General features: G+C 40.7%; 1 protein-coding gene and 1 long non-coding RNA gene across 8 annotated transcripts; one reads left to right on the plus strand and one right to left on the minus strand.

The window, feature by feature from the left end:
* Positions 1–20902: 20902 nt before the first annotated feature.
* On the plus strand, positions 20903–58774 carry LHX2 (LIM homeobox 2). Of its 6 annotated transcripts, XM_074973663.1 has the most exons (6): positions 20903–21474; positions 21585–21758; positions 36622–36827; positions 38054–38436; positions 47779–47984; positions 55600–58774. In XM_074973663.1, the coding sequence occupies exons 3-6, from the start codon at positions 36628–36630 to the stop codon at positions 55885–55887; spliced, it is 1077 nt and encodes a 358-aa protein (XP_074829764.1). In that variant the 5' UTR covers positions 20903–21474; positions 21585–21758; positions 36622–36627; the 3' UTR covers positions 55888–58774. The 6 variants fall into 6 exon arrangements, with proteins under 6 accessions (XP_074829764.1, XP_074829761.1, XP_074829763.1 ...); XM_074973660.1 differs by lacking the exon at positions 21585–21758; XM_074973662.1 differs by lacking the exon at positions 21585–21758 and having other exon boundaries at positions 36625–36827.
* LOC141999848 (uncharacterized) lies at positions 28543–33613 on the minus strand. 2 transcript variants are annotated; one of them, XR_012642094.1, is made up of 4 exons: positions 33426–33613; positions 32306–32468; positions 29988–30313; positions 28543–29468 (listed from the first exon to the last, which is right to left on the minus strand). It is a non-coding gene; the product is annotated as an uncharacterized LOC141999848 (long non-coding RNA). The 2 variants fall into 2 exon arrangements; XR_012642095.1 differs by lacking the exon at positions 29988–30313.
* Positions 58775–72089: the final 13315 nt, after the last annotated feature.

Below are 72089 nucleotides of genomic sequence, written 5' to 3' on the forward strand. Positions count from 1 at the left end.
TTCTGCTGCAGTATTTCTCAACTGAAGGCATTTTCTGTACAAATATTTCATCTGATGTTTCTAAAGTTTAGACCCTGCTTTTTCTAAGTGTTAAAGATTTATAGATTCATAGATTCATAGATATTAAGGTCAGAAGGGACCATTATGATCATCTAGTCTGACCTCCTGCACAATGCAGGCCACAGAATCTCACCCACCTACTCCTGCAATAAACCTCTCACCTATGTCTGAGCTATTGAAGTAGTCAAATTATGGTTTAAAGACTTCAAGAAGCAGAGAATCCTCCAGCAAGTGACCCGTGCCCCATGCTACAGAGGAAGGCAAAAAAAACCCAGGGCCTCTTCCAATCTGCCCTGGAGGAAAATTCCTTCCCGACCCCAAATATGGCGATCAGCTGAACCCTGAGCATGTGGGCAAGATTCACCAGCCAGATACCCAGGAAAGAATTCTCTGTAGTAACTCAGATCCCACCCCATCTAACATCCCATCACAGGCCATTGGGCCTATATACCATGAATAGTTAAAGATCAATTAATTGCCAAAATCATGTTATCCCATCATACCATCTCCTCCATAAACTTATCGAGTTTAATCCTGAAGCCAGATAGGTCTTTTGCCCCCACTGCTTCCCTTGGAAGGCTATTCCAGAACTTCACTCCTCTGATGGTTAGAAACCTTCATCTAATTTCAAGTCTAAACTTCCCGATGGCCAGTTTATATCCATTTGTTCTTGTGTCCACATTGGTACTAAACTTAAATAATTCCTCTCACTCTGTGGTATTTATCCCTCTGATATATTTATAGAGAGCAATCATATCTCCCCTCAACCTTCTTTTGGTTAGGCTAAACAAGCGAAGCTCCTTGAGTCTCCTTTCATAAGACAGGTTTTCCATTCCTCGGATCATCCTAGTAGCCCTTCTCTGTACCTGTTCCAGTTTGAATTCATCCTTCTTAAACATGAGAGACCAGAACTGCACACAGTATTCCAGATGAGGTCTCACCAGTGCCTTGTATAACGGTACTAACATCTCCTTATCTCTACTGGAAATACCTCGCCTGATGCATCCCAAGACCACATTAGCTTTTTTCACAGCCATATCACATTGGCGGCTCATAGTCATCCTGTGGTCAACCAATACTCCAAGGTCCTTCTCCTCCTCCACTACTTCTAATTGATGCTTCCCCAGCTTATAACTAAAATTCTTGTTATTAATCCCTAAATGCATGACCTTACATGTCTCACTATTAAATTTCATCCTATTACTATTACTCCAGTTTACAAGGTCATCCAGATCCTCCTGTATGATAGAGCCGCCCTCCCCACATTTCATATTAGTTTCCTCATAGGCAATGACTGTGCTAGACCAGAAAATCCTTTGCTGTGCTACATTTGAGAAGCTATGCATCCTTTTGTTTGAAGACACCCACATTTCTGCTGAAATAGTCCACATAGCTCCAAGCCTCAGTGTTCATCATTCTGTTTTAGGGCAATGGGAACATCCTAGAACTATTTTTCATCAAGTATAGACTAAATGTCAATATACTTGAATGCCATAAGTATAGAGATTGATGAACAGCTGACTAACTGCTCTTGAATAACTTCAGAGGGATAGCCGTATTAGTCTGGATCTGTAAAAGTGGCAAAGAGTCCTGTGGCACCTTATAGACTAACAGACATATTGGAGCATGAGCTTTCGTGGGTGAATACCCACTTCGTCGGATGCATGTAATGGAAATTTCCAGTGGCAGGTATAAATATGCAAGCAAGAATCAGGCTACGGATTAAGAGGTTAGTTCAATCAGGGAGGATGAGGCCCTCTTCTAGCAGTTGAGGTGTGAACACCAAGGGAGGAGAAACTGCTTTTGTAGTTGGCGAGCCATTCACAGTCTTTGTTTAATCCTGAGCTGATAGTGTCAAATTTGCAAATGAACTGAAGCTCAGCAGTTTCTCTTTGAAGTCTGGTCCTGAAGTTTTTTTGCTGCAGGATGGCTACCTTTAAATCTGCTATTGTGTGTCCAGCGAGGTTGAAGGTTTTTGTATATTGCCATTCCTATTATCTGATTTGTGTCCATTTATCCTTTTACGTAGGGACTGTCCAGTTTGGCCGATGTACATAGCAGAGGGGCATTGCTGGCACATGATGGCATATATTACATTTGTGGACATGCAGGTGAATGAACCGGTGATGGTGTGGGTGATCTGGTTAGGTCCTGTGATGGTGTCGCTGGTGTAGATATGTGGGCAGAGTTGGCATCAAGGTTTGTTGCATGGATTGGTCCTGAGTTAGAGTTACTATGGTGAGGTGTGTAGTTGCTGGTGAGAATATGCTTCAGGTTGGCAGGTTGTCTGTGGGAGAGGACTGGCCTGCCTCCCAAGGCCAATCTTGCTGGACACACAATAGCAGATTTAAAGGTAGCCATCCTGCAGCAAAAAAACTTCAGGACCAGACTTCAAAGAGAAACTGCTGAGCTTCAGTTCATTTGCAAATTTGACACTATCAGCTCAGGATTAAACAAAGACTGTGAATGGCTCGCCAACTACAAAAGCAGTTTCTCCTCCCTTGGTGTTCACACCTCAGCTGCTCGAAGAGGGCCTCATCCTCCCTGATTAAACTAACCTCGTTATCCCTAGCCTGATTCTTGCTTGCATATTTATACCTGCCTCTGGATATTTCCACTACATGCATCCGACGAAGTGAGTATTCACCCACGAAAGCTCATGCTCCAGTACGTCTGTTAGTCTATAAGGTGCCACAGGACTCTTTGCCGCTCTTGAATAACTGTTGGTTCAGTAAATCCTTAGAAACCATCTAGTGAACAACTTTGGTGGCACAGTAATGAATGGCATGTTCTACTCTGAGATATTTCAGACATGAGGTTGATAGTATGTGATCTTGCCTATGACAAATCCTGAGCATGTCAACCTTAAATTTGGCTAAAGAGTGAATTTATGTGGTCATTGGCTTATCAGGCAAGAAGTCCACCTCAAAACTGTGTGTATACAGTGTAGCACTGAGTAAAAGAAACAGTCCTGCACCTAACTAAGCAAGACCATTAGACTACAGAATATGCAAATGTGAAGTGTGGGATGCTGATGTGTGGGAATTGAAATGTCCTGGTCCAGTTACTGTTCATGGATTTTGTAATAAAGCTGAGAATATGAAATTGATTCCTCTTTGTTCCTCTGTGTGTGCATGCATGTCTCAAACAAGTTAAAATCAGACATTAAGGCCCATCCTGTTTCAATTTCTGTACCTACTTAACTGATTTATATTTTGCAGGGTACTATATTATTTTTATTCTATTGAATATTTCAGTCTACAGCATCGTGCTCAGAGTGACTTAACAGTGGTATGTGGGAGGTAAGGAGAACTCTAATAAATAAAACTGCACTTATTAAACATTACTTTAAATATATGATTCTAATTTTTTTAATACAAATAAATAAACCAACATTACTGACTCCAGAACAAGCTGGTGGAACTTGCACATGCACTCCTTCTGCAATTCCTTCCAGTTAGTCGTAACCCAGGGGCTTTGCTCTCAGTAGACAGGAGCACAAGCACATGCATGGCTTCTCAGATGGGTCGGAACCTATTCATGGCACGAATCATTGGGCCTGGGAGTAATCTGGAATCAACAGCACCACCATGTGGTGTAGGACTAACAAGCAATGTCCTATACACCACAATATAGGAAAAACTCCACCTAAGAAGGCTGCCCCTTGAAGAGAAAATCCCGCCTGAGGTGGTCCAATCACACTAAGATATCTATTTATTAATTAGATTTTTAAAATACACGTATCAAATATCTCTTAAGTGCATAAAGTTAAAACACATTAATTATATGTGAAATGACTAAGTGAGTCATGGTAAAACAGAAGAAGCAACACAAAACCCAATTTTAAAGGCTTCAATCAAATCTCCCAAACAATATTCTCCTCCCATTCACTTCCCCAGATAAACAGTTGGTGAGAATTTGCAGCATCTAAACTTCCAAGTGCTAAACCTATTACTAAATTTTACTAGTGCTGCTTTAAAAGTAAATTTTAATCTATTTCAGTATATTTTTATTAAGAACTTGTTAATTTGTTTAAAATGTCTGAATGAAGAACCTAATTCACCACTCTACTACTTGAGTCTTACACCAGTGCAACTCCACTGAAATTGTGGTAACAAAGTGATGTACCAGGCCCTAAGAATTCTGCACCAAAATCTAATTTATGGACTTCAGATACTCAGTGTTCTTAGTTTATCAGCACAAATTGACAGCATAGGATGTATATAATCCTGCCCTTAGGCTTCATGCTGCTCAGAGAGGAATGGTATCCATTTTCTTCAAACCATCAGTCTGACATATTAGAGTAAGAGAGACTGAGACTCCTTATCTCCTCTCTCCTTGAACAAACTCAGAAATCTCTCTGAGCACATTTGGTAGCTTCTTTGGGAATGTCAGATTGCTGGGACCAGACAAACACGATGAGCAGAGTCTTCATGCCTGTACTCTAGATCGCCTCAGGAGAGAGCTCATGACTGAGAAAGTGTTTTTCTCATTGTGAAGAAGGACGGAGGCATCTAGTAATATACTAGATGTATGTCAATAAAGTGTTAAGCTGTGTTGTATCCCTGCTTATTATTATTGCGTACCACCTAACCTGCACTGTGGTCAAAAGCCATGGTGGGGCTTGTCATGCCCATCAAATCCCACTCTAAGGAATGTTTTGTCTAAATCTTCAGAAATGCCAGACTCCTTTAGCTGCTCACTCTATCAACATCTCTTTCTTTCAATAGCTCAGGACTGTTCTTCCCTCTGGCACTGGAGCTCAACAACTTCTGAGCTCTCTAAAAGGAAAATCCTTGCAGCAGGTCAACTGCTATCAGGTTCCCTCTCTTTCCATATGATGCCTCTCTCATTTCAAACAACACCTCAGACACTTCCATTTTGCCCCCTAAACTAAAACACTGAAGTAGGTCCTACATCCCCTATCTTCATCTATTACGTGACCTCTGTAAGGAGTATATATTGCTTCTAATCAATATCCAAACTGAAGACTATATGTGGCCCTGCATCTTTTTCTTGTACAACGCAAGGTGAATTAAATCAGCTTGGCCCGCTCTGCCTGCAATACAGACTCAACCACAGTTGGCAGGACTTTAACATGAGACTTCATACCTGTATGCAAGCTGAAAATGTCCCCTCCATATTTTCATCTCCAGATTTTCTCCTGAGCAACCTTAAAATTAATAGTGGGTTAAGAATCTATACAGCATAGTATAAGATCAGCCTTCCTCTGCCACTGGCCTCTCTCTCATCAAACTCAATGTGGGTGTGCTTGCCACAGCTCCCCATAATGGGTCTGCCCTTATAGCCAAATTCTCTGTGTTGGCTGCTCCCTGCCCTGAAGCCATTCTGGATACAATTTCACCCACCAACACTAAAGTAATAGACCTGAGAAGCCAATGTCTACCCAGCTGGCACTGAAGGAGTTTAAGAGTGCTGGCTGTCTTGTACCATTAATGCTGTCCTACAAGTCAAACATCTGAAGCAAAATTGATGGTGCTGTGATTCCAACCGGACAACAAGAGGCTCAGTATGATGATGTGGGACCCCAGGAAATAGTTATTCACAGCTGTGATAGCCCTAATAGTATGAAGAAAGAAATGAGACCATTGTTGTAGGTTCCGCTACTCCAAGAGGCATAGAACAGGAGGAGGATCAAGACAGCTGCTGCAATCCCTGTAGGGTAATGGACTGACTGTACCATACTCTACATCTATCTCTAGCCCTTATTGCAGTACCCTATTCCAGCCTAATCTGATCCCAGTGATCACTCTCAGATACCTTGATTAGATTAGATTAGATTAGATTAGATTAGATAGTTGGAAATAGGATTTCATAAAGTACACAGTATATATAGTTTGGTAATGAGTATAAAATAAATATATGATTTTATATTTTGTTGCTATTTATTTAATGCCAGAAATAAAAAGAATACAATCTTGGCATTAATTAATTGTTGGTCCTGTAATTTTTTTATTTTTTTCTATCTCATTGAGTTGGTGGAATCCCAATTCTGCTGCAAGTTTTTCCATCTTGAATTTTCAATAATAATTACTCCAACAACTTGTTTACACAACAACAAAACATTTTTGGAGCAAGACTTTAAATGTAATAGCAACAATCGCTGTAACTCAAAAGACTATGAGCAATGAAAGTGTCTCTGTTCTTCTAAAGAGGCATTTATTTATCTTTTCTGCCATAGCACAAGGTGACATGATCATTATTGATAGTGCACTTCTTATTAAAATGTCATCAGACAAGATGTTGTCATACATTATTATTCTGAAATGGTTATTAGGAAGATGTCAGATATCGTTTTTGAGATGCAAACTGATTGTTATGGTAATGGGAAATATCAGATGCTCATAGCACAACTGGACTATATAATGCTTTAATTCAAGAGTTTATTTGATTAACTACTTTAGAAATTTTAAAGACTGGAAACATCAACTGAATAATGATATACAAATAGTTATGTGTCTGAAGCTGATCTCATTTATACTAATTTTACATCAATGTAACTCTACGTAACTTCTGTGGTGTCACTTCTTATTCCCACTGGTATGACATAAGAACCCTTTATCTCATACTATTAGTTGATACTCTTAACCTGAAGAAGAGCTCTGTGTAAACTCCAAAGCTTGTCTTGCTCAGCAACAGAAGTTGGTCTAAAAAAAGATATTATGTCACCCGCCTTGTCACTCTTGACATTGTGTTTCTCAAATGTGGCCATCATAGCCCCATGCGGCCACAAAGGGCTTTCCATGCAGCCACACCCTCCTGGAGGTGATGGGGGGGGGCAAAGCAGTGTTAATAAACATACAAATATCACTTTTCATAGAAACAGACTTACTAGCTAACAAGTCTAAAAAAAACCAACTAAAAAAGCAAAAGAAACAACAACAAAAAGATAAGAACGTGCAAAGCACATTAGTTGTTTCTATGCTGCTTAGGTCCAGTAAAGAATAGTGACAACTGTACATTATTTTTATTATTTAATCTGCGATAAAAATCTACCTAAATAAATTACAATGATTTTGACATGTATATGTGCATATTTATTTGTTTTTACTAAAGTTAATTAAGTATTAAGGAAAAATTGTCAGAGCAGCCACCAGCAAGAGTTGGTAGTTGCACTCTGAGGCCACTAAAAATTTTCTTGTGAGACCCCAATCTAGCACATATTACAGGCAACGACACCACTTTACCAGACTGATCTGGCAACTGTGCTGAGCATACACATATGAGTGGAAGTGATGGATCACAGAGTCCTCTTGCTGAGGCTTAGATGACATCAACAGAATTCCCCCCCAGATTTGCACTCGTGTAAATGAGTTCAGAATCTATCCACATCTATTTACTCTTTGCCTTCACCTGAATGAAGATTTGTACAAGAGGTACCTCATATCCAAATACCTGGGTAGGAATGGAATTTTATGGGGTCATTTAAACCATAGTGGTACTTGCTGGTCAATCTAGGGATTGTCTGCCTGCTGCCAGTTATTAGAGTTTGTTGTTTGTGTATGTTTGTAAAAAAAAATATTAACTGCACTTAAGAGGTTATATGATGGATGGCCGTCTTAAAATGAAGTGACAGACAGGAGTACTATGCCATAGGGGCAATATCTTCCCAAAATTTTTGTACTGTTTAAGAAAAATACGGGTTCTGCTTCATATCAAGATGTTGCCTTGATGATTCCTGTGAAGTTACTGGTTCTATTCTATATTGGCAAAAAAGAAATCAAAGTGCAGTCGTCATATCATCGTCACTCATTTTATACTTCATAAAAAGTACATTTATTTATTTATTTATTTATTTGCTGACTGACTGCAGCTGTACGACCTCAGGCTGTGATCAGGTAATATTTCATAAGCAAAGTTGGGGCTATTCAATATTTAATGGGAGACTTCCAGTGGAAAACTAGGGTCTTGCAGGAGGCAGTATTTGCAACTCAGCGAGTAATGCTTTTTCATCTCAGTCAATGCTATACAGATGTCCCAGCATAGTACTGGCTACACTGACTGCCAAAAGTGATGTCTTTCAGATAAGATTTGAACCTGGGGTCCTGACTAAGCGCATGTTAAAGTTATTACATAACATTTATACTGCAGTAATTGCCAGATGCACTCTTACCATGGTAATGGCCATAATACCAAGACAGAAATGAGTATGGAAAAAATCAGCATTAGGACTCTGCTGTGCTTGGCATATTGCATAGTAAGACACAGTCCCCGCCTGCAACTGTTTACAAGCTAAGAAAAGTGAGGAAGTAAAAGTTGAAAATATACTCTGTGGGTGTGGGTGTTTGCAAAATGCATATGCATGTGTGTGTGCTCGCATGTGCTAGACTACTTTTTGTTTCAGAAGGTGGAGCAAGTAACCAAAAGGGCCAGCCATTTTAGACTTAATTCTGACTAATAGGGAGGATTGGTTGTGAATCGCAGGCTGAAGACAATTCGGGTGAAAATTGTAATGAAATGATAGATTTCATGATTCTAAGGAAAGGAAGGAGTGACAGCATCAGAATATGGAAAATTGACATAAAAAAACCCAAACTTTAATAAACTCAGAGAAGACTAACCAGAGGCCAATAAGGCTCCATCAGGAGCTCCTTAATGACCTTAAAATCAAAAAGAAAGCCTACAAAAAGTAGTCACATGGACAAATTGATAAGGGTGAGTAAAAAGTATAGCACAAGCATGTAGGGATAAAATCAGAAAGGCTAAGGTTGAAAATGAGTTACACCTAGCAAGGGACATAAAAGGCACACTGGGAGCAAGAGAATGGGGAAGGAAAGTGTAGGTCCTCTAACTAAGTGGGGAAAGAGAGCTAATAACAGATGACATCAAGAAGGCTGAGGCGTTTAATGCCGATTTTGTTTCAGTCTTCACAAAAAAGGTTAATTGTAACCAGAGACATAACATAATTATTAATTACAAGAAGGGAAAAGGAACACAAGCCAAAACAGGGAACGAACAGGTTAAAGAATATGTAAATAAATTAGATGTATTCAAGTAAGAAGGGCTTGATGAAATTCAACCGAGGGTATTTAAGGAACTAGCTGAAGCAATTTCAGACCTGTTAGCAATTAAGTTTGAAACTCGTGGAGGATGGGTGGGGCCCCAAAGAACTAAAGAAGGGCAACCATAGTACCTATCTTTTAAAAGGGGAACAAAGAGGACTCAGAGAATTGTAAACCAGTCAGCTGACCTCAAATTCTGGAAAGATACTGGAACAAATTATTAAACTATCAATTTGTAAGCATTTATAGGATAATAGGGTTATAAGGAATAGCCAGCATGGATTTGTCAAGAACAAATTATGCCAAACCAACATAATTTCCTTCTATGACTGGGTTACTGGTCGCACAGATAGAGAAGAAGTTACAGACATGATATATCCTGAAGTTAGTAAGGCTTTTGACACAGTCCAATGTGACCGTCTCATAAGCAAACTAGGAAAATGTGGTGTAGATGAAATTATTATAAGGCGGGTGAATAACTGGTTGAAAAACCATACTCAAAGAGTAGTTATAAATGGTTTGCTGTCAAATTGTGACAGTATCTAGTAAGGTCCCACAGGGTCAATTCTGGGTCCGGTACTATTCAATATATTCATTAATGACTTAGTTAATGGAATGGAGAGTATGCTTATAAAATTTGCAGATGACATCAAGCTGAGAGGGGTTGCAAATACTTTGGAGGACAGTATTAGAATTTAAAATGAGTTTGACAGAGAATTGGTCTGAAATTAACAAGATTAAATTTAATAAAGACAAGTGCAAAGTACTGCAGTTAGGAAGGAAAAATCAAATTCACAATTACAAAATGAGGAATAACTGGCTAGGTGGTAGTACAATTGAAAAGGATCTGGGAGTAAAATGGATCACAAATTAAATAAGAGTCAACAAGGTGATGCAGTTGCAAAAAAGCTGATATCATTCTGGGGTGATTAATCATTCTGGCATGTTGTATGTAAAACACACGAGGTAATTGTCCTGCTCCATTCAACACTGGTGAGATCTCAGCTGGAGTACTGTGTCCAATTCTGGGCACCACTCTTTAGGAAAGAGGTGGACAAATTGAAGATTGTCCAGAGGAGAGCAACAAAAGTGGAAAAAAGATTTAGAAAACCTGACCAGTGAGAACAGGTTAAAAAAACAGAGCGTAATTTATCTTGAGAAAAGAAAACTGAAGGGGGACCTGATAACAGTCTTCAAATATATTAAGGGCTGTGATAAAGAGGACAGTGATCAGTTGTTCTCAATGTCTCGTGTAGGACAAGAAGTAAGGCTTAATGTGCAGCAAGGGATATTTAAGTTAGATATTAGGAAAAACTTTTTAACTATAAGGGTAGTTAAGCTCAGGAATATGCTTCCAAGGGAGGCTGTGGAATCCCCATCACTGGAGGTTTTTAAGAACAGGTTAGATAAACACCTGTCAGGGATGGTCTAGGTTTACTTGGTTCTGCCTCAGTGCTAGGGGATGGACTAGATGACTTCTTCAGGTGCTTTCCAGCCTTACATTTCTATGATTCTATATATATACATACACATTTGCATTTTATGAATAAAGAAAGAGTCAGTTATATCCCCAGCTGTCTCTCACCCATGCCATCATTAATTGGCTTATGTCTTATGAACTTGTGGTTAATGAAGATTATATGGCATTTCACACATGTATTGGGATGCTGGGTCTGGTGTTCTGACTATAATTCACTGTGGATAAGAGTATTCATTTCCCTACATTTCCCATTTAGTTTCACTGGGATATGGTGTTTTTCCATTTTTTGTCCTGAACTGTTTGTTGGTTAAATATGCATCAGGACATTTTTAAAAAGCAGTTTTTTAGCATCTTAATTGATTGTTTTTTGGAACAGTTCATTCTAGTGCCTACAGAGGAGAGGCTTTTCTTGACTTGGTCCTAAATAATGCACGAGAGTTAGTTTATGAAGTAACTAAAGTTAAGCCACTAAGTAATAGTGACCACAATATAATTAAGTTAAACATCCTCGGGGGAAGGATTGTACCAAAAATGAGGAAGCTAGTTAAAAAGACCCTAAAGTCAAAAGTGAGGAAATTAAAATCCTTGGTCTCAGCATGGAGGCTACTTAAGGAAACATAACAGAGTAACAGAAGGCACGTATAACCCTAAACAAAAAGGGAAGCAGAAATGCAAGAAATAAACAGTATGGTTCAATGGCAAGGTAAAGGGGCTAGAGGAACCAAACAGATATACTTCAGAATGTAGAAATCCAGCCCAAGTGAAGCCAATAAAAGGGACATAAACTACAGTAAGTAAAATGGAAATTAGGAGGATAAAGGGGGCTTAGAGGAGCAAATAACCAAAGACATAAAAATAAACAAGAAATCCTTTAAGTATTAAGAAGCCAGCAGAAAAATCGGTAGGTCCACTGGGCTACTTGGGAATAATGGGGGAAGTTAAAGAGAATAAAGAGGCACAGCAAAGAAAGTAAATGACTTCTTTGCATCAGTCTTTTGTACACATAATTTTGAGAAGATACCTATCCCACACCTCTTCTTCTCAGGTAATAAATATGAGGCTTTGTTAGAGACTGGGGCATCAACAGAGGAAGTGCTGGAACACATTTGCAAATTAAATAAAAACAGATCACCAGGACCAGAGGGTACATCCCTGAGTTCTGAAGGGATTTAAGAATGAAGTAGCTGGGCAACTAATAAAAATAAGTAATCTCATTAAAATGAGAAACTATACCAGAGGACTGGAGGGTTTTTATATTTTAAATAGCCAGTTGGGGTAATCCTAGTAATTTCAGAATAGTGAGCATTATTTCAGTATTAAGAAATAATTTAAGATAGAGTTACAAAACATGTAGATGAATATGACATGAGAGGAATTACTCAGCACAACCTCTGTGAAGGAATAACATCCCTCTCCAGTCTTCTAGACTATTTTGCAGCTGTCAACTAAATCACAGGTAAAGGAAAACTGATTTGACATAACTTATGTGGATTTTCAAAAACCCATTTACAAATCCTTTGAAAGAGGCTATTAAAGAACCTGAGTAATTATGGGTTGAGAGATAAAGTACTCTCCTGGAGTAGAAATAGATCTGATCAAAATTTTTCAAAATTGAACATTTCAACAAAATTTTTAATTTCAAAATTTCAAAATTAAAGAAATAACCAGGATATTTTGACACCATTTTCCTTATTTCCCCAATTTTTCACCAAATATAGAGCTCTTTAATTGTTTTTAAATTTAATTTAATTTCTAATTAAAAAATGGCTCACAGAAAATAAATAGTAGGGATAAATGGTAAATTTTCAACATGGCAATATTTTAATAACAGGGTACCTCAAGATGCACTACCAGCACTGATGTTGTTTAATAAATTTATTAATGATCAGGAAAAGAGGATAAACACTAACATGACAAAATCTATACTACAGATGATAAAATTATTCGGGATAATCAAGACTAGAAAAGATGTAAAGAACTTCAGAGAGAACCAACAGAGCTAGATGAATGAGCAGCAAATTGGCAGATTAAATTGAGTATTGACAAATGCTAAGTAATATACATAGAAGGGATCATTTGAACTGCTCATACACATTTGTGGGCTATTAAATTCTCTACAGAAACTCAGGAAAAACATCCATGGGTCACTCAATGAACATCTCTGCTCAGTGTGAAGTAGTGGTAAAAGAAGCATAACTAGTGGTAGTAGGTATAAACATGAGGTTGAAAATAATACTGAAAATATGATAATGATATTTTATAAGATGATGGTATGCCCTCCTCTTGAATATTGTATTCAGTTCTGGTTACCACATCCAAAAAAACATATTGCAGATATAGATATTCTATCAGATATTCCAGAGACAAGCATTTAAAATTGTTAGAGACATGGAAAGAATTCCAATATGAGAGTGACTGAAAAGATTATAATTAATTTAAACAGAAGACAAATAAAAGTGAACACCGTAGAGGTGTGTAAACTAATAATGATACAGCTAAAATTAATCAGTCACTCCTCATACTGCAAGAACATTGGACATCCAATATAAATGAAAGGCAACACATTTAAATTTGTTAAAAAGAAATACTATTTTACATAATTTATAAATAATCCAAGGAATTTACTGCCATAAAATAAATTGAATCCAAGCATTTAGCAAGATTCAAGAAAGACTGGACATTTATATGCATAGTAAGAACATCTCTAGTTATATTAATTTGGATTAAAGATATAAGGGATATAAATTCTTCAATGCATAAGCTAATCACTAACTGACAGGGGCTAGGAAGAAACTTCCTCTATGGGTAGGTTATTCCATAATTGTCCGTCCTGAGAATTGTTGTACTTTCCTCAGAAGCAGCTGTTGCTCATCCCCTTTTCAAGAAAAGAAACTGAACTAGCTTAAACACTGGTCTGATCTAGTTTGCCATTTCCTATGGTCCTGTAATATTGCTATGTGCTGGTTAGAGGAAGCCTGTGTCTTGTGTTTTGGACATTTCTGTTATTTGTTCTAGTAATACAAATACACCTTCTTTTCCTGATTTCGTGGTCTATAGTAGACCCCCTATCATGACATCACCTCTGCTTTTTCCCCTTCTGTCTTCACCCAGAGACTTTCAAATGGTCTGCCTGTCACCTCCTTCCTGAACTCAGAAGAAGTGTATATATTCTTGATGTATAATGCAACAACTCCTCCCTTTCCCCCTGCCTGTTCTTCCTGAACAGCTATACCTTTCTATTCCAATGTTCCAGGCTTGAGATTTATGCCACCAAGTCTCTGTGATGCCAATTAAGTAATCATTTAGCTTATGTACTAATACTTCCAGTTCTTCCTGTTTATTCCCCATACTCCTTGCATTTATGTACAGACATCTAAGATGCTGAGCAGATTCCCCCACTGTTTTCCCTCTTGATGCACCTATGACCTTATTGTAATTTTCCATTTCCCCCCAACATCTAGCCCTCTGTTAAGGTTAACTTTTTTATATACTTACTTGTGGACTTTTGTCACCTGCCCCCTTTGAAGCTAGTTTAAAACCCTCCTCACTAGTTTGTCAAGTCAGTGCATGAAGATGTTCTTCCCCTTCTTGGGCAAGTGGACACCATCTCTTCCCCACAGTCCTTCCCAGAAGAGTGTCCCATGGTTGAGGAAGCCAAAACTCTTTTATCGACTCCATCTACACAGTCTTGCATTCATCTCAGGATGCGTGTGTCCCTGCCTGGGCCCTTACCCTCAACCAGGAGAATGGACGAAAACATCACCTGCATCCGCGACTCCTTCACCCTCACTCCCAAAGCTCTGTAGTCACTGCTGATCTGCTTAAGGTCATATGTGGCAGTATCATTAATGCCTATCGGGATGACCAGAATGGCGTAGTGGTCAGATGAAACAGATGAGCTTTGGCAACTGTTAGATAATATCTCGTTTGCAGTCTCTAGGCAGGCAGCACACTTTCTGGGATATCATGTTAGGATGGCAGATGGATACCTCCATCCCCCTGAGAAGGAAATCCCTGACCACTCAGACCCTATGCCTTCTCCTCTTGGGTGTGGTGGCCATGATTCTCCAAGCCCTGTGGGCAGGTGGATCCTCCTCCTCAGTCATTGGTGTCTGCTCCTCTCCTCCTGTTGCCAGTACAGCATACCGTTCTTGATCTCTGTGGGCTGGGAACCTGTATGGGAGATGGAGTACTGTCTACTGCCCAACATGCCCATCAGCCAGTCTCCTCCCTGTGGAGCAGCCAGTTCTCCTTTCTCTTCTGGTGTCGCTGTAGTCATCTGTTGTTGGCTAGCATCCTCCATCCAAGACGTCTTGTTAATAAAGGTCTCATGTTTCCAAATCCTAGGCAGTCGAACCATCTCCTCTTGAAACTCTATTGCCTGCTTCCTGAGGGACTCCACCTGCAGACACCTCTCACACCAGGTGGTTCCCCCTGCCTGGCTTTCTTTGACAAGGACATGCAGACTGTATTTCCCAGCAATTCAAGATCAGGGTCTGGGTAGAAGGCTCCAAGGTCAGAATACCTGTCTGGTGGGGGCCCCAACAGGTGCAGGCAGAGGAAGAACTAGGAGTTGTGTTACTGACATGCCATTTTCCTCATCTTCTTTGTAGAGTGCCTGCAAGTTAAGAGGGGAAAAAACAAAACTACCTTCCTGTCTTTTTCCACTGGCAAACTCAACTGGATAACTCCCTTGCTCTCTCAGTTGCCTTTGTCTCACCACCCACATGTCATAAGCTACATGTCTCCACTTTCAAGGCCCTTCACCACCTATCCCCACCCTACCTATCGCCTGTTATTCACTATAAAGATATCAATTCCCACCTCCGATTGGCCAGTGATGCCAGCCTCCATTGCCTACTTGTTAAATTTTCAAAAAATCATCTTTGTGCTTTCTCCTGTCTGCCTCTCATGCTTGGGAGGAGCGCCCATAAACATCCACAAAGCTTATACTCCCCCATCTATCTGTCTGTATCCATCTGTTGCCTCTTGTTTTATACTTAGATTATAAGCTCTTTAGGATAAGGACCATCCTTTTGTTCTGTGTGGATCACAGCACAATGTGAACCATGGCTGGGACTCCTAAGTGCTACAACTGTAATAATAATAATAGTTTTTATTGTTTATTTATTTATTTATTTTCAGGCCTCCAGTAGGATAATTTTACTTTCTTGAACGCCTCTTTACTTATTTTTTCAGAATGTGTTTTTGTTTCAATAACCTTTACATTTTACTATTTTTTTAAACAGGAAACAAAATATTGGTTAAAATATAGAGCACATAAAAGCTGTTGTATTGACAAGCCTGAATACTGAAGTCTTCTATCTCCTGAAGAGGTAAAGCAAAGGTAGCAGCAGTGTAACCTTCCTCTACACTAACTGATGTGCTTCAGCCCTGACCTGAACGGACCATATCTACATAGGAAAGGGAGTTCAGTTTAGGCCCATTCAATCCTGAGCCTCTCTGCTAAGGCTCCCAGCAAGGGGTCCAATTATTGCCATGTGTGTTGGTGGCTTTTTTGTGCTGTTGACACTTATTCAAAAGAACTGAAATGAGATTCTCAAATTAAATTTACACCGGCCACTGTACAACTATCAGGCCCAGTCTACAGTCCTTATTCAGGCTAGAGTCCTACTAAAGACAACAGGAGTTTTTGACTAAGTAAGGATAGCATGAACAGGTCTCATACATAGGCGCTGACTCCGTGGGTGCTCCGGAGCTGGAGCACCCACGGGGAAAAATTGGTGGGTGCTCTGCACCCACCGGCAGTCAAGCTGTCTGCCCCGCCCCCACACCTCACCTCACCTCCACCTCCTCCCCTGAGTGCGCTGCATCCCCGCTTCTCCTCCCAGCACGTCCCACCACAAAACAGCTGTTTTGCGACGTAACAAGCTCTGGGAGGGAGTGGGGAGGAGCGGGAATGTGGCGTGCTCAGGGGAGGATGCAGGGAAGAGGCAGGGCCAGGCTGGGGATTGGAATAGGGGCAGGGAGGGGGCAGGGAGGGGCAGAGACTTTGGGGAAGGGGTTGGAATGGGGGCGGAGCAGGGGCTGGAGGGGGCAGGGCAGAGGTGGAGTCTGGGTGGTGCAGGGGACAGAGGGGGGTTGAGCACCCACTGGCGCCAGCAGAAGTTGGCTCCTATGCTCTCATATGGTTAAAAACTTCTGATCATCACGCAAATTCTGTTTCGAGCTTTGACATTGGCCTGGTGGGTGACCTGGGGCAAGTCACTTCCCCTCGTTGTGTCTCTGTTTCCCCATCTGTGAAATGGAGATAATGATGCAGACCTCCTTTGTTCTATAAAGTGCTTTGAGTTCTACAGATGAAAAGTATGATATAACAGCTAGGTGTTAGTAATTATTACCAACCTGGCTTGGATTTGAACTAGCAAACCTAAGGTGAATAGTGCTATACCAGTGCCTTAAACAATCTAGTAGACCCAGTTTCTGCTAGAATAACCCAACAGAAACTAAACACCTGTGCCATCAGGAAGAGATTTTCCCCAAGGGAGGTTTATAAGCAGAAATCAAATCAAGTTAACATAAGAAAAAAGAATAACAGGAAACTTGCCCACAATCCTGGCCAGCTCCCAGTCCTGTGACGCCTGGATGTGGAGACCCATGGACATTCTCACTTCTCACTTCTGTGTCACCCAGCCAATTTTCAGACCTTCCCCTAAGTACCTATAAAAGGAAAGGAGAAAGATGAGTTGAAGCTAATCAGTTGTCCACTTGTCAGCTTCTTCTACCTAGATAAACAGAAAATACACTGGAAAAGATGCTTAATTCTCTGATTTACCTAAGACAGAGCTTCGCTGCTGTTAAATGATTGCTGTGTCCTTTGGACCGAATGCTCTTTAAAATTCAGTAGGAAGCACTAGCATCTTAAAATATTGACTGGTTTTTGTATGACTTCAGGTCTAAGGCAGACATCCCTGGGCTAATTAGAACTTTAGACTGAATTATATAGCTCAGAAAATCATCAGAGGAAAATAATGACATTTGTGAGTGAATGAAATCGTTGGCATAAGGAAGAAAGGGATCATATAAAAATAAAAGCAGATTACCTGGAGTTTAGGAGTTGACAATTCTATTTATTTTAAAAGAATAATAATGCAGTGGGTCCTGTCTGGTTCTTGTCTCATCTCAGGTGAGGGGATAGCTCTAAAACCTTTATAGAAAAAAAGCCTCCTAGCCCACACAAATTCATATTCTGCTCATGCTTACCAGTGAAATATTCATTTTAGGAAAGATTGAAGTAAAAGAGGAAATTATTTAGAAGCTGAGGTGGAAAGTGACAAATACCTCAGTGCAGCTCAACATGCTGCTGAGTGGGAGAGGGCTCCACCTTGCAGGTGTGCTCAGAAATACTTAGAGTTCCCATCTCAACCCTCCTGGTGGTCCCTCCAGGTCAGAGTTGATGCATGTTAGTGAGTTTGTGGGAGGCTTACATTACTGCTGCCTGTGCTGGACCTGCTCTGTGGATAAGCAAAGGACTCCAAGTAGTATCTTTCCCTAGCATTATATACAATTTAATAATCAAATCCAAAACCCACTCTGCAATGAAATGTTTATTTTTCTAACATTTCCAAGGAATTAATAAGCAATGTCCATCATGTCTCTGTCCTCCTTTTACCCTTCTTCTTGGTCTCTCTTTCTTTTTCTAATCTTTATCTGGCCAGTTCCTGAATAAAACACTGTGACTCTCACGGCATCCTCTGGACAGGGAAACACAGGGCATACTCTGTACCTATGGTATTTGCATCTCCACTAAGCCAACTTGCAGTATATATCTGTATTTTAATTCTGGAAATGGTATATAATTTCCTTATCCTCCTGTCTCCCCACTCCCTCTCCTAATAGCAGAAAGGCACTGGAGGGTCGCATGGGGCTGTGTGTTACAGGCTGCCTGCAGGACCCTGGCGGACAAGGCTGTATTTAATGAGCACATCTTCACTGACAGATTCATTATTTGTGTTCGGTCGCTTCAAGTCAAAACTGATTAGTTACACTTACTGCAGCAAAGATTTAATGATTTTATTGTTTATCTTCAATTTATTTTGATTAACATCTCCGTTCTTTTCATTGCAAGTGCAATTAGGTGTAATATAACAGCGACTACTTTAATTTTGTTGAAATTAAGATGAATAAGTGACGGATTATGGCACTTTGTTTAACAAATAAATCATAGTTAAGAGGATTGTATTAGTAATAAATGAAAAAAGAGACAGTCTAATTAAAATGCATGGATCTGTTAGCTTCAAGTGTACCAAAAAACCCAGTGAATTTTCATTTTAAAAATCAACTAAATTTAGGGCTATAACCTGTTCAGTGACAATAAGAAAACAGAAAAGTGATGTATGTTTTTTAAATGATCTGCATTTCTTGTTGTGTGGTATGAGGTGGGAGGAAGTGGAGGCAGTGAAGTGAAGGCTTAAATTATAACCTTTAAGAGTTAGGATTATTGTGTCAGGAAACACCGCAATTAAAGCCTGGCTGAAATAAACAGGCTGAGAGACCAAAAGAAAAAAAATGTCTCATTAGCTCAATTCTCACACGTTCAAACTTCAGCATTTTCTGCAGATGAACACTCTCCAAGCTCCAGCCACAATTCTTCTTTAACTTCACAAGGTGCAATTTGCTGCCATGGCAGAAGTCTCAAGACACATAAAATGGGAGAGAGAGACAGAGCAAGGGGAATTGAACCAACAATGAGTAAAACAAGATTTCTGTGCACACGCATCCCCAAATCATAGGGTAGGTATCAGGGCAGCAGTCCTGGAGCCAGCTTAATGTAGGGGTCACATGGACTTTGGCTTCTGCTAGAGAAAAACCAAGTGGAAAACGAACTCTTTGGAATCAGAAACTTTATCCCTCTGATGTTAAAAAGACCTTGTATTTGACAGGACAGCTTTGAAGATAAGACAGAAGCGCTCTCCAGCTACAGGCTGTTCAGCACCCTGAACTGCTATCTGCAATGCACTTCAGTTCAGTTTCACAGAGTTTGCTAGTATTAAAAGGAAGAGAAGGATGGGGGGGGGGGTTGTCTTTTGCATACTGAATAGTTACTGTATTTTGAAAAATGCTGCTGAGTCTTGTCCTAGGAGAGTTCAGTCCCATTGGGCTCATCTTCATCATCCTTCCTTCTCTTTGCACTGTCAAACTGGCCAGTTGCTCTCTGCTAGCCAACATGTAAATGGACTAAAAAAAATTTACATTCCCTTGACTACACATATGCGAGATCTCTAAACTAGAGTGTCTTGGCACTAAATCAGGGAAGGGTTGAGGAGGGACTTTTCTCCTATTCTTAACCTGCCAGAGACAAGGAAAAAATTTTCAGATTCTAACAGAAGATTTGGGGTTAGGGAGAATGAGAAAAACTGAATGCAAGTTCTGTGTGCACCTTACTTTAACTCCCCATATGTGTTTAAGGGTCAGAAGGAAAGAAACAGAGTTAGAGAGTAACCCATAAGACTGCAAGACCTATAGGAGAGTCCTCGGCTCTTGTTTATGCCTCTTAAATTTTCTCTATGTGAGTATTTATCATTTTAACTGTTTTATAAAGTACTTTCAGATCCTCAGATGGAAGCCACTAATCAAAGATCAAATTATTAATTAATTATTAATAATAATCTTACACTAATTTAATTGTTTGTCATTGTAAAGAAATTCTATCTTGCTAAAAAATTGGGTTTGTCTGGCAAACCATAACCATCTGATCATACGCGACAGTTTGGGTCTCTGTGGTTTATTTTGTTTACACTGTACATTCCTTGGAGAAGGGATTTCATCTTCCTTTTTTCATTAAAATATCTAGAAACATAGGAACTTAGAGGAGCTAAGCCAGTTTACACCAGCTGAGGATGTGTTCCATAAATGGAAATAGGCTCAAAAATTCCTCTTAGCAAATACCTACAAAAAATGATTGAGAGGAGAATCAGGACCATTATCTCTTACTTATACTGATGCAAGTCAGGAATAACTGAAGGCAGTGGACTTGTATCAGTGTAAACTGGTGTAAGTGGGTAATAAACTTCTGAGGCCTCTGGTCTTTGCTTCTGATTACAATACGCTGATTCACTAATCTATCGAAAAAAGTGAGTTTTCTAAAGTCAATAAAAATCTAACAAATCTGGATGCTTTGCATTCTGCAGTACTTAAATGTATTTACAAGTATTTCTCTGTGTGTTACAGCCACTCTTCTGGTATCAGCTTCCAGTATTTTGGTAAAGAAAATAGACTAAAGGTTCAGTCAGAGAGAAAGGGAGACGAGTAGAAGATGATGCTAATGACCAAATCAACCTGTAAAAAGCAGCCTTGCTCTGACTGGAGCCCCAGTCATCAGCTGAGTGTCATGCAGGAAAGCTGGGAAGAGCTGTGGGAGGTTGTGGAGAGGTTGGCGAGCTGAAGACTGGCAGCATCATTGGTTTGAACAGGCCGTGATTGATTTGTCACCAGAGGCCCATTTGACTGGGTGAAAATCCCTTCTGATCTCAATCTCTCTCTGCCTCCCTACCTTCTCTGTCCCTCTTCTCTCTCCACACTTTGGAGCTGGCACTTGCAGGCTGGGCAAGGGGACTCGGTTGAGGCTGACACAGAACTGAAGGGTCGGAGGTCACTGCTGCTGAAGCCCTATAACGAGAGGAGGGAGATCCTGGCTCTTCGTATCTTTCACTTTCTCAGTGTCGCCTTTCAGAACCTTAGAGGTTTACAACCCCCCAAAACACACACACACACACACACAGATACACAAACACCCCACCACCACCACCACAGGCACAAAACTGCATCGCCCCTCTCTCTCTGTTTCTCACACATACACACATTCTCTCCACTCCCCCTCCACTTTCCCATTATCTCTGGCTGAGAGAAACCTCTAGATCTACAACTATTAATTGCAAAAGACAACGAAAGGTAAGAAGGCATCAATTATCCAAAGGTGTTGTGATGTTATTTCAAGTCAATTGCAAATGTGTGAGAGGGGAAGATTTCGCCCCAGTGATTCCTGTCTGCTTGGCTGATAGGGACCGGAGCTGATTCCCTCCCAGAACTGCTGCAGCTATGCCTCAAACCACACACTTTCCTGAAGGAGCCACCAGCATGGGCCTTTCCGAAATCTCTCTTTATTTCATTCATTAAGGGCATTAGGCAAGTTGGAATTTGTATGAGGAGGATCCTATGGGAATACAGTCTCCGGGGTAGGTATTTTCATGACTTTCCACATCCTGAGGCTCTCTCTGTATCTCTTTCTTTCTCTCTTCCCGGTTAGATAGGGTTTTGGAGGGGACTGCACTCAGCTTCCAGCTAAATGAAATGAATTATTTGGAGCTGCAAATGTTGAGTGAGAAAATTTATTTCAGAAAAGTGGCAATTACTCGCTAAGGAATTAACAGAACTTTCCGGCTACTTTTGTTAATGGGCATTATTATTATTACTATTATTATTATTCCTACCTGGTTTAAGGTTCTTTCCCACACAAGTGTTTTTAATGACAATTGCATTCATTATTCAGGAAAAAAGAGGTAGCAACTGGGCAAGAGCAAAATAATATTAACCAAACAAAAGCATACTTATTAAGTGGGCTGTTGTATTCGTATAAAAGCAGGACAATCACAATACTCCAGCTCATTTCACTTGGCAAAGGGACATGGCACCAATTTTTTAACTTTAAAATAGTTTAATGAACATGAATGGAGAAATAATTTTTCTGTGTGTTTAGCAGTCTATAAAGAAGAGAGAAAGCTTTAACTTTGATCGCCACAATTAGTTCCCTGGGTATCTAGAGGGGAACAGGGCAACCCTGGGAGCCTCAGTTCTTTAGATACAAAAGCATTTAGATCGCTTTAGAGCAGTTAATCCTGAGACTGGCTAGGGTCCCTTTTGTTTTCTAACTCCATTGTGGGTTTTGTTCAGTTTTTTCTGTTCGCATGATTGACTGCCCAATGGATGCTAATTATCCAAATGTCGCTTCTGTCCTTTGAGTGACTTTCTATGTATTATGGGCAACTGTCATGCATTCTGTCATTCTATATCATATTACATGTATTATCATATGAAAATGGTACTCTGCATAAAGAAAGGTGTCTGAACCAGCAGATGCTGCAGATATTTAGAGGACTTGCTTAATTTGTATGGATTTCTTTAGAAAAATCGGTCAGAAAGCATTTAGGGGAAATTCAGAAATGGAAAGTTTATCAGGTAATTATTTTTGTCCTTTTGCTGTTTACATGATCATGTGTAAAACATTTACTATCTCCGCTTTCTGAAATCTGCAACCACCTTCATGCTATTGAACCAGGCAACCCATCTGTATTTATTAGAGTATGACAGCTTAAGCTAATTAAACTGATATCTGTCTAAAATAATAAGCCCAGAAAGTTAGAATAAATATTATGATTATGAGTAAAAAAGGCAGCTATGTAGCACAAACGTTATTTTTTTAATGATAATCTGAAATTTCTGTATGAAAAACACTGGATGTTGAATTACAAACAGTAGATATTAGAATTGCACAGAAATGATAAATTTTCACAGAAAATATTTTTCTATAGAATTTTATCTCTACATGACAATTAAGCAGGATCACAGTCTTGAGCTTTCATATTCATTTATTTTATATGTATGTGAACATATATTTTTTAAAAGATAGCAAGGGAAAGGATTTTATGACAATGTTTCCACTAAAATAAACACACCTCTGTGTAACATGCATGCCAACACTTAACAGGAATGCAAGATTTATAACGATAGGGCTTTTTACACATACACTCTGGGGTCCATTGAATCCATAGACACATCCACACTTTCCTCTCCTAAAATGTTAAACCGTATTTTATGTTTGCTATTGATAAAAAATATTATAGATACATATATAGTATTGTAATTAATTACCTTGTGCATCATCAAATACATGAGCAATAAGTTTCCATCAATGATACGTTAAATTATGGTGCATATAGTCTTTAAGAAACAAAAAAGATACTACAGAATGGCTTGCTCTGCTGTACCAAGGTGCTTTGAATTTTTCCAATGATCAAATATACATGATCAAGCTGTGCTTGTTAGGGTATGAGGACCTCAAAACGGTCTATGGTTATTGATCAGACTGTTAAGTATTTGTGCACGATTCTTTATATCCCAAAAGATTCAGGGAAATGAACAGTAAGAAATTGCATTAGAGTCTACCTTTGTTTGACACAGATGTATGAAAATAGTGGATTCATTGCCAAACCGATTGGAAAATGTGTGCTGTATATTATTACACAAGAACACCAAATACTGAGGTTACAATTTCATCTTTTCTACTGTCATTGGTAAATTATAAACAGCAATTTCAAAATTTAGGACATAGTTTTTGTATAACATAAATGCTGAATAATTGATAAGAGCAGATTTACCCAGGAAAAACAGAGATGCAATCATAGCTTATCTGATGGCCCTCACACCTTTCCTTGCATTTTGAATTATGCCACAATATATTTCTTTAACTGCACTTGCAATAATATTGGTGTAATAGAATAGATGATAACAGAAGTTCTTTATTTCTGTCACTACTATAGAATATCAAACCATAGACAAATCCAGCTATTTTCATTTGTTCTGGTAAAATCCAAAAACCAAAAAAACCTGTTTAGGTTTTTTTTTTTATAAGTGGTTCTAATTAGATACTTTTTGTTAGTAGATCTGTATATTTGGCAAGTAAACCAGAATATTTAAAGCTGTCCTTTTGTGTTTCTTAATAATTTATATTATGTCCAATAGATAGCTAAAATGTCTTCAAAAATGTATAATTTTGTATTGTTTTTTTGGTTTTGGTTTTTAATTTACTGTAGCTAAAAAATTTGTTTTGCAAGCCAAATTATTCCACATGGTAAAAGAGAGAGCCTAATGTGTAATTCTTGTAAAATCATATAAGAGGTCTACTTTGAGTTTTATTATGCTGTAAATTGACAATCCCTATTCTGCATACAGAAATCTTGTAAGATAAAGCTATTATATATAAAGAAAACTAATGAACCTAAAAATAATGCTCACAAATATTCAGCTTTGAATAAGTCTCAATATTTCTGTGTCTGTATATATAAACACGCACCTATGTATACATAGAGATATGTTATGTATATGCACATATAAACACACAGATCTATAGCTACAGATTTATATATACAGAAACTGCAATTTATGGAAATATTAACAGTGTACACATTGAATATATCCCGCATATTTTCAATCATTTTCATATTTGGTATCTTAATATTTTTCCAAATTCAAATGACACAAAAAATAACCAGCCCCACTTGTACTTATATGAAAACTTCAGATAGCATAAATTTAGCAAAATGTCACTGATTGGTTGGAAATGGCCTTTCACCTTATTGTGTCTGAACTGCCACTTAATTAATCTGTGCTTGTTCGAGAGCTGACAATGTTCAAGATAAGCAGTATATTGAAGAAAGCACATAACATTTTAAAGGATGCACTATATTCATTTTTTTTAGTGACAGAACTTGAATGAATAATTTCTTTTTACTTAAATAAATATGTCTATAAGATGATCTCATTTTTTCAATTTTCTCCTTAGTTCTCCATTATAATTTATTGCTATTGCACATATTTACTTACATATGATATCTGTATCTGCCTTTCCATTTGTACTTTTGTCCGCTCTAATCGCCCGCGTTAGTTTTGTAAAGTTTGCATCTGGTTTCCCTACCTGCTTGCTGTATTTTGAAACTGTTTTTCTAAGACATATGGTGGGCATTTGGTTAGTCCAGATAAAGGTTTTTAGTGACAAAATATTGACTGGATTTGGTGTTCACTTATGAAGAATGACATTATTTCCACAGACATCTCAGCCATATACAGGGAATAGTTAATTAATTAAAGGACCTGCTAATTGCTACTTGAGTCACAGTGCAGAGCTGATGAAGAGCGCTTGGTACAAGGTTAGGTTCTCTGTTTTAAAGAACATTTTAAATTAAAAGATTTCTTTAAAGTACGTCCTAAAATTTTTTACATTTTTCTTCTGGTTCCTATATCTGGTTCACACTCAAGTGTTCAATTGATCTTCAATTAATGATAATATATAGTCAGGATTCTTCAGCTGGGATAGATTGATGGGAAGCTTTGTTTCATTTGGTGCAGGTGGCACTGTTTAATAAGCACAAGAAAGGGTGAATAATGTAGTGTTTGCAAAGAGAAATAAATGCAAAATAGAGAGTTGCAATTAGAGCAGTTCAGAGAAATAAAGAATAAATATTAAATGGCCAGATATCTTGCAAATTTCAAATGAAATAGTAATCAGTATCTGATTGCAAACTGCCATTTTAATTTATGAATGTTTAAACGTCCTGCTTTAAAGTAAATTTGGTGAGCAAGTGTGCTTGCATGAAGCCCACACATTTCATATCTGACATGCACCATAGTTCTCATTTTAAAGCACATTGTATGAATTTTTTCTTTGATACTGAAATATAAATTAAGTTCTAAAATCTCAAGTATAAAATCAACACATACTCTAACAATTAGCTTCTGCATTATATTGTAAAGCATCTCAAGCTTTGTTTTTATTTAGTCAGGTTAATTATTTATGAGAAAAATTATCCTACAGAAAATCAAAGTGTGAAAACTTGCACACCATTGTTCGTAATTTAATGGCAAGGGGCTTGCTAATGATTTTCACACATGCAAAAATAAAGTAAAATAAAGTTGCTGATATTTAGGGTTTTTTTAATTAATATAGTGACAAAAACCTGGCCAGGTAGAATCCTTGAAAATGAAAAGCTTGAAAGGACAGATATTGCACATCAAAAAATAAAAACAAGTAGATGTCATTGGAGATGACAAATGACAGAGAAAAGAGAAATGATGTTTGATTTTTAAAAAGAGACAAACTTGATTTCCAATGTGTGTCTGCCAGGTAAGAGGATACTGTTATGAACTGATTAACAAAAGAATGTGAATGTTTTAGGCATTTCAGCAACATTTCTGCATCTAAAAATTTCAACTGTAGACAGATTTTCCCACAGACAATTCCCCCCTACTGCTAACCTCTCAAATACACCTATAAAATACAAAATGTTCCCAATCACAACCAATGAAGGAGACTTCCTTACATTAAATGAGTCTAATATTGTGTTAGGAATCTGAAGTACTTTCTGATGTGGTTAAATTTGGTTGTAGAACTGAAAGGAATATACTCAGCTCATCTCTCTAAATATTTGTAGCTGGATACAAGGTTTAGTTAGCGACTAAGTAAAATATGGACTGAGTCATATTCTTAGTCTCTGATTATTCCGAAGAGGCAGTGCTAGTGGAGTCTTTCACTACAAACCCTATTTTTGTTATGCAGCAGTGTTTACCAAATCCATAATACACCCAATCAGGGCAGCCCCCAAAACATCTAGGATTGGTTGATATGGAACTTGTAAAATGTTTATGAGAGAGTGTTTGCCTCGCAATGCAGCTCTTGGTGCCCTGCTGTCAGAGTAGAATTACTGATACTATTACATAGTGAAAAAGGGCAGTGGGGGAGGGCAGGAACTTTCCCATCTAAACTCTTTATGTGCATTTAGACACAATAGTTTTCAGTGATACAAAATACCTTCACCGCTTTGTTAAAACAAAATCTATCTGTTTATGATAAGCAAGAAGTGTATGCCTATGAAGAATTTTACTGCAGTCATTTGAGCCTTAACTGTACAGTCTTATAAAGTAACCAGATTAGCAAAATGGCAATTAAAGAATTTAGAAGTATTCCGGACAAGATTTTAAATAGATTAACAGTCAGGAGCAGTTGCAGCAGAGACATCTTGTTGCAATATTTACTTTTATAACATACAGGGACTGTCATATCCTCTGCATGATATTTAACTTGTATGATCTAGGAACTATGTATTTTGTTAAAATCATACTACTTCAAGTGTTATTTAATGACAGATGCATGATGATTCAGGATAGAAGATTTAAAGACATCAACAAAAAGCTATATTCCCTAAAATAATAATCCATTATTTATCTAAAATACATAACCATTGACCTACCCATTTGTATTTCCTTTACTGATTCACTGTAATAAAAATGAAGATTTTGTCATCACTTTGGGAAACTGTGCCAAACACCTTAAAACACCTGTCACATGCCAACTTCACTTCATTCCTCTCCTCAGGGAGTAGATACATCTGGAATCATAATCACAGATAAAGCCTTGACAAAATTGCACATGAGCCCAGCCCCTCTCCCTAACATCTACCTTTTCATCACATTTAATACAATATTAATATCGGTTACTAAAAAGGCTTACAACCTTTACATTTCTGACATATCATGTTCAAACCTATATTTCACACTTCTTGTTTCTGTTTTAAGTTCAGTACACTTAACAGGACTCTGGAGAGAAGATCATGTGGTTGAAGATTCCCCTCCCTCTCTGTATTTTCCACTGAACGCATCCGATGAAGTGAGCTGTAGCTCACGAAAACTTAAGCTCAAATAAATTTGTTAGTCTCTAAGGTGCCACAAGTACTCCTTTTCTTTTTGTGAATACAGACTAACACAGCTGCTACTCTGAAACCCTCCCTCTCTGACACCTATAAAGGCGTTTTCAGAATTGTTCAAATACCTACGGTCCTATAAACTAAAAAATCTAAGACTAAGTATATCTTATTTAGGTCTGAGATATGTGTGTGTATATGTACACACACACACAGTTACATGGTTGTATTTATTTCTGAAGCCAATTGCCTGTATCAATGACAAAGCAATTTGTATATAACATCTGGGTAAATCATCCTCAAGATTTTCCTTAGAAACATTGTTTATTCTTCTTGCAAATCAGGCAAATATAATTAGCTAATTTTATAGAGTAATAGTTATCTGATCTTATTTATCAATGATTGACAGTTTTCCAAATCAGAATAAAACACATTCTTTGCTGATCATCTTCTGGAAAGTGGGCTGCTTGCATGGTCTTAAACTAGGTGTATTGCTGAGACACAGCAAGGGAGCTCATTCAGATTGGAGCAAATGGTGAGATTATAGATCCAAGAAATGCTACCCTGCCCCAAAGATGCTGGGTTTAGATCATATTTAGTTGCTGAGTTCCTGGAATGGTATTTTTTGCCACGTGCTAATATAAAACATTGATCCACTGGGGTTACAAACAAATGCAATTGGAGAGGTTTGTAGAATTTTCATTTATTACTATGCTTGTAATTAATACCATGCTGAAATATCTCAGGCAGCTCACTGTATTGCTTTGTTCATGTTAGACTGGTGACAGCAATACATTTCGATACATAATTAAGAGTTTAGAAAGGCAATAAAATTTTAAAAAATCCCCAGCAAATGTAATAGACATCTCTTAAGCAAAGGGTATTTAAACAGGTTGCCAGTTATTCTCTCAACATCTTTATGAGTGAAAAAAATATACACTCTGAAATATTCCTGAGACAAACCACTTTAATAAGCAAGAAATATAATTTCCTATGACTCATACACCAGGCTGCACTAGCTGGATAAGGATAGTGATGGTGTAGCAAAGAAACAGCAACATAAAATGTGCTTCACTCTGGAAAGTTAAAACACCTTTACAAATACATTCATTTACAGTTTAGGGTGATGTTAATATCTGTCCTATTTTTAAATAGTCTGATGTCTTTAATAGGATTATACCACTATTCTCTTTTCCTTTAAAATGACCCACAGTGTCTCACTTGTTACACAATAAGTATAAAACGTGATAGATGAATGGAGTAATCATTTCATTGAATCATTTCAAGTCCGTCTGGAAAGCAACTGAATCTGAAGCATGTTAGTCTTTCTCCAGTGACTGAGGGAGATGCAGAGCTGGGCTCCACTTGCTGTCAAGAAGAAAACTGTCTCACATTTTAGGAGAACAGCATCATTGCCTATAAAAATGAAGAAGAGACAAAATAAATAAAACCAGTTAATGTTGTAGTTAACTTGCAAATCAAGTAAATCTGTTGGTACAGTATTTTAGAAATAAACGATAACAGCATCACACCAAACACACATTTCTGAACATATAAGACTTTTCATTTTGATTTAATGGTATATCAGCGTCAACTATTGCCTTCTTTGCTGGTACACACTTCCTGATGCCTACTGTGAATGGTGCCCATATTTACAACTGAGTAAGATGATTAATTACACCTTGTCAATCACGGTGCATGAAGACATAACACCACAGCAGACAATGAAGAAGATGCCTGAAGCTGCAATTACGTTTTAATTCATAGTTTATTGTATGTCCCGTATATTGCAGTCTAATAACCGTATGGGGCATCAAAAACGTATGAGATATCAATCACTCTGCCCCCTGCTCTCTCATGTTTATATTATTCCACAGCCTTTAATTTGCCATAAATAGTTAGTTGTTTTCTGAGCTTTCTTCTATTTTTTCTTACCTTCAGTTTCCATTTATCTTTTATTCGCATTATCTTTATCCAACAGCTATTAAGTATGGATGCAAGTTTGCAGCTCACTTAAATTCTGTAACAGACAACCTGAAACCCAGCAATTAGCAAAGACAGCTTAGACTTGTGTCCCTTTGTTGAAGGAGGCGTTGAGTTCTTTTGTTCTGATTTAGTCACGGTAGCTGGGTGGAAGCTGGTACCTCATTATGTGGTTGGTCTGTTTAGCTGGTAGGTAGCAGATGGTACTGGAGATGACGTTACCAGAGAGAGGCAGGGTAGAGAAACTCAAGACCTGTGATTTGTTCACCTGTCACCTACTACAAAATACAGGTTAAGGGACTTTATTATTAGCTTCACTTTTTTAAAAATGAATAATTTCCCATTTCAAAAGAGACCCTATTTGATTTTAAAAGATGATTTGTATTACAGTGATTTTTCCTCTGTTCATTATTCGAGAATATCCTGCTTTTTATTCTGAACAATGTAAATGTCATTCATATGTCAGTATGTACACTAGCAGCTTTGTGTTTACAATCTATTACTTTCCTTGTTGTATTCTAGTAGCAAGGGTTGGATGCCTTCTTGTGTTTGTATATCACTTAAGAAGATAATCAGAGATAGTAGCCTATGAACTGGATGTCACTGCCATACCTTTTCAATCATATCACTTCTGTTATTGTTTCCAGCCGCTAATTCAATATAATTATATGAAATATAATCTTTTAGAGATAATTAGCAATGTCTGAAGCCTGGCATTAAGTAGAAGAGGCTATGACCTGTTTCAGTTATAAATATATTTAGAACATGTGCAATAACTTCTGTATTATAGAATTAAACTTGTAGGAAGAAATCTAAGGAAAATACAGTATATAGATACAGAACACATACAGCAAGCTAGCTATGTAAAAGTAATGCAATTGTGTTCCGTGACAAGACATAGTATTATGCAAACAGTACTGTGTGTAACTTTTTACCTGAGTTGTTTTCCCCCTGTACACTATTAAATGGAGGCAAACCACCCATCATAGAGAATACTAGTGAGGTCTTGCATGTTGATTAGTTGAGAAGGGATAAATAAAGTGTGGAAAAGAGAAAAATCCACATAGCCTGTTACTATCAACATATATGGTGATTCGTCTGTCCATATACATTATAATAAAAATAATAATACATATTATATATATATATAATGGAGTGAAAGAAACAACAGGAATATGAAAACACAAAATAAACTACAGATTGTCAAGAGAAATACTGTACAAATCTGATCATTCTGTTTCATTTTCTAATCAGAATTAAAATACCAGTTTCCGTTGTTTCCAAGCACTGATAACTCTGGCACATTCTCTGGATATATCCCACAGATGCCAGATTAGCCTGCGTTCTGCACGACTCCTCAAGGGCTCTTGAGGTTTTTCTATATAAATCTCTGTGAGGCATAATATGCTGACAACACCTTGTTCCTCACTCTGAGGTGAAAATGTATTTAACCAGTTGAAACTATTCAAAGGGAAAGGTAGCAGTGAGTAAAGTTTATTATAAAGATGTCAAGAAATACATAAAATCAAGAAAGAAATAAAAGGAATAATTCCAACTGTAGCTAAATGTAGCCTTCTTCACTTTATTACACCTGTAAGAGGCAGACCACTACTATTGCTAACAATAATAATGAAAGAATAAATAGTAGTAATAATTTTACTCCATCTGTAAGATGCCAACCACTACTGCTAATAATAAAAACATGTAATAAGTTTTACTCATAGGTCCCAAGTAAATTCTGGGATCTCATAAGTAAATTAAGATTTACTTTCCAACCTAATCCCTTTGCTAACATAATTAAAACACTGATATTTGACCTCAGAACATTAAACCTTCCATGCCATCCATCTTCTTGGAGAATATTTAGAAATCTTGAAAGGTTTCTTGTTGCATTTCATTCGGTTTTTTCTGGGGGATTCCTTGACGTCTTTGACTTAAATTGGGAAGAGGCTTCTCTGGCCTAGTTTTCTTAAAGTTAGCTTGGAAGTAAGAGAAGTGAGAAGGATCAGTTTGTGAGAGACTCCCTGAAGTTTAATGGCACTAATGACAATAGTCTAGCTATGACTATGTTTAAGAAACAGGGTGAATGATGTTGGTTGCATTCAATGAATTTTAAATATTTCAGATCAGATGATCTGAGTGTAAACCGTTCCTTGGCCTCCTGAGCCTCCTGCCTTGGAGCAGTTCACTCTGATATATCCTGCTTGCAGCAGCCAGTGTAACAGATAAATCATTTAGCGTTGCCAGTTAGTTAATGTGAATCTTCTTACCGATGCTGATCTGAGTTTGAGTGGCTGCTGTTTCTCTGCTCCAAGCACTCTCTCTTCTGGGTGCGCCGGGCAAGGCAGCACTGGATCTGCAGCAAAGAATAGGATCCCTGCCCGGTATCTGGGCCCGCACGTGCTCAGATGTTAGTGACCTAGAGGGACGGGTCTGAAGAGGATGGGAAGCATTATTTTTCTTTTTCTGCAAAAGTGGGAAAATAGCAGCAAAGCCTCAACAGCATGAAAACTCCAGCTCTCCCCCCCCCCCCACCCTGGCCATGCCTCTCCCGTCTCCACTCCGTGCCTCCATCCCGAGCACACGCGGCCTGGGCCAGGAGCTTTGCAGCCAATGAGGGCGGGCCAGGACATGATGTCAGAGGGGCTGTAGAAAAGGCGCGGAGCCTTGCGCTGGGCTGGGACTGCAGAAGCGCCTCTCGCACTTTAAGGGATTGCGCCGAGCGGCAGCAGCTCCCCCCCCCCCGCCCCCCAGCCCCAATTACTCACGCGGCGCCGCCACAAACTTATGTTCCTGGGAACAGCAGGGCGCCACAGCAGCTCCTGGGGTGCATGGTCCAGGGGGCTTTGGGGAGAGGGGGGCTGCAGAGCGCCCATCCCCACTGGTGGCCGTCCCACTCTTCACACCCCCCCCCCAGGGTTTCCCTTTCCCAATGAGATCCAGGGGGTTGGGGGAGGAGCGGGGAAAGGAGCAAACTTTGCCCCGGAGCTGCCCCTGCTGCTAGCCCTCTGGACTGTGAGTGCCCAGCCTTGGCATCTGCCCCAGCTCCCCGCGGCAGCAGCCTGCTCCTCTCCGGCTGCTGCTCCCGGGCCCCCGGCGCTCTCCTCATTGGCTCTGCACGGTGCAATGTAGGGGGTTGTCGTTATTTTCTCATTTATTTTGCACAGAAGATGGCTTAATTGTTTATATTAAACCCCCAACCTGCCCAGCTTTCTGCCAGCTGGGCCAGCGCTGAGTGCCTGGGACTGCTCCGGGGGCGATGAGCCCTGCTCTGAAGAAGCCTCCTAGAGGGATGTGACGGGGCCACGCAACGGACTAGATCTAAGCCCTGAAGCCTGCAACACCAACAACCCTCCTGCCCCCTCCCCCCAACCGTCCCTGCCTCCTCACCCCCCTGAAGTCCTCGGATCGGAGCCTGCGCTGAGCTCCGGAGAGCTTGGCTGGGTGGCAAGTCCGGAGCCCGACGAGAGACGGGGCGGCCGTGCTAGATGCATGGGGGAGGGCTCCGGTTAATGCAAGTGCTGGGCTCCTGCAGGGACCCCGACAATTGTCAGCTGCAGCCGCAACTCGGGGCCGCCTCCTCCGCGATGCTTTTCCACAGCCTGTCCGGCTCAGAGATGCACGGGGTCATCGATGAGATGGACCGGAGAGCCAAGAGCGAAGCGCCAGCCATCAGCTCGGCTATAGACAGGGGAGAGACCGAAACGGTAGGAGGCGAGAGAGCGGGCGAGATACCCCCTCGACTCCCTAAAAATAACGAACCCCATAACGCTTTCCCTGAACAATAATAAATAGGGGGAAACGTAGGCAAAAATAATAACTAAGACGCCCAAATAGGAACAAAAAATAAGCATAAACGCACCTAAAAACTGTGAAATAAAATCGAGGGGCTATGCATGTATCCGATCATAATGGTTAATAATAACAATGATAGTACCGGAGGGATGAACTGAAAGGCACTGCCCTTGCGAGAACAGGAATAAAGCAGCCGCAGCCTTTTGGAAGAGCCCAGGAATTCCTCCTCCCTCCTTGCCCACAGCCTGTCTGGCCTTCTCCGAAAGTTTTTGGGAAGAGGGCGACATGTAGTTAACGTTTTGGTGAAGCCAGATTTAGGGAGAAGGGAAAGCACTCTGTCTGCAAAATGAAAACCACAAACACCAAAGGATCTCTGTCTCTCTGTTTTTTCCAGATGGGATGAATTCATTGAGACAGTCACTACTGCGCGTCTAGTTGCAATGTTATAATCCGTTATTATTGCTACTACCGCCACTGCTAATCCTAATAATAACAAATATAATCTGGTCTCGCTACATTGCGACAAACATAGAAGACGAATTTTAATGATTACGAACGAAGACACAAATTTTTCCCTTCTAAAATATTTTTCAAGGACTCATTTTGTATCTGGTGATTTATAATATTTATGTATTCTTACGTTTATGTAGTAGAATAGTTACCGCTAAATAAAATAATGTATTCCTTCTAAATGACGTTAACTAACTTAAAATCAAACGAAGAGATTTTCAATTCCTTCAACATTTGGATGTCGTCTCCTTTTTTTTTATTAAATAGGAATGAGAACTCTTGCTCGGCAAAAAGATCCGTATTTAGGTCAAATATGCCTCTTCCTATAGAGCTGATATGGCCATGTGCACGAGAAAAGCCTTCCGAATTTGTTTTTAAGTTTCTCCATGTTGTATTATTTTTGTCAGCATTGTGTAGAAAATAACTGCCAATTAGTATGGTTAATGCTGAAATAACGGCTATAAAGAGAGCCTTCGTACCTGGTTTATGCCCTAAATATTTTTAGTTTTCTTTTGAAAAGTTTATTTCTTTTTTCCCTGAAGGTGAACAGTGTTTGAATTAGACAATTGATCTCTCTTGGCATAATTGTTATGACATTTATATATGTAAGCCACCGTGTGTGTGTGTGTGTGTGTGTATGTAAAAGTAAAATATTATAAACAGTGGCTTAGACTATTAACTTCTTAAGCACCATTCTTGGGTCCCCAAATATTCATGTCACTGGAAGGACAAAGCAGAAAAATACTGTTTTATTTAAACTGGCTTTACAGGAAGCTGCTTTTGCTTATAAAACGATCACTAATCAGGGTTCGGTTAACTCTTTAAAGACATAAACAGTGGAGCTGTGTGGACAGCAGACCATACATTGCTATGCTTTTATATAAATCTAAATTCAGAGACTGGAGTCATTGAAACATAGGCATTTGGGCTATTCACAAAGGATTTATGTGGCTTGTACAAGTGTAGTTGGGCTACTGGATAGTTCTAGTATATTTTGAGACATTCTCTTCATTATCTCTCTATTCTCTTGTTCCCCTTTTAGCTGTCTTCTTTCTTTTTGCATTGCGCACCAGTTTAAGGTGCTGAAGGGGGAAAATTATATCCGTCAGATCTGTTTTTTTCCACAATAAGTAAATGTCTAGGGAGGTTTAGGTGCCATGTGCATAGCAAAAGAAGAGGGAAATGTACAAAAGCCAGTTGCAAGGTCGGCCATAAATAGTGCTTCGCATTTTATCTTTCCACTTGAATATTATTTTAAGATCCAGGATAAAACAAATAAGGATGTTTTCCTATTGGTTTCAATGGTTTCCACCATTATTTTCTCACTGCTTAGTGGAAGTTGATTAGTTGCTTTTTTTTAAGGAAGTTTCGATTTGGGTTGTGATCTGATACTAAACTATTAAATTATATAGGGGGTTACATTTCGTTTATTGCTTCCAACTTTATCCTGGTATAACGTAAAATGCTAAAATAACCTAAAATGCTCTGCTCCGGGTTCTTTCCCCTGTTTTCTTGATTGCACATTTCAGAGATGTGGTGGTCTGGATAAAGCGTTCTACGCTTTGAATTTAGTAATGTTCCTCTCCTCCGCAGCTCTGTTGACTCATCTGTGTAGTGCTTTGGGCTGGAATGCATTTTGTTTGGAATCAATTTGCAGAGAGCTCTTTCCATAACTCTGTAAGTGCCAGGATCTGTAATTCATCATATATATATATATATATATATATACACACACACACAGATATATACACACTCAGCCTTTACTATACACTCTCCGTGTCGCCACTATGTAAATATTCAGGTATAGATATCTCAAATTAACTGTCTGCAATCTGCCCTGCTGTGTGATTATTGTGACTGTTAGTTTGCAGTGCAGCACCCTTTTCGTTTGCTCTGGGGCTGGCCGATCCAGTCCATATAGACCATTTATTAGATTTAACCCGGATGGCCTTCCCCCTCACCCTGTAATATGTCCTTCTCGCATCCTATCCCCTCTGCCAACAACCACGTCCCTTCGCTTGGGATAGGGGGCAGATATTTTAAGCCTTGGAAATCTTAAGGAAACTTCACTTTCCCAGGGCAGGAGAAGCAGGTCAGGATGGCAGGGGCTGGACTCCTCGGAGCCCCCTTTTCCCTGGTCTCTCTATTAAGCCCCCTGGAGTGGAAGAGGAGAAGCCCAGCCCTGATGGTAACTGGGCTTGGGGGAGGAAAGGGGGGGGGTTTAGTGGTGCAGGAGGGTTTCTCCCTCTGTCACTAACTGTCTGTAATTGTTTTCCCCCAGCAGACCATGCCTTCCATCAGCAGTGACCGGGCTGCCCTGTGCGCCGGCTGCGGGGGAAAGATCTCCGACCGTTATTACCTCCTGGCAGTGGATAAACAGTGGCACATGCGCTGCCTGAAGTGCTGTGAATGTAAACTCAACCTGGAGTCCGAGCTCACCTGCTTCAGTAAGGACGGCAGCATCTACTGCAAGGAGGATTATTACAGGTAAGGACTGCCCCTCCCCCAGGGCAGGGAGCGGGGGAGGGCTCTGATACCCCCCCCCCAACAAATCCAACCCCACTGCAAACTGCAGAAGAGGGGTACTGGGCAGACCCTCCCGGCGGGGCAGGATATGGGCTCCCCGAGCGTCTCCATCCGGGGGGGGGGGGTAATGAGGTAGGCAAGACAGGCTGCAGTCTTCGGGGGGAATGGGCCAATATCTGGGCACGAAACCCACTCAGCGAAGCTGCCAGCAAGGCGGGCTGGGGACACGTGCCCCCCCCTCGGTGCCCTGCACGCTTTGAGGCAAAACGAAACAACTGAGGAGAAATACAGCTTCGCTTTCTTCTCAACCCTTGGCAATTAATATTAAGATAACAGTAATCATGACAATGAATTAACGCACCTCCAGTATGACTTTAAATACACACAGGGCCCCCCCACCCCCGGTAAACGGGGTATGGCATTGAGCCCCAGATGCAGGGAGCCAGCCTTGGAGAAGGGTGTGAGGAGCGTCGCCGGCTGGGTGGACGGAGTGGCAGGCTCTGGGGATAACTTTGTTCCGTTTTCAAAGAAGGGCGGGAAATGTTAGTTGCGAGGATATTTCTCCATTCAGTCCGCGGGGTTTCCGTGAAGAAGCTGTGATGGTGCCGGGCGATTTGAGCTGGAAAATGCCGAATTTCTCCCCTGGCACCCAAGCTGAAGGTCAGACTCGGGGGTCTCCCGAGCAGCCCCCGCAGAAACGTTTCCCTGCTGCCCCACGGCCCGGGGGGCGAGGGGGGTGGGGGGGTTCGCTGCATTGTCTTTGCAGAAGTGAGGCGGGGGGGGCAGGTTGGTAAAGTACGCTTGTTGCTCGATGGGAAGCAGAAATGGATGCTCAGCGAACCAGAGTCCTCATGAGCCAGGGAGCCAGGCAGAGGTGCCCCCCTGGGGCTGGCCTGGCAGAGCCATAGCTGGTTTTACGGCTTTCCACGGCTTGAATGTCTTAAGAGTTTAGGGCACTGTAAGACAAAGGCCACGTTGCAAACTTTACTGCCTTGTTCACCGATCCTTGCTCATCCAGGGGTCGGGGTCTGGTGCCCAGCCTGCTCTCAATAAAGCCTTCTGGCCGGAGAAGAGAAACATCTTTAAGCTTTTACCGGCGAATTGCAGAGGGGGGTAGTGAGGAGATCCGTGATTAAAAAGGGGAAATGCGGTTCTCATTTGTTTCCTGTCGCGGTTCTGTTTTGCAGGAGGTTTTCGGTGCAGCGATGTGCGAGGTGTCACTTGGGGATCTCCGCTTCCGAAATGGTCATGAGGGCCAGGGATTTGGTATATCACTTAAACTGCTTTACTTGCACCACCTGCAACAAGATGCTGACCACCGGCGACCACTTTGGCATGAAGGACAATCTGGTGTACTGCCGCCTCCACTTCGAGACTCTCATCCAGGGGGAGTACCAGGTGCATTTCAATCACTCGGATGTAGCCGCTGGGAAGGGCCCAGCCCTGGGAGCGGGCTCTGCCAATACTTTGGGACTGCCTTATTACAACGGCGTGGGGACTGTCCAGAAGGGGCGACCCAGGAAAAGGAAGAGCCCAGGGCCTGGGGCAGATTTGGCAGCTTACAATGCAGGTAAGAGACCCCTCCCCGCCAAGAATAATGCTGATGGTTTGTTTCTGTTCCCCTTTAAGGGGGTTTCTCGTTATTTTAGCTTAAATTGGTAATAATAGTTTAGCTGCAGCATAATTTTTGAGATCAAGTGCTGTCAAACTGCAATTACGGAAGCTATGTTAGCATTTTTCACTTCAGTTGGAAATAAAATGTTTTGAAGCAAGGTCATCTGGTTAAGGAGGGGGGGAAAGGGAGACGAGTGTAGCTTGAAATAAAATCTGGAAACCAGATATTGTAAATTAGCACTTCAGAGAGCTGTGAATTTCCTTTAGTAGTTAGTTCTTAAAGGCTGCTGTTGGGTGAATTATTCTGCCACTGCTGAGCTCTTGCACCAAAGACTTTGGTAAAGAGGAGGGTAAAAAACAAAAGAAAACACACCAACATGGTGATTTCACTGGGAACTGAACAGGAAGGAAGATGGGGCTGTGCTGGAACTCTGGTGTGGGGGTACAGCGTTTTTATGTTTAGGCACATGCATAGCGCAATCTGGTGGTCTGAGGAATTGTCTTTAGAAAGCAGGTGTTTGCAGGCAAGCCCTGGACTGTTTGCCCGGTGACCAGTCTGACTGGAGTTTTGTTCATCAACTGTGAATTATAGAAGTCTCAAAGAACTAAAAAATCACTATTCTGACCATGTACTAGCCTCAAGTTACAACCCCCCTACTCCAAATTTGAGATCAGCAGCAAGGACAAGGGGTCGCAGGAACAGACCTGGGTCCCGGGACAAGCTTGTGTCTTTGCAAAAACCCCTGGCTCTCCAGTTCTTTAAATTTCAATAGCTAAGATCCCAGATTGTTTCCCTTCACCTCAGTGTTGTAATTTTACAGGCAGAGGCATTCTAATTGGCTGCCCATCCTATCAAAGAAAATTCTTTCTTTCCTTTACTCTTCCTATAATGTATATTTGTGGCCTGTGTATAACAGAAATGTTAGAATTATTTTATCTTCCTGTTTTTGTGGATCCAGGATGAGATAGAAAAGGGTTTGTGCAGAGGAAAAGATTTAGATCTCAGTTCTACTAGAAGTGTTTCCAGCAGATGTGTTGGGAACAAGGTTTTCTCTGGACACAAATCTCTGGAAACTCTGAGATCAAGTGTCCAGCAGATGTTTGTAAAACAGGGGAGACACTGAAGAAGAGTCAGCATTTGCCAGTTTTTTCAGTAGTGCTGCCCCTCTTTCGCAGCCCTTGAATCCTTCAGTCCTGCTTGGCAGACTGTAATTCTGTCTGGTCTGACGTTCATACATGACCTGGGAGAGGGGGTGTGGTGCAGTTTTGCCTTGAACTTTTTGGGGAGATGGGGCCCTCAGGCAAACGTACGGGTTGCTGCTGTTTGTTGCAAACTCCCTCTCTCGTAAATCTCTGGAATATGCTGCTCTGAGCAGCGCTTTACTTTCTACTACTCAATATTAGAAAAATAGAAGAAATAAATCCAGAAAAACTTGTGTATGGCAGCGCAGTGTATGGCTTTGTGAAAATCTCATCTGCTAGAGATCTCGCAGCCCTGTAGATTGTGCGCTCTTTGAAAATCGGGGGCAGGGGGAGCGGAGGATGCTGCTAAGGCTGCGCCTATTTTGCGCGCAACTTGGATGGGAACAATGGGGATGGATGTGCAAAAATTACTTGTTTGGCCTAAAAATAACGAGGAGGAAAGGCGCAACTTTAACTAACTGGAAAACAGGTTTCAGGAACTGTTTGCCACTTGGAATTTGTTTAACCGATTGCTGTATAATTTGGAAAATGTACAAAAGTCAATGGGAGTGCCATTGGAGAGATTTGGGAAGGAAAAGTCCTTCTATGCTTTGAAAAGTGTATATGGCGTTTTCCTCAGATTCACTCCGAGTTTTAAAATATATAGAAAACACGAGTTTCACGTTTAAAATGGTATTCTTTTAGGAGGTATTAGCCTAAATTGTCCTTCCGCTGGCTCCCCATGTAGGGCAGATATTCAGATTCAGAGGACCAGTAAACCGAACCATCAGCATCTGTCCTGGATAGGTGCGCAGCCTGAAAATTATAGCTCCTTGGCTTCTTAAACTCACCACTTTTATTTGCAATTATTTTTTATTCCTTTTCAAAATAATTACTCTCCGGTTTTTATTTTATTTTTTATTTCTGCGTTGATTGTGAAACTGCAGATTAAACAACCTTCCCTGGGAAGGCTTTATCTTCTTTTGCTAAACCATTTTATGATTAAAACAAAATCTCTTAACTGAAGTGACTATAAAGGAAGTAGATTCTGGAAATCTACCCATTTTGTCCTTTGCTTTAAAATAAAACAAGTAACGGATTGCAAAGTATACGACTTCGCAAGTTTTAAAAGAAAACGTGTTTTAACGTGTGTGTGTGTGACTGCTTTCCACTTTGAGAGATGTACTAGAAATGAACAATATTTGCCATCCCCTCTTTCTTTTTCTTGCCAATTGGGGTTTGTGTATACTACATCGCATTCTTTTAAAAATAAAACCACACACACGAATTTGGGAAGGAGAGGGGAGAGACACCTAAAACCTGATCGCAGTTTAGAAATAAACTATTTAGTAAACTGCAGTTATTTCATCTGTAGCATAAATTGGATTGACTCTTTTTTCCACTCAAACAAGACCCAGTTTGCAGGGGGGTGGAATGGTTGAAGGATTTTAGATGTGGATAGAGCCTGACAAGTGGAAAATAGCTTAGAAGGAAGCCGGAACTTCAAAAAGATTTTTTTTTCCTTTCTTTTTCTTCTTCTTCTTCTTCTCCTTTTTTTCCTGGTAAGTGGTAAGAGTTGCTCCTATGATCATAATTTTTTCTATCACTTGTTGGAATGGAGTTTGAGAGGGTTTTTAGGTCAGTAAATCAATGGCTGAAAGCTTGCTGAACACAGGAGCACCTGTAAAGAATTCTGAATAAAATACTCCCTTTGTGAATTGGACCCCGAACCTCCCACAGCCTGGAATATTTTATTCATTCATATCTAGTCTCCCTTTAACGTGAAGACACTAAAATATCCCTAGAAATGATAGATGTACTGTGCATACCAAGGGCCCCACAGACTGATAAAATGCACAATCTTTGCGAAGAGCAGAGTCCCACATTAAGAAATATTTTCTTCCTTTACTAGCTGGACTCTGGAGGATATAAAGTCTATCAATAGGAAGGTGGTTAAATATATAGCGCAGACATAAATCTCGGGTTGGGGAAACAATGGGAGAGGACAGCTATTCCTGAGAAAGGTGTGCACATGTGAAAAAGTTTTTTTTTCTTTTCTGTTTGTTTTGTTAGTAATGTAAAACGGAAAAGGCTTTTGAGCTAGGTTAAAGCGGTAACTGTTATCCCTAGATTCGCTTTGGTTGGACTTCCGCAGCGCTAGAGTTCGTTTATTTCCTTTCACTATCGAACAAGCATTAAAATAATAAATGTAGAGATTGCGAGGTGTTTTGATGAATCCAGGCAACAACGAAAGAGTCTTTTGCTCTTACCTCCCTGTCCCCCCACCTGAATCCCCAACAAGATTCGGGGGAGTTAGGAGTGTCTCTGGCGCTGGCTCTCTCTGGTATCAGCCAAAAGTTTCACTGGAAAGACAAATAAACCACCAAACAAATAAAATAAAAAGCATGTAAAGTTTTTGAATAATTTATTCGATCTTTTATTCTAATTTCTCCCATCGCTTTTCTTCCCTCTGCACAAAAATCAAATCACAAATGACAAATTAAAGAAAGATTTCTCCCAGCCACTGAAATGACAAAGCCAGACAAACTGGAGATTCTCAAGCGCGAATGTTTTCCAGGAGGTTAGTGAGAAAAAACACACTCTCCTCCCCGGCGGATGGGCTTCGTACGTTCAGGCTTGGCTTGGGGTTATTTTTAAAGTATTTTGTCTATTGTATTTAGTCCGAAAAAAGTCCGTCAAATACGTAACTGCAGGTACAACTTTGGGGAGCCTGCGTTGCTGGGGCTAGCACCTGGGACACGATCCCTGAAGCGGGCCCTTCCAACGGGAGATTACAGTTACGGACGAGGAATCTCCCCCAGGGACCCCAAAGGGGGCTGGGGACCTGCTGCGCGCCTCCTGGAGAGCCAGGGCGCGGCTTGCGCGCCCGGCTCCCGCTGAATTGCGCCTATTTCCCAAGGAGGCCTCTTAGGAGTGGAACGGGACCAAACCCAATGTGGCCCCAGCAAAGAGGGAACTAATGGGGATTTCCCTCCTGCGCTGCTACCCAGGGACCTGGGGAAGGCTGGGCGGCCCGGCCGGGGGCTGCTTGTGCGCACACCGGGGCCAGGGCTAGGTGGGAGGAGAGTGTGAGGGGATAGATGGGGACAGAGGGAGGTCAGCGCTGGAAGGGGAGGGGAGACGCTGCAGGGACTCTGCTTTGCTTCCAGCCCATGACCCCGGCCCTGGCAGCCCCAGCCTGGCCCTAAGCGGGCGGCGCGGCGCTGGACTTGGAGGGAGCCTGGCCGCGGTAATCACCAGCGCAGGGAATTACTGAGCGCTCGCACCAGCAATTTAGCTTCATTCAGTTGGCTTAATTGAGAGGAAAAACCCTTCCCGAGCCAGCCCCTCCAGGAGGCGGGCCCGGACACCGCCCCAGCCGCAGCCCCGTGGGGGCTCAAATCCCCCTTTCCTCCCTGCTGGGGCACCCCTTGCACACACGTACACCGGGGGCCCTGATCTGCCCCTCACTCCCTCCTCTTGCAGGCATGGCCCCTCTCCCAGAGAAACTTCCCCCGCTGTAGGCCTGTCCCTTCTGGGCCCTCCTCAGGACCCCTTTGTTCTCTCCTCTCCCCCCATTTTAGGCCTGTCCCCTCTGCTCCTCCCTCTCTTTCCCCCAACATACAGCCAGTCCGGCAGCTACTCCGATTTTGAGCCTCTTTCTCCCCCTAGAGGAGTCACACAGGTTGCAATTCACTGGGGTTTGCACCGAGACCGCACGAGGTGCCCTTTGGTTCTAGTAAGAGGAGGGATAAGATCCCTTCCCTGCTCTTGTATCTGCCACTGTCGTGTTCACAGCTCTGCTTCTGAGGTCTAGGGAGGGATCCTGGGATTGTTTCGCTAAGCGAGACTGTGAAGGAATGTGAACCAGACAGAGCCCTGAGCTTTCTTTCTAGCTGGCAGGTTGCGGGAGGGATACAAAGTTCGCTCCACTCTATGTAATCTCCCCCGCCCCCAAGACAGCCCCTGTCTCCTGTGTTCCCAAAAGCTCTGCTTGAGATTTCAAGGCTGAGGAAGAAGCTCCTGGGTCCCCTACTCTGAAACCTCACAGATGTGGTCTCCCCCTACTCCGTGCTCACAGACGTGGGGAGGGATACACACTCCCTGTGCCAAGCGCCCCAGATTCCTCCTCCCGAGCACAGAAGTTGGATCCAAATCCCCCTTTTTTGTTCCAGTTGCTATTACGGACCCAAGAGTCCGTCCCCCACTCTGGGGTAGGTGAGAGATCCAACTCACTCCATGTCCCAGGTGATATGAGTCAGTGGAGGATTTTCATCTTTTTACCCCCCACAAGGATACAAAACCCTTCCACAGACCTACCTCAGACAACAAACAGTGCGGCTGCTGCTCTCCCTTCCTGGTCTTCCAGGTGGGAAAAGCTGCAGGTCACTGAGCCACTGAGAGGGGAGAGCTGATGCCTCCACCACATGTCTCTTATCTCATTATTCTCTTGACGCCAAGATTTGGTTTGCTTTTTCCTTTTGGTGATTTAACGTGTCAAACATTATCTGCAAAAGTAAAGAGGAAATTTCCTCAAAGGAAGTGCTTCTGCCCCTTGCATCCAGTAGCACATTGAACATTAGTGCAAGGTTTGTTTTGAACCCCAGCTGGTGGGATCTAAGGACCAGGGTGGCATAGGAAAGATCTTTCTGTGTTTCCTTCTTCAAATATAGTTTATAATAACAATACCTTCTTTCTTTGTTCCCTGTCATCCTTGTACCAGGCAGTTTGCTGCATTAATATGTGGAGTACATTCTGTTCCTTAGCACCAAATTCCAATGTTTTTGGCATAGATCATCAGGCTCAAATAGCTGGCAAAACTGCCTGAGCTGGTTTAATGGGGGGAGTATAGGACTAGTCATTACTCAGAGTGGCCAGCCAGAGATTCATAGGGAGGGGGATATGATGGCCAGCATGAATGTGGTTTGGTGGCTGGTGGAGGCTCTGGGAGGGAGGTCACAGTGGGTAGCTTGGGCTCAGTGTGCATTCTGGGAGCTAAAAAGGGACTCAGTGCCCATCTGGGTTTCTTTGATCCCCAAAGTGGGAACCAAGCACTAGTCTCATTCATTTAAGGCTTTCCCATTTGACTGGCATTTCACTGAATTCCATTTCTGAACTTGTCTCATGGCAGGAAGCCCTCAGCTTGCAGTTGAGAGGAAACCTGGAATTTGGATTGTCTAACAGATCCTCTGTGAGATACACAGGGAGGGCACACAAAGATCAGGAGCAAAAGTGTCTGAAAAGGAGAGGGGGTGCATAGGGAGCATCTACAGGATTATTTCTTTGCACTGAGGTATTCTATAGGAGACCCCCTGCTCTCCCCATCCCCATGAAAATTCCCCTCTGCCCACTGAGTATCTTTTTACCCACACCCTGGGAGGGAATCCAGATTCTGGGAGAGTCATGTATAATTTTTGGCCTAATACAATAGACTGATTTAAAGATGGAATCCTAAGTACCACACCCCAATATGAATGGCTATTGGCACTAATCAGAAATGTCTATCTCAGGCTAAGCATCACAAGGGGTATCCATCCAGCTGGCATAACGAGTGAGCAACAGCCACCCCCATGCACTTCTAACTTCTGTTGTGCCATTTCCTTTTTTTTAAAGGAGACAATAGTTCTGCAGGCCCCAAATGGGACATTTTTGTTTTTATTTTGTTTGAGGACTGGGTGAGTAGGGAGAAGAGGTAGGGAAGTAAATGATGAGAAACAAGTTATAATACACATGGGATATTTTCAAAGAGCAAATGATTCAGTGTCTAACTGAGGCTTGAAGGCAAGCTGGGATTTTGTTCTGAGAGGATTTAGAATTGCTATTATTTATATTGGACCACAAACATACATAGCTTTTTACAGAACATGTTAAAAAACAGGGTCCTCAGTCTCACGCTGTCTGCAATCTTGGGGTTTGCTCCACTGGAGAGTGCAGAGCCCATATCATGCAATGAAAGGAAAACAGGTTTTGGTTCTTCAGAAAATAATTTGATGTTTTTCATAATCAATCACTGACTTGTCACCTCTGGGAGATTAGAAAAGATTTAGGATGATGCTCATGGGTCTTTTCCATCTCTAATTTCTATGAGTGAATTTCTACAATTCTATGAGTGAATATCTTTAAACAACAATAATAAATAATGTATTATGTTACCTTTTTTTCATAGAACCCATTTCCCTGAGCAATATAATTTTAAATAATCTTCTTCCCACCATTATTTGAGGAGGAGAATGTAACTATGAGGGAGACTGAAGTACAAAGGGTGACTCCATGTTTGGCAACCAGACTTCAGTACCCAACGAAGCCAGAAGAAGATTCTGAAGTGTTCCATTCAGCTTAATAAATGCAGCATTCTGCTGTCCCCTTTTGTGTCTCCTTTTCCCTCAAATTCAGGTGCTGTCAGTTTTTCCATGAGAAAATCAAATTTAAAACTCAGCAGAAAAAATGCCCCTCATTGCTGAAACTTGGCATGAGGTTAGCCTGGAAAGGATTTATATATATGGCTAGTTATTTAAATTATAGGAGTCTAAAAAACACTGAGAGAAGTTTTGAGGTTTCGGATGCTTTTTACATGTCTGTGAGACCTGCCTTTGTTTTTCAAACTGAAATTTTTCAAGCCTTATTCCATAATGTGTCCTGGGCTTTAAAAAGTCTGAAATGCTGAAGTTTTCAAAGCAATCACTGTACGTGCTGACTAATTGCTTTCTATAATGTTTGAATATATTTATTATTATTGGTACAAAAGACACACATGCATATTATGAACATTTTGTTAAATTCGTTTCCACACCTGATTTTTAAAGTTTGTATTTATTCTATGGAACTGAACAGCTCCAATTTGATAAATAAACTGTATTTGAAATAAGGCCATAGCTATCTGCTACATTACATTGTATTGGATCAGTAATGATGGACTATTTTAAAAACCTGTGTGTAGATGTTTGGACAGCTGGATCAATAATTCACATTTTATGGCTCCCAAGATACATATTTATCTGTTTTTTTGAGCCATTTTGGTAGAGTGGATGAATAATTATCAAGGGAGAGTATAAAATGAAGATTACAGGGATTTTTTCCCTGTTTTAACACAAAACTTTTTAAAAAAACTGAAAAAGGGGATTGCGGATACCTGAGCACAGAGGGGTGAATTAATGACAAAACGTCAGAACAGATTTCCAGGCGTATCACTGAATTTTCTTGTGGGTTTAGTCTTGATCCTTAATGTTATTTTAAGAGGATTTTTTGTGGTTTACTGTATGCATGTATAAAATCAAAATAATACCTTTGGCTTATGAGAATATTTTGCTTGGCGTGCAACTTTTAGTGCTATTTGGTAATTATCGTAATGTTCCTTTGCTCCTAAACATTCTTTGCAAGACTTGTTACTGATTTTTCCAGATCTATCAGGCAGCCTTGTTAAATGATCTCAAAAGGATACGTGGAAAATTGATTCTTTGAACCACTATTTTTAAAGAGATTTTGTTTTTAATGAAATATAAATATACAGAGAATAGTTTTTAAAATGTATATTTTTGATTTGGCGCACTACTGACATATTTTAACAGGCTTATTTCTTTAACTAGTCAAATTATAGTTGTAATTTTCTGTCTGTACACACAAACTTTACTCCTTTAACAGTGTTTTATTTAATGGTCTCTCTTGTATTCTACAGGGTTTAGCTTGATGGAGGAAATAATTATAATTTTAACTAGTCTGTTCCATCAAGATTTAAGTGGACTCTATTTAGCAGCTTTCTGTGTACAGTACAATGCAATTTATCGTGATACAAAGTGCATTAAAACACTTTACAGAGTTGAGGACAGCTACTGTCCTACAGACAGAAAGTCATGGAATGGATGTGTGGAGATGGAGAAAAGAAAAAAGGAAAGAGACCTGACATTTTAAAAGCAGTAAAGATGCAGGTGAGGATTCTTGCAGACTAGTTATTGTAAGGGAAGAATAGAAGGATGCAGGAATGGAGGGGAAGGCAAGTAGGGTTTCTATCATTACAACACATGCCATAGTATGTTCTTTTAATTGCTGCACTCAGATGATTTGCAAACAATGCTGGTCACAGAGTGATGGATTTACACAACCATTTCCTTCTTGTCTTTAGCTTTAAGTTGCAATGAGAACGATGGTGACCACCTGGATAGAGACCAGCAATACCCCAGTAATCAAAAAACAAAGCGCATGAGGACATCATTCAAACACCACCAGTTGCGGACAATGAAGTCTTATTTTGCTATTAACCACAATCCTGATGCCAAGGACTTGAAACAGCTAGCTCAGAAAACTGGCCTAACCAAAAGAGTTCTTCAGGTAAGAAGAGCAAAGGCTTCTGCCTCTAGCAGTAAATAAAATATCAATCTCAGGTTTGACAAGCCTCAGTTGAAACACTGTGGATAATACCTCCACATACTGCTAATGTCCAAATTTTTCTTATTTGTTGGTACCCTCTGTGACGCGTAAAGTAATCCCAGAGAGTATGAGAAAAGCCATTTCTTTACAGCCTAGCAGAGGAATATATCTTGGGCTCTAATTTTTAGAGCACAGTTGTGTAAATTAGGTGCCTTGCTTATTTTTATCAAACAGTTTGTTACATCTGCCAGGCATTTTTCCTGCAGTATTCTTGTAAGGAGAGGTGAATGATTTTAGCTATCATATTCCTTTTCTAGGTAAATAACAGTATAGGAGTTTAGAAGTCACTATGAATGAATAATTGCATAAAAAATTAAACAGAAATATTGATCTATTTTGTCAGTCAGGACAGATCGGACATCTTGGCTTTGTAGCTGAAGTGAATAATAGATAGATTTTTCAAAGATTAAAACACGTTAATTTCTCATTCATTTTTAAAGACATTTTTCCATTGAATGCTGGATTTTTCTTGGCCCAAAGGCACTTGTTCCCTCTGAATATTTATAGGACGCAAAAGGTGGGAAAGTTGGATCCTTCAGCTCCATCTAAATCTATACTCTGTGCTACACGAAATTGGGCTCTTCTCAAAAATGACTTTTGAGCCAGAGGTAAATTTGGGAATTCAGGAGCTCTAGACGCTCCTACTGAAATAGTGTAAACAAAAGCCTGCGTGGAGTTTGTGGGGAAATGGGTTGGAGCCTTTCTCGGAACCAAATGAGGCACAGTGACAAAACCTGGCAGAGAACGATGGGGAAACGCTAGCACCTTGGCAAGTTCACAGTGAAATGGGGAAGGGGTGGAGAAAGCAGTGCTAAGAGAAAAGATAAGTTCGCTGGAGTCAGCCTTGATCTTGTGGTGATAGATGGATAGAGAGAAAAAGGAGTGAAGGTTGGGGTTCCTCTGGAAAAAACTGTAATGACAAAATTACTGTGACTCCTTCTCTTGCACATCTTTCCTGCTGTTTGACATTGCTTGTTTTTATGGCCCTACCTCAGCGCAGTGGGACAGATACTTACTCTGCTAGTGTTTGCACTTATTAATGCCTGAATCGGTGCCTCTTGCAGCAGCTGCTCCCATATGTGCCTGACAAGAAAGGATTTTCTACATGTTTCCATGTTCCTTCTGCTACTTCCTCTCTTCCGTTTTCTTCCTGTTTCTCTGGCTTCTCTTTTCCTTTTCTCTTTTCTTCTTTTCCCCCCACACTTTGATTCACTTTAATCATCTCCTCTCTATTCCTTGTACTTCACCTATCACAGAGCTCTCTGAATGCCTTCCCATAGTGCATCAAGCAACGTGAGTCAAATATGCCATTCATGTCTCTTTCTCTCACCATCTTTCTGTTCTCTCATCCCATCCCTGCTGAATCAATCTTAGCATTCATCCCTCTCCATTGTTTTCTCTACTCATACTCTGCCCTTCAATTTTTTCCCACTTTATTCTTCCCATTCCTTCCTTCCCTTTTACACCCTAGTTCTCCCACTCCAACGCTCTTACGCTGTGAATGCCACCACTTCAGCATCCCTCTGTCATTGGTTCTTTGCCCTTGCTCTATTCTTTCTACCCCTGTCTTGCACACTTAACCACTGAAATTTCTGGGTGCTGAATGCTTGCCCTTCTTTTCATCCTGTCCAGTCCCCTGCAGTTCCACTCAGCTTCTTTATGAGCTTGCTAATGTTATTGGAGAATCAGTCATCTTGCTCCCACAGTGGCATAGCTGGTTTGCTTTGCCGGCAGCACTGTGGGAGGTGGACAATAAGGAGGAGAGGACTGGACCTGTAGGACCACGGGAAATAGTGGAGTAGTGTTTCAAGAAAGGGATTCAGAGTGACACGTTGCCTAATACAGCCATGCTTATGGCCTCTTCTGCCAGTGGTAGAATTGCTCTAATCCACCCTTCCAAGCTATATGTTGGAAATTAATGTGGGCTATGATGTGGGCACTTTCTTTTTGGCTTGCATAGATCAGAGTTTTAGAGTCTCTGTGTCCAATTTGCACTTTAACTGACCAGTGAGAGGAAGCAAGCTAGATTTCTGTGGCCATGGAGATGATTTTCAAACTTGAAAGTTTACTTACAGTAATTGCAAGATGGCTCCTTGCTCGGGAAGTTTCGTCATGCTTGTTGGCTCCTGGCACAGTGCTGTTCATTAAGTCTTTTAAATTGAAGAGTTTGATATCCAGTCCATGTCATTTATTGAACTCAAAGCCATTCATTAATACTACTGAGCTATACCATGCAACATCAGATTTCATCGATCTGCCGTACTGAAGACACACAGACTCTCAGACATACATGGACATGTTCCAGTGGTATAAAATTCCAAACATTGCCCGTGTTATTGCCAGGCATGTCTGTAAACTTACCTTCTTTTCTGCAAGATTAGGTCTATGCTGATTTGGCCAGGGACAATGTTTTTGCCTTCAACATCTTTCTCTTTCTTTATATGTAATTTTTAATAGAAACTCTATATAAGCCTGCATACAGTTGATGAACAGAGAAGTAGCTGTCTCTAAGCCTTGTGGCACTTGTAATGAAACTGGTGAGCTTCCTAAGCATACACAGGTTAGTTTCCAGTGTCCCAGGAGTTGGCCATAGTCCTTTTACTGTATGGACATCAGTCCCATGACTACATATCATGGGTGGGTATGCTGATCGACGAGTGGAATATTTGGCCAGATTCTTCAGGGTCTGTGATGTCACACTTGGAAGACCTGACTTTGAGCTTGGCTCAGTCTGTAGTGAGTCATCAATCATCCATGGCCAGCAGTAGTGGGTAGGGGAACGTGTATATACTACTCTCTAAATGATTGTTCCTGATGCAGTTTGGCAATGCACAGACTATTTCCCAGAACTATCTAAATCAGAATTATGTTAAACTTTTTTCCATAAATTTCCGCTATTTCTGTTTGTTTTCATTTATTTTTTAACCTTTTGATCTACAAGTTCATTCACATACCTAATGCATGTCACAGTGAGAACATGTGAACGAGTTGATTGGAATTCAACAACTTTCCTTTAGGTTCATTCCCCAGCAAAGAAGAAGAGGGGGGAAAACCCCACAGCTCTTTGCATCTAACACCTTCTGCAGGTGGTATGAGGAAAGGGGGCTCTCAGGAGGAAATTTTGATAAATGGCACAGTATGTTCCTTTTTAGGGCTTAGATTCTGACCTTTGTTGCATAGTGCAGAAGGGGAAGGGGAGAAGATAGAAAAGGATTCTTTCCTCCCTGCAGGTAGCAGGGTAAGATCCTTCATAGAGACTAAAGAGTGCTAGAGGAGGACTGGCAAATGAGCTGGCCCATGCCATCTATAACCTCAAGGAGATGTAATCTGCTTGGTAGAGGTCTGTCCAGATACCTCCTCTCTTCCCAATAGCTTAGAATGCATGCTATTCTGAGGAGCAGCAAGCAACTTGTTGCAGTAGTCCACCCTGTTCTATGCTGCTGTCCCAGGTAAGAACAGGATTTTGCCCTTAATATTCAGGATCTCTTTAACACACCGTCAAGATGATATGACAAAGAAAGTGATATGAAAATGTATGCAGAGAGGCTAAGTGACTTGTTCAAGGAAGTCTGTGGAAAGCAGGGACTTAAACGTAGGTCTCCCTAGCCTAGTGCCCCAACCACTGGACAATCCTGTCTAGCTGTCCATCCACAGCTATTCAATACCATTAACTCAAATATAGTAGTATTATTTGTGGTTGAGCGTATAGCTGGTTCTATTTTTCAGTGGTAGTTTTAGTTCATGTAGGTCAGACCTTTAATTATGCATTTGAACAAAGAGACATTAAACATTTCCCACACTGTTGTGATTTCATTTATTTATTTATTTATTCCTAAATACTGAAGACCAGATTCCTAATTATCTAACTGGTGTGAGATGAGCCCTTCTGGAACTGTTATGTGCAGTTGTGTTATTGTTTCCTTGTGTTAATGTAGCCCTGTTATTGGTACAGGGCCTGAACCTGCAAAGTGGGCTTAAAACAGTACCACCACTATGCTGAGTGGAGAATTCTGCCTTGGTAGCCTTTTACATCCTATCTGCAGAGATATAAATGACACATAGTGCAAGGCAAGCTCACATTACCGACAGCTCACACAAACAATAGTTTTGCTTCTCTTAATTCCCTTGAATAAAAACATTGGCTGAAAATATTTCACATCATAAGTCTACTCCACAGACTTGGATACAATTTGTTGGGGGTAGCTGTTTGAGGCTATTCTTTTCTGACACAAGGCTAAATATTTTTCAGAATCTCAGTACAGTCAATATCTAGAAGCTTTTTAAGTAGCAATATTAATACTCGTCATTGTGCATCCCTAATGCACATTATAAGCATTAACCAGTTTGCCCTACAACACCCTGGAGAGGGAGGGAGTTAGGAATTATCCCTGTTTTTAGACAGCACCTATAAGATGTTGGGGTATATTTTACCCATAATGCTAATAGGAATGAATCATATTAAAGGGAAAATGCACCCTGTCAAAATCTTTCCATGTGTATGCAGCTCCCATTGGTAGCATTCACAGGTAGTTGCATGAGCAGCTGAAGGTAGGATTTGATTACGAGTGTTTCATGACTTTGGAAGACGGAAGGAAATACATACAAACTAAGAGGCTTGACCCTCTCTCTTTTCCAAATCACTAACTTATATACAAAATTAGACATTTAGAGCCACTAGTGGGTTTTTTAGCAGCATCACAGTTAAGGATCCATTGGGCTTTAGGAGTAGGGTGGAAGATCAAAGTAGTTCTAATGTCTTTGGAAATGTTATAATTTGTTTTAACCAGCACATTACTTCATGTTTAGAAACTGGAATTTTGCTAGCATGTGGGGCTTGGCCCTCTTCTGTATGCGCAAGTATGTCTCTCGCAAATATCAGGATGAAATCAGGGGGTGACGTGCACATGATCGGAACTAGTGAAATGGTGACTTTGGCTGTTTTATTTTATTTTCATTATAAAATGACTGAGTTATTCAGCCTTGACAACAACGGGCTATTCTTTAAAGTTTTGATTACCTTTGTTTCCTGCTGTTAAAGGGACATTGTCAGATTACATATATTTGAAAATAAGAATTCCCATACTGGTACTACAAATAATGTATATTATTTAAAATGAAAAAACCCATACAAATTTAAAAATTCCCAGTGTACTTTTCGTCATTTCTGATGGCTGTTTTTTACATACTCTCAACTTGAATAATCAAAATAAACTAATCTGTTTCACCTTTATTCTTTGCACACATGGTTCCTGGTCCTTCAGCTGGAACCACTCAGACAGACCCTTGCACTCTTTACAGAGCCCTACAGCTCTGCCTACATGGATCTAATTGCAGAATCAGGGCCTGGGAACGGCAGACATTGCAGGTGAAGGTTTAAGCCAAAACCCTCTTTCCATTGTTTTTGCCCAGTACTGAACACATCACTGGCACTTAACAACTAAATAATAATAATACATCTGACATCTTTAAAGAACCCTAAAAAAGTTAATGCTAATAATAATTTTTGGGATAGTTTTTTTTTCTGATTGTAATATACCAAACCTATGCATGGAGCCTAAACTACTTGACAGTGTCCCTTTAAACAAGGGGAATGCCAACATTAAATATTAAAAACACTAAGATGCACAAGCAAGGACACCAATGGACATATACTACCCTTGGTCTATGTGTACCACTCTAGAAGACATTAGTAGGAGTTGCACATGAGGATAAAGGGAATTTTTTCATGTTCAAGCTGCCCGCCTGTTCTTAACCCCACTCCTTGGAGTTCATACCTAAACCCCTCTTCACATGGATTTCCCCCTCTTTCCCCGAAGAACGGAGGGTCTGCAACAGCACCCCCTCTTTCCCTGGGCCCCACAGAGGGTGTTTGGTTCTGGGGATCCATACGTGGGAAATAGATTGGCCAGGGGAGGGAATGGAAGGCTGGGGCACATGCATCATCCCAGGAGTGTGTTATCTTTACACCTCACTCTCCTCCTCTGCGTGGTAGGGATTCCACTCAGAGGGGATTCCCAGGGCTGCTCAAGTTGCAGCAGGACCATACTGTTAGGGAGTTGCGGGGACACACAAGACTTCTGTGTGGATGGCTCTGTCTTCCTTCTGGACCCTTGGGCTCTGCATACCCCCTCTTTCACAACAGACCATCTTGCAGAAAGTTGTGATAGGACACCCTTACCGATATCTCCTCTCTCTTAGCCCCCTTCTGTGAGATTTCCTGCAGAAAGAACAATAAGGCCCTCTGCACCTAGACTGACAGGGACTGATGCTGCTCACACTGAAATAAGTCAGTGTGAGCTCAGTGAGAGCAGGACAGAGTCAGTTAAAGGTGATACAACACAATGACTTGAGACCCTGTGGTACCTAAATAGTCAGGCTTCACTTTGTAAGATCAGAGCCAGGCGATATATTATCCCAGTAATGTCTGAGTGTCTGGTATTAAAAGGTCGGTATCTGACTGCATCAGTGTGAGCACAGGACTTTTAATGCCATTTTAAAATTTAATAGAGATATGTCTCTGTACCTGGATTTGATCGAAATATTCTTGGGGTGTAATATATTTGTACTGATATTTAATTTGAGATAAACTAGCAGAGAATTTTATTTTAAAACTAACCCTTTAGGAATGGGACAGACACTATTACCTTTGGAGAGAAGCCTCAGCAATTTAGCCTTAGGAAATGAACTTTGCCGCTTTTGTCTCTAGGTCATAGACAGAAAGATAGTAGCTAGACAATACAGGAGATAAATATAGTTCTAGCTACATACAGATAAATATACTTTTTGCACATTGATTTTGTTGCTTCTAAAATTATGTTTTAGTACAATACAAATTGTTTTGTATACCTTCATAACAAGAATGAGAAAACATCCTACAGAGAGGCTGGGGCGGGGAGTGAAGCCAAAACACTTTTGGGGTGGAGAGAGGAAGGCTTTATGGAGAAAGAGTGGCAAATCTTTTAGAGCGAGGGGAAAGTTCTGCTACCTCTGGAGCTGTAGAGGAGCTGTTTGGGGAGAGGGGAAGAGCAGGATGCCATGCTTGGGCTGGACCAAAAAATGGCAGTGCACGATGGGAGGAGGGATGGACCAAAAAATGGCTGGTACTGCTGGATCTAAGATTATACACATTGTCTCGTCAGTTCCGCTCCCCTCCTGACAAATACTTCTCAGGAGCTGGGGGTAGGCGCAAGAACCACAGCGGCTACTGAAGCCCTAAGACTGTTTTCTCCATTGCCTGGAGAGCAAGATTCCTCTCCTCCATCCCCAGTTCTCTTCATATCCCAGTGCACAGTCTGTTTACTTAGAGAAATGTGGGAAAGCCAGACAGAAATGCTTTACATGCTAAGCAGAGAATACTTCACAACCTGTGGAGTTACTGTAGCAAAGTGAGCTGTTCCACCGATATGCAGTCAATACAAGAATACACCTAATTGAGGCTGTATTGAATTTGTGTCTTCTGCTTTTTTTAAAAAATGCTGTTTTTTAAATGCTACCCTATTATATTAAATTATTTCAGGTTTGGTTTCAAAACGCCCGAGCCAAATTCAGACGGAACCTCTTACGTCAAGAAAACACAGGGGTGGATAAGACTTCAGATTCCACACTCCAAGCAGGAACTCCATCAGGACCCGCCTCAGAAATATCCAACGCCTCCATGAGTCCATCCAGCACTCCCACTACCTTAACAGACTTGACTAACCCTACCATGCCTACTGTGACATCTGTCTTGACGTCAGTACCCGGAAGTCTTGAGGTTCATGAATCTCGAAGTCCTTCACAGACAACTCTCACAAATCTTTTCTGATGACTCTTTCTCAATAATTTCTTTAAAAAAGAAATTATTCTTAGTTAAATTCCAAGAGTATTTTAATAGAGGCTTTGAGCAACTGACTAACCACACTTAGGATCTCTCCTGAAAACAGAAGGAAATGTATTGTTCTGATATTACAGATTATGGACTGAGGAATAACTTGGAAGATCTATCTGCAACACAACATTTGTGTAACTGTACAGTTTTGTGGACTGAGTAAGGGAAACAGCAATTAATTTAAGTTGGCTAAAGCTTCTGTAATTTTCAAAGACTGCCATGTGCCTTATATACTGTTTTATCTACGTACTTTGGATTACATGTCCATTTTTCTCTTTTTCTCTCTGTATATTTATAACAAGGGCAAAAATGTTACAAGAGTTTGTTACTTTGAATAGTCCTATGCCCTTCATTGGTTGCTTTGTTGTTTTAGAATTTTAAGGTGAAAGTCTGTTTGAATATCAGAATTTGTAAAATCTAACCAGTAATAAAACCACTTGTGGAAACTACTTGGTAACAGCTGCAGTTACATTTAGCATTAATTTCACAGTGCAGGTAGGCTGACTGTATTTAAATTGATTAGAAAATTGCACATCAAATACAGTATCTGCTTAGAGTAAACTCTAAATACGATACACATCTGCCTCCTGATTCCTAAATATATAGGTGAAAAATCAAATTTGTATAACAGGGTCTAGATATTTTCATTATAGAGAAATAAATAATTGTTAGTTGAAACTAAAAATTGTTATTGAATGTTAAAATTTACACAAACATACTGCTTAATTTTGTTGCTGAAACTCAATTTAACTTCAGTTAACATTGAAAAGGAAACAAATACTGCTTTTATGCAACCAAAGGCATCTGTCCTATTTTATGGAGAGGGCAAGCCAGGCATTTGAAAGCAGTGTGGCCATGATCAACCTATTTCTGAGACAGACACGGGGTAATGTTGTCCCCTAGAAACAAAGAAAAAGTATTTGTTAGATTAATTTAAAACATTGGCAGATAACATTGAGACAAAACTATGTTTCACAAACATATATGGCCTTTTTTAATGGTTTGAAGGTAGAAAAAAGCAGGTAAGAATATATTGTTATGGATACTAATAAAAATGGCTATTCCTTAAACCATAATGGACCTGTTCAATTTAATTTAATTCCTTCTCCAGTCGTGAGATCTGTGCTCTTCTGAATATCATTTGTGCTGTGAGCTCTTTCTCCCTTTTTCTGAAAGATAGTCTTTCATTCTTTAAGGAAAAAATAAGTATACCTCAGCAAGGTTTACATTTGAGTTAGAATGCTGTATGCTATTTTCCCAATGGTTTATTTAATGCAGACTTTGAGCTGTATGTACCATATATAAGGTTGTTTCTTTTCAATCTTGTTGCAAGGTTTTTCAGTCAGATGTGTTAGGTTGTATGTGGCTGACTTAGTAAAAACTGCTCTGTTGCTCCCATAGGATTGAAATCAGCAAAAGATTATTCTGAACTAGCAGCAAGATAGGTGCTAAGATTCGTGTTCTTTGCTCCTCTCAGTGTACTGAAGATGATTCATTAGGCCAGGTTCCGTGCAAACAGTGTTTTGGTTTTTGAAATGCTATATTTATAAAGCTTTCTCAGCTGAAAGCTTGCAGACCTTGTGCATGCCAAATTCCCATTGAGGTCAGTGAGAGATCTGGGTGTACAAGGACTGTGAGACTGGGACCCTGACGTATTTAAAATATTTATTAACCTTTCTTGCTCTTCAGTTCTGGTAAATAAAGATGAATAATCTGAGAAACAAGGAAGTCCCCATAGGAAATCATGACTGGATAAGATTTGTGAAGGGGGATGTATTTCCATCCCTAAAAGACAAACAGTTTAACATAGTTCATTAAATTTGTACACAGTTACAAACACATGTTTTTTTTAAAAAAACCTGCAGGTTGAATTAGCAAACTTTACTAGATACCCCATAGCAAAGATGTCTAAAAAGGAAATAATATTGGTTAGTGGATTGTTAAAGAGTATGTTTCTACCTTTTGAAAAGGGTGTTCACACACAGATATTCTGCTGTATGTGGTGTTTTGTTTATTGTCAATTACCTTGGGAATTTTATTTTTGTTAAATGCTTTAGTTGGATCTTTTCTTGATTTAAAAGGCAATGTTGGTCCAATATGAAATGGATACAGGCCATAAATAAAAACCTGTGTATTCCTATATAAACAAAATGGTTTTCAAAAACTTACTATTAAATTCAATAGTAATGCAGCAAAATGTAGCTGTTAACAATTTGAAGAGAGGTGCTGGTTGTTGTTGGTATTTTATTTTTTTGATATTTTGTTTTAACTACCTGAATCCACATCTTTGAAATCAGTTCTCAATATTGCCTTTTCAATAACTGAGATTTATGGAGGGGAATAATCTCATGTTTCTATTATCTAAAACCTAAAACAGGCAATTAAATCAATTGTCTGGTTTAATCAAATCAGGGATTTTGCATATAAGTAAGATACAATATTCTATATAGGGCCTTTATGTAGGGACATTCGGATTCATTCACTGTCTCCAATGACCTATGTTGTCCCCATGATTGTTTCAATCCTGTGGTATTGTTCAGTTGTTTAGAGCTTGTTGGTTTTGAATGCTGTACATTTTTTTACTACTGCAATCCTAATGTTTCTTCACATACTTGTACAGTTCCACATTTGATGTACTAGTCTGAAATTCTGTTAAAAACATGAACAAAAATGGAAATGATATTTCTTTGGAAGTGTATTTTTACTGTATATCTAATTTGAACTAGTTGAACATACTTCTTTACATCTTGCATGATAGGTGTGTAGTTCATTTTTTAAATATGAAAGAGACTTGAGAGTAACAGATCAAAAATATAATGAAAACTATACAAATATGGAAAATACATACATTGATTTGCTACTTTTTGACTCAAGATACTTTTTGAAATACATTTCTCTAGATTATTTAAGATAATGCAAGTATTTTGTCTTTTAATTCATATCTAATACAAAACAGTAAAATGGATTACACATCAGAGAGTTTTTGAAGCCAGCATGTAATTCACTGAAACACTTGATTGCTCCTTTAGTCAAATAGAGGGAAAGAATATTTGATCTTAAGAATGATGACCAAATCTATCTGTATTTAAGGTAAAGTTCCTTCGCGATTGCTCTTATGAAATATTATCACAATTTAAAATATGTTGATACAGTTAACTTTTACATTTCAGAAACTTCATTCTCTACTCAAAGATTACGTATTGTATGTTTAGGGGATACATTATATTCTTCATATATAACAAAGAGTTTGAATCCCTGCTTTAAGAGCAAAAGTCAACGCAACCTTAAATGTTATGGGTGCCAATAGTGCCTCCATAATAAAACATACTGTTTTGGAAGCCAGGCCTGTAGGTATTTGAAAAGTGCATATTTAAGTATACTTTCTGACAAATAGGTTTGGTATTTTGGGTGCTTTGCAAGATCAATATGTCATATGTTTAAACCGGAAAATAGAAAACAGAATCAGGCACGTGAAGCAACCACCTCCCTTAAAAAAATAAAGAAAGGGAGAGAAATAAGAAAGAAAAATAAAAGTGAGTCTTAGGGTACAGGAAATGCTGCTGATAGAGGACTTAGAACCAGTTCAGCTACAGATGCTTCAGTGTAACACCAAGTGCCCGGACACTACAGTCACAGTGTTTTTAGTAATGCTTAGAGAGAGAGAGATCTTTAATGAATGCACGTGAATTGAGTTAGTTAATTTGTTACTTTATGACGCTGTATAAAACTCGCATGAACTCCATATGACCATTACTATTTTCCAAATGCAGCTGGTTTAAAGTTACTCTGTATGGAAAATCCAGTATGCACAGAAGGAAGGGCCAGAATGTCAACATTCAGTACATTGTGAAGAGACTAGCATTGGCATTGTGAATAAGGATATTTTCTCCTGTTCCCATCCACCTTTATCTTAATCTCAATCCTGAGTACTGTCTCCCACAGTAAGACCCATGGAGAATTGCAGGTAATGGACCTAGTTTACTATTTCATGAGGGCAGAAAGACCCTTGAGTTTCAGTGACTGATACTCCATTTCTCTGCTTAACCTCCTGCTCATGGGCCTCCTTCACATTCAGACTCGTAAACACTCTTCTCTTTGCATTGATTATTTTGGCTGTATCCACAGCTCTTGGAGTTATTCACTAGGAGTTGAGCGCACTGACTAGCTTTGGAATGTCACAAAATGTCAGTCAAGCTGACTTGGGAAATGTCCATAGTTGGTGAAAGCGAAGTTCAAACTACTATATAGGTTTGGATAAAAGAACTAAGAGATCTGGTTCCATTTGGTTCCAGCATCCGATATGGAGTCTTCAGCAATAACAACCAATTGGTCAAAAGTTTTCCTTTACCTTGTATGAGGAGATGTGTATTGCAGCAGCAAATGGGATAAGGAATGTCCTGGCCATTTATGACACTGAATGGATGATAGAGAGCAAAGAAGGCCAGTTACGTGTTTTTACTAGTGTTGCATTTCCAAGATAAGGAGTACTTGTGACACCTTAGAGACTAACCAATTTATTTGAGCATAAGCTTTCATGAGCTACAGCTCACTTCATCGGATGCATACTGTGGAAAGTGTAGAAGATCTTTTTATACACACAAAGCATGAAAAAATACCTCCCCCCCCCACTCTCCTGCTGGTAATAGCCCAACTTGATTATCATACACATTGTAAGGAGAGTGATCACTTTAGATAAGCTATTACCAGCAGGAGAGTGGGGTGGAGGGAGGTATTTTTTCATGCTTTGTGTGTATAAAAAGATCTTCTACACTTTCCACAGTATGCATCCGATGAAGTGAGCTGTAGCTCACGAAAGCTTATGCTCAAATAAATTGGTTAGTCTCTAAGGTGCCACAAGTCCTCCTTTTCTTTTTGCGAATACAGACTAACACGGCTGTTACTCTGAAACATTTCCAAGATAGTTCAGACCAACAGTTTAAGGAGCAGCTTGACTGGGGAACGTTAGGGGTTTTGCCCATACACAAGTATAATCAATCTCAGACAACATTATTTACTTTTTAATGTGCAAAAAATCCCCTTTGGGGGTCATGTTCTACTCACAGTTACACTGGGGTGCATGCATGAGTATAACTAAGCAGATATTAGCCTTTTATCTTCTAACATATACTTGACTAGGAGAGTGTAGGTATATTCAGTGTCTGAACTGAAGAAGGGATATTGATGTGTGTGTGTGAGAAAGGGACAGGGAGGGGTGGGATTTCCCTGCCTCTGGAGGAGTTTATTCCTCTCTGGATATAGCTAAACCATTTCTGCTGGAGATGATTTTTATCCTTAGCTAATAACAATACTTGTGAACAAAGCAACCTTTTTTCCACCTCCCCTCTTCTTCTAAAATGCGCCAAGTGGCCTCTGTATTTTCAAAGCATTCAAGCCCAGATTTTTAAAGTGTAGGAGTATGTGTGCAAAATACCCAATGCACGTCAGAAGTGAGGTTTGCATGAGTGCAAATCCTAGTTTCACATCTAGTTTTGGTGTATGCAACTTATGCTAGCACCAAAGTGCACATATGTTTTTGCTTTCAAAGTTTAAAACATAGCTTCCTTCTCAGACCCTTCAAGGCCTTTCTCCTCTCTGCTGCAGATGAACTCTGCCTTGATTGAACTCTGCCTTGTCCCATATTTGAGGTCATTTTCTTAGTCTCCAGTATCTTGGTTTAACTGAGTAAATACATCAAAGCACAACCTATACACACAGCAGTTTCATACACATTTAAGCATGGTCAAAAACCTAAGATACTTACTAGGGTACATCAGTATTGGGATAGATAATACTGGTTCCGAGAACTGGTGTCTGCTTTTTTTTTCACATATGAAGAAAAGAAACAAGTATTAGACTCTTCATCTAATTGTAATGAAAAAGTGCTTAAGACAGTATCTCAGGGATGGTTAGTCTACTTCAGAAAGGGGATACAAAGGAGAGATTTTTGACACACAGGCAATTAGAGGGATTACCATGAAGAACAGAAATAATGAGGCAGATGGACTCTGAGCACTCATGCTTTCACCTCCACAAATGGAGAGATGGTTTTTAATTTTTTGTGTGGTTTTGCTGTTTAAAAACTATTATGTGATTTTGATTTAAAAGCAGAGAAACAAGTTTGTCACTATCGTAACAATCAATGAGTTATCAACAATCTGAGATGTTAATATGCAGAGATGGCCCTACTATGACACGAGAGTATACTTTTTACAAGCAAACATGGCTACTTAACGGTGCCAGTGAAGCATTCCTCTTCTGTCTCGCTATGTGAGACAGTCCTGCTAGTCCCATATACCTGATATCTCCTTGCCTGCCAATACCTGAGCACTGTCTGAATCAGTAAGGAGGTTATGCTACATAAGGAGATTTAGATTAATCATGTAGATTTTTAATTAATTTCAATGTTGTATTTTGCTAGTTTGTCCCATATTTAGCCTTTTAGTATTCCTCATGTCACAGTATCATTTCCAGATTTTGTCATTGCAACTGACTTTGGCCTCATGCCAGGGAGGCAACCAAACGTAAAGATACTGGGGCATGTAACTGAGCAGATTCCAGTTAAGGCTGAGTGTACATTATTCATTACACATTAGTCTCCATTTTTATCTGAAAGTCAATGTCAGAAATGTCAGTTATAGAAAAGCCTAAAACTTCAAATGCCTTGGGCTGTATTTCTGCTACATTTAGTTGCCCTTTAGTGAGTTTTCACACTATACCTTAAGGGAAGTGTAGTCAACTTAGTGAGTAGGAAAGCCAAAAGAATTATTCCCAATTGCAGCAACAAGTTGAGTTTGTTGACTGAGAGAGAACTCACAATATTTAAAAAAAAAAAATCCACCAAAAAACAAGTACAGATAGTTCTAGTAGAAGGGAATTTGTATTGTCCCCATCTTTACTACAGATTTTCCCTTTTTTCTCTAATCTTTACCACTTGTACTAATTAAACAAATGTTTGTTCTCATGTAACAGCCCCGTCATACTGATTCCTGTCAAACATTGTTTTTCTGTAAGATGGCATTTATCAAATGGTCAATTCTAGCATTCAGTGAAAACACCAAAGGTACATTGGTGCTTTAATAAAGTTCTGATCAGATTAATTCAAGGTTGGCAGCTGTTTCTGGGCCCACAGCCTAGATCAGGGGTTCTCAAACCGGGGGTCATGACCCTTCATGGGGTCACAAGGTTATTGCATGGGGGGTCCTGAGTGGTCAGATTCCACCCCCAAGTCCCGCGTCGCCTCCAGCATTTATAATAATGTTAAATATAAAGAAAGTGTTTTTAATTTATAAAAGTGTCACACTCAGAGGCTTGCTGTGTAAAAAGGGGTCACCAGTACAAAAGTTTGAGAACCACTGGCCTAGATTTTTCACCAGTTTAGAGATGTCAGACTCAGTAAGTCTAGTTTGTGATTTGTTTCATCCATTTTAGCAAAGCATAGTATTTTATTAGAATGCATTTGAACCTGCTTATAGTAAATTCTGGTATACTGAAGTTATTTAGTGAGTGTCAGTGCATTGCAGTATGCAAATTGTGATGTTTCCTAAAGGATTCCACTTTGACAGGAAAGACTTCATTGTAAGAGGCTCTTTTCTGGAGTTTTTTGTTTGCATTGTATTGTAGGTATATTCGTTTATCAGCTCATTAAAGCCAACCTTTAAAGAAAATTTATGTTTTTGCAACAGCTGGAGGGAGTGTGAGAAAATTCATCTATCAGTTCCGCTGGTGTAAGTCCAGAGTAACCTACTGGAGAATTTGGCCCAGTATTTACAAAAATTATGAGGACAAAATAACTGGTAACAGTTACAGCTAGAGGGACACAAATAGCAGGACCCTGCTGTTACATCCTATGGTAACTCTGTCTAACTGATAAATACCAGCAGTGACTGTTTACAGGCGCATACTGATCACTATATAATTACAATTTGTGAAGTCACAATAGATTCTCATACTAATCAGCACTTTGAACACAGAAATAACTATGTACTTTTCCCATAATGACACAGAACTAACCATGCTGTTACCCTGCCACTGCATGGTAATTACCATGTAATTCAATGTTCCTCAGTTACTATTAGAGAATGGTGAGAAGATATTTATGCCCCTGTAATTTGAAGTGTCACTAAGAAAGGCTGCTTGAATTTCCATGAGCATATGTCCCTGATAGAGACGAACATGGATAATAAGCTTCAACCTAAGTAATCACTAGTGCAGGCTGAAACCTTTATTAGAGAATTCAGAACCACTTTCTCTATCCCATTTTATATTGCCTGATACAGTACAGAAGTCACATGCTTTGTGTTGATAAATTTTGCAAGTGCCATATGAAATTGATCAATGCAATGAGAAGACAGCACCAGAGGTGTTTAAACCTCCTGCTGTTTGCATTCATGTTTAATACACAAATAACAGAAGAAAGTTCATGGAAAGTGAATGTGTGTTGCATGCTGGTTTGCTGCCATGAGCTGGTAAGTGACATGAGTTAACAGAGGCTTTCCTAGTGGAAAACAAGTGCATGTCACTTTATGCCACAGGGTAAGGACAGAGTGAATTGTCATATTTCTGGCCTCTGGAAATTCTGAGGTCAATTTAAGGAACGGATGCTGTCATTAAGCCTGGAGAACACATAGCTATCAGCAGTTCCATTCCCGCGAAGTCCATAGTTGGCCTCATAGTTCTAGGTATTATACTTTCTCTCTCTTCCATCCCCTTGAAATGGGTGGGGGTTTTCCTTTTATTTTTATCCTATTAAAATATTTTTAAAAAATATTGGTTGTATTGCATGGCAAATTTTACCAAGATCCATAAAACAGGCAAAGAATCATCACCAACCACTATGTAGAATTAGCTCCTTCCATCCAATCTCCAATGCATAGCTTAAACGGCAAATTCTGCCCTCAGCTACCCATGTGTACTCCCCGGTGAATTTAATAGTCATCCTTCATCAGAGTAGAGAGATGGACCAAAGGGACATATTTACTTTACTTACACATTTACTTAAACAGCTTTGCTGTTGAAAAACCTGCCAGATGTATTTGGCAGATGTTGAATGTCCTGCTTGGCTGAATGCACCTGGCCCGTCCAGTAGCAGTATGCCTCTGGTGCCAGCAAACACCCCAGGTGTTAATAATACTCAGCACTTAGACAGCATGTCACATCTTCAAAGTGCTGTACATAGTAGCTAGCTGCACCACTACCTAATTAATATCCCGTAGTCCCACATGCTCTATTGATTTAACTCTCGCAGGACAGAAGAGCTGGTGTGACACAAGCAAGGAAAGGTTGTGAGCCGTGCTCTTGACTACAAGCACCTATCCTCAGGAACAACTTTGCCAGTGACTGTTTCACGATCTTCCCTTCATCGTTCCCCTCTGCTTCATGTCACGTTTTTTGCTGCCTCTATTCTGGGAATTAGAACAAAGGGCTATACCGTAACTTAGTTCTGTACACTGAACAGGGACGTAATCAGGCATGAGGCGTACCCCTTCTTTCAGAGCCATAAAAAGGGGAGAGTGGGTTCTGCAAGGCCACTGCTGCCGCCCACAAGCTGGTGGGTAGGGGAAGGGAGTTGGTGGAGCCCTGACTCCAGGCTCCCAGTGCGTTGACCTGCAGAGCTGAGCTGGCATGGGTGCCTACCCACCTCCAGAGCTCCTGTGAGGGTTTGTTGGTGTTCACACTGCACTTTGACAGTGCAAAAATGCTATGTTGTGCCACCCTTGTTACACTGCAATAAGTCTTGTTCTAGATTAATCTCTCCTTCTCGTGGTGTATATTTTCAATTTTCTTGGCTAAGCCTGCAGATATGTGCAAGTCACCCAGGGGCTCAAGAGACAGCAAAGTGGTGCCATATTTCATGCACATGAGCCAGCACTGCTCTTCATAAAGAGCTCTAGCAGACCATCTGCAGCGCTCCCTTTTATCCAGGCAGGATTTTTTAGGATTCTGGAAATGTGCTACCCCATTGCAGAGCTGTTGAGTTCCTTACTGAGATGACATTACACGTAAGGAAATAAAATCTGCCATGGGTGTTCCCATCATCTCTTTCAACCAGCCCTAATTAATCCAGATCTAAATTTATCTCCATCCTACACACACCTGGCATCAACTCTCTCTTAGTATAGATTCCAACATGCTGAAGGATGGCACAAGTTACACTGCAGCAAATGTTATTTATGGTAGAGCAATGAACCTCACATCATTTAATTTTTATTTATTTTGTGGGGTTTTTTTTTTAGTGTAGCCCCTTTTGGGCCCTCATTTACCTTTATGTCTCTTCTAATGGTATCCTGTTGTGCCTATAGAATTCAGGAGTCCATTGTGGATTAATATAAAAGTCATACAAGGTTCTTTTCTATGATGCTTTATCTTTCAGCTACCCAAGTGCAGACTATGTTTCTTGTAATGTTTTGCGCGCTCGCTCTTTCCCTCTCTCTCGCTCTCTCGGTTGTGTCCCGCGGTTATAGCTTGCACACACCAACACCCACTAGCACTGACAGGATTCTCTACAGTCCCCTCTGGCAATTCCAACACAAAGGAGAAGTCGCTGAAAAGACATTTGCTGCTATTTGTAAAATGATATTCTCTCCTCAAAACATCTCCAACTCCAAAGGATCCCTGTTCAGAGAGCAGTACATTTTGCTGCCATTCACGTGCAGATAACATCATTATTAACTGGATAAGAAGAGAATGCAAAATGCAAACCACATTTTTATTAACATATAACAAAGGATTTCATGAAAACATTAATAATTTTAATTAATTAAATTTGGAAGTGGTGAGTATTCGAAGGATGTGTGGTGATGTCAGGGGGGTTAGAAGACGGTGCATTTCTGACAGGGATCAAAAGCTTTCTGTTCCTCTTTCTGTTTCTCTTCCTAGTGGTTAGAGCAGGGGCTGTGAAACAGGACTTCCAGATGCTAATTCCAGCTCTGCCTCTGAGTCACCAGGTGCCTGCCTCAGGTAGAATGTTAGGAGGCTTAGCTAATTGAGATTTATGAAGCACTTTGAAGTCCTCAGATGAAAGGTGCTAGAGAAGTGCAAAATGTAATGATGAATTGTTAATTACTATTATATACCATACAAACAGCCACAGGAAAAATGCAAACTGATGTTTTCAAGTCCAGGAGGCTCTCCAGTCACATCTGCCAAGGCCTGACTACTGCTGGGCATAGCTACCCTGAAGACAGGAGAGGGTGGTTTACAGTCTTCTGGAAGAAGCCAGCGGGAAGCCACACTGGGTCCATTTAGTGATCCCGACGGTGAATGGGAAATTCACAAACCTATTACACAATAAATGCAGATACATCTATATTGGATGGCACTGGATTTCAGGGCAGCCTGAAGGAGCCCTTTCTACTTTATAACAAGAGATTAGAAGAGAGAGCATCACTTTACCTTTAGTTACCCTGCAACTGAGAAAAGATGGCCCCATAAAACAGGGGCTGTGGAAAACTAAACATGGGCTAAGTGTACAAGGTTGAGTGCACAAGCACACCATCTTTTCTCCTTCCTTGAGACACAATGAAAGTCCTAGGGCTTCACAACAGAAAGCTTAAGATCTATCATGTATATAAAAATCACCAGCACAATGTTCTGCAAGACCATTGGGCCTAATGGTCAGGAGTGCAGGATATTTAGAGATAAAGAGAAGGTAGAATCTAGAGTCTACTCCATCTCTGGTCATTGGTAAGGTTTTTGGTTTTATCAGGAGTTTCTGACTCTAGGTTTGTGGGTTGGAGGAGAAAAAGAGATAAGTGATCATCTAAATTTTATGCAGCTCTGATTATCTGCACACTCACTAATCTCCCAAAGTCCTGTCCCAGCAGGCACTGAACTTAATGTAAAATTTGGAGTGGGTTCTTTGCAGGTTCATTTTTTTTCTTTGGTTTTTCCCAGCTCCTAGTTAGGTGGTGTTATGAAGGATTTGGTCCCAGGATATTACAGATGCTGTCCTTCTAGCCAAAGCTTTTTTTTCACTCTAAGATGGCTCTGTGCATTAAAAATATATACATAGCAGTAGGGTTGGGCATGGTGGTGCGTGCCTGGGAGGCTCCTTAGGAGGCTGAAGCTGGCAGATTGCTCAGGGGTTCTGGGCTGCAGTGTACGATGCCAGTCAGGTGTCCAGTGCCACTGACAGCCTGGCCAGCGGGTGGCTGAAGGACTGACTAGAACAACACAAATGATATGTTCTGATCAGTGCTCTCTCTGTGAGGGCTGATGGACTGATTGATCAAGGTGACATAGCAGTAGCTCTATTGTTATTTATGAATAATTCTGGTGCAAAAATGTCATGGATGTCACTTACTGCACTAGCACTGTACATTTATGGCACTGTCAGAATTTCAGGTTCAACAATAGCCTATAAAAGGCACACTTGTTATCCTTACTTCATGCCTCATTCCAGAATCTAAACTCGGTTGTGTTTTGGGGTTTTTAAATATTTTACTTAGTTGGTGAAAGTGAGAATAACAAATACCATCAGACACAGGAAAAGTGCAGCTGGATTGAAACTTGAGCATGAGAAAATAATGTAGAACCTTGCTGGACCCCTAACTCTGCATGGGAGACAGCCCTCCGCAACCCCACACACAAACACTCTGAGGGCACCAGGGCCTAGGTCATGCCTCTCTTCCCCAACTCGCATCTCATGTGGCCTTGCAGAAAACTGCAGAGAGGAGCCCCCCAGAGACTGCAGCCGGGGGCCAGAGCAGCCAAAGCCGGCACCTCCGGACATTCCGAAAACTCTCCACAGCTTCTCCGCCCGGTGCTGATTGGCTATTTGCGCCAACCCTCCCCCACCTCAGTCTCTTCCCCTCAGCTCACCTCAGGAGCCGTAAAAGGGAGAAGCCCAGTTCAGAAGGGGCCAGCCCCGGGAGGGGGACAGAGTTCTCCCATTAGCTCCTTGAAAGGGGGCCGAGGATGAAGCAGCCTGGGGGCTCCTGCAAACGCTGCCCTGAGGACACTGAGCCCACTCTGGCTTGTCAGGGATCTCTCCACAGGGAGAGGCCAGGGAAACACTTGGCCTATGTTTGGACTGTGCCTTGCCTTTGTCACCTTTCCTCTGAGGCCTGAAGATGGCTGTGGAAGAAAGCCTAGAGGCTGGTTGCAGTAGAAAGAAGCCCAGGGAAGAAGCCCAGGGAAGAAGAGGCAGACTTCAAACGCCTGCTGCAAGGACCTAGGCTGGACCCAGGATAGAGAGTGGTTGGGCTCCCCTATGGGCCAAGGAAAGACCTGGGGAAGGCCCCAGGGAAGGGCGTAAGGATTAGCAGGCTGGAGATCTGGCACAAGGCTGCTGGACTGTTACTGCACTTGACTGTGATTGACGCTGAAAGGGCTGAGTCAAAAACACGACTGGCCGGGGAGCCAAGTCACAAGATAAAAGGCGCCAGCAGACCTGAATGGACGGTTGCCGGGGGGATGGAGGGGGAAACCCTACCCAGCCACAAGGTGGCGCACTGGCTGGTGAGTGACTTCATCACAATACCCCTGACATAAAAGACACATAGATTCCAACAAAGGAGACTGTTGACCCTTAAACAAGGCTCGGCAGGACAGTAGAACAACAGGGAAACTTTGGTGCTTCAGCATAGAGAAGAAAATATTAGTTATATAGAACCTGCTTGTGTTGGGGCAGACAGGCCCCACGCAGGCAAGGAGAGGGTTAATGAGGCTCTGTGGACCCAGTTAAGGACACCCACAGCTGATGTCAGGCATGGAGAGGGGAGTTAAAAGGAGGAGACCTAGCCTACTTTCAGGATGACCAGGAAGAAGAGCAGAGCTCCACTTCTCGTGGGAGAGAAGCCAGGCTGCAGCCTGAGACTGAGGCAGCTTGTTGGTCAGACAAGTCCTCTTGTGGAAGGGATGACTGGACCCTGGGAGACCAGCCAAAATACTGATTGAAGACAAGCCCTGAGGGAAAAGGTGGGCTCCCACTGAGGGTTCACCAGATGACCCCGTTCTTGAGCTGCAGAGACAGTGACCTACCTGTGGAAACTGGCAGGTGGGTGAGTCATGCCTTGATGGGCCACCAGGGGGTACCACAGAAACAAATTGTATATTTTTTACTAGCCCCCTTCTCCAATATTTATCTCTTGGACTAGTGCAGACAGAACAGGTGTGCAGGTATTTAGCAGTCACGCCCATTTTTTTTTTTTTAAAATAGGGCTCTGTGTTCATAATGAGTAACCTCTCTCGCTGTTTGTATAACTGAACACTGCCAATGGTCCAGTGATGGCTGGTCCACGATTTGTTAGTGATGTAATCGAAATGATACTATCTGTGCTCTGGAATAGGGGCCTCTGTGGGTTTTTTCTAGTAGATGCATTTGTCTTTTGTAGGCTTGTCTTCTTTTATGAGGCAATGAAATAATGAGATATCAGCTGTTCTCATGGAATTTTCGTATCTGGAATGTGAGAATGCTCTAAACAGACCAGACCTTGCTTAATTTTTGCCCCTAGAAAGGGCTCACTGAGCCAAAAAAGCCCATAAAAAGTTAAAAACAATTATCAAGGTATTAGTCTTATTTGGGTTTCTGCAGAGCCCTATTCAGAAGAAAGATGATTGGCATGACCACTGCAAGGCATGCATCCCACTGTACACTAATGTCAGGGAGAAGGGCGGGGGGAGTATGTGTTCTTGCCTCATTTTAGCCAATGAGGCTGAAAAGCCTAATTTTAATCCTCCCGAGACTGAAAAGCTGATGTAACAAAGTTACCAAGTGTCCTCATCTCTTGGAGAAGGCTGAGATATGGAAAAGACCTGAAAGAGGACTGTACTGTACTGTGGTAATATTAGAGGAGGAAGGGTCTTAAATACAAGTGAAGGTACCGTTATTGGATGATGAAAAGATAATACCTGATCTGAGACTGAATATCAGTGCAGGCAACTCCAAGTAGGAGGCACTGAAAATTTCTACCCTCAGGTAAATGAAACACTTGAGAGCTGTGTCTGATTAGGAAAATCAGCCAATCCTTTCTGAGAAAGTGCACAGAGAACCATCCATCAAACTGTTGCTGCAAAGGCCTAAAACTTAGGGACAAATACCTTTCTCCTCTTCCCCCCTCACCCCACCTGAGAATCTGGTATTATCCTTTCCTATCCTCCTGTCATATTCTCCTTATTATCTTCACATCTTACCTCTGTTTCTCTTAGTCTTCTATACTTTGCTGTCTCACTTTCACGCCCTCTCTTTAGTGCCACCTGCTCTCCTCTTACCACTAATTTCCTTTGTTTCCTTTCCTTCTCTCTCTCTCTCCCTCCCCTCTGGAGGAACAGCGCTAGAAGGACTTTGTCACAGGCTGCTTCCCACCAGGGCTTACCCAGCCTGCCTATTGTTGCAACAGCAGTCGTTCCTTGCATCACCAGGACCACTGGCACTGCACCATATGCCTCCCTGACAAAAACAACAGCCAGAAACCCAGGGGAAGCTGGAAAAGCATGGAGCCACAGCGGGGCATAATTCCAGCACAGCAACAGCAGCAGAGATGCAAAGAGGAATGCCAAGGTGGAGAAAGTGGGCTGGAAGATTGGAGGAGAAAGAGTGTGGAACTGGAAGCTGTAGCAGGAAATTACAAAAGAGGAGACAAAAGACATTTCTTTTTTTTTTATACCAAAATATGTAGCGTGACTTTAAATTACATGAGCAGCTCTATCCTCATCTGTAAAAACAGGATAATATTGCTCCCTTTCTCCTAGCCGCTGTCTGTTTAGACTAAGCTTTTCAGGGCAGGGATTCTCTTATTATGTGTATGGACAGCACCTAGTAAAATGGGGCCCCAATCTGAAATGTGGCTTCTGAAATACAAATGATTATTAACAATAACCAGACACACCAATCTCTGGGCAACCCAGGAAATGGGAATTGCATTCCCAGGGACCGTGAATTACAAACCCCAGTCATGGCACGCACCAGGGATACGGTACCACAATTCCTTTCATATTCCACAAGGAAATACCACTTTGCTGGAGTGTAAATTTGACCTATATCAGATCACTAGGGCAAATACTGCATCTGGATTTGATTAGGAGTGGATAATTGTATGACCGGTAACAACAATGGTCACTATGTGAGCTAACATAAGGGTAATCGATTCTCATGCTTCAGGTAAGTAAGCTGAACACCTGTGTTGCAATCAGGAAGAATT

The sequence above is a fragment of the Natator depressus genome, chromosome 16 (genome assembly GCF_965152275.1).
Source record: "Natator depressus isolate rNatDep1 chromosome 16, rNatDep2.hap1, whole genome shotgun sequence".
NCBI lineage: Eukaryota > Metazoa > Chordata > Testudines > Cheloniidae > Natator > Natator depressus.

Excerpts from the sequence above, each read along its gene's own strand:
- LHX2 (XM_074973657.1), top strand. The coding sequence starts at position 33,524 with ATGCATGGGGGAGGGCTCCGGTTAATGCAAGTGCTGGGCTCCTGCAGG. Across the intron at positions 33,743-36,621 it reads ACAGGGGAGAGACCGAAACG|CAGACCATGCCTTCCATCAG; the intron begins GTAGGAGGCGAG and ends GTTTTCCCCCAG. Across the intron at positions 38,437-47,778 it reads TTTGGCAGCTTACAATGCAG|CTTTAAGTTGCAATGAGAAC; the intron begins GTAAGAGACCCC and ends TCTTGTCTTTAG.